General features: G+C 45.1%; 4 protein-coding genes and 1 pseudogene across 4 annotated transcripts; all 5 read right to left on the bottom strand.

The window, feature by feature from the left end:
* Nucleotides 1-11,928: 11,928 nt before the first annotated feature.
* On the bottom strand, nt 11,929-14,840 carry LOC112903557. The gene is made up of 3 exons (XM_025972814.1): nt 14,704-14,840; nt 12,098-12,946; nt 11,929-11,984 (listed from the first exon to the last, which is right to left on the bottom strand). The coding sequence occupies exons 1-3, from the start codon at nt 14,726-14,728 to the stop codon at nt 11,929-11,931; spliced, it is 930 nt and encodes a 309-aa protein (XP_025828599.1). The 5' UTR covers nt 14,729-14,840.
* Nucleotides 14,841-21,013: 6,173 nt separating this feature from the next.
* Nucleotides 21,014-26,064, bottom strand: LOC112903522 (hemolysin A). Its single transcript, XM_025972788.1, has 9 exons — nt 25,908-26,064; nt 25,276-25,363; nt 24,583-24,662; nt 23,521-23,623; nt 23,249-23,405; nt 23,007-23,135; nt 22,103-22,189; nt 21,946-21,990; nt 21,014-21,617 (listed from the first exon to the last, which is right to left on the bottom strand). The coding sequence occupies exons 1-9, from the start codon at nt 25,933-25,935 to the stop codon at nt 21,441-21,443; spliced, it is 894 nt and encodes a 297-aa protein (XP_025828573.1). The 5' UTR covers nt 25,936-26,064; the 3' UTR covers nt 21,014-21,440.
* Nucleotides 26,065-26,587: 523 nt separating this feature from the next.
* Nucleotides 26,588-28,761, bottom strand: LOC112903133. The gene has a single exon (XM_025972350.1). It carries the CDS (start codon nt 28,668-28,670, stop codon nt 26,874-26,876), a length of 1,797 nt encoding a protein of 598 aa, XP_025828135.1. The 5' UTR covers nt 28,671-28,761; the 3' UTR covers nt 26,588-26,873.
* A 1,157-nt stretch (nt 28,762-29,918) lies between these two features.
* Nucleotides 29,919-46,267, bottom strand: LOC112902347 (la-related protein 6B-like). The gene is made up of 10 exons (XM_025971379.1): nt 45,573-46,267; nt 42,318-42,399; nt 39,890-39,984; nt 39,625-39,696; nt 39,431-39,510; nt 39,221-39,317; nt 38,360-38,407; nt 38,217-38,285; nt 31,100-31,240; nt 29,919-30,672 (listed from the first exon to the last, which is right to left on the bottom strand). Exons 1-10 carry the CDS (start codon nt 45,951-45,953, stop codon nt 30,307-30,309), a joined length of 1,431 nt encoding a protein of 476 aa, XP_025827164.1. The 5' UTR covers nt 45,954-46,267; the 3' UTR covers nt 29,919-30,306.
* Nucleotides 46,268-57,535: 11,268 nt separating this feature from the next.
* Nucleotides 57,536-61,383, bottom strand: LOC112903556 (annotated as a pseudogene).
* Nucleotides 61,384-71,366: the final 9,983 nt, after the last annotated feature.

Raw genomic sequence — 71,366 nt, 5'->3', positions numbered from 1 at the left:
ACATATATATTTAATAAATGAGGAGCGAGGATTCCAAGAAACGAAAAAAATGTATCTTTCATGATTATGTGAAATGAAAGATGGATATCTTTAACATAAACATCAACCCAACTGTTAAAACCTAAAAAAATATGTTATCATAAATGGCAGCATATATATATATATATATATATATATATATATATATATATATATATATATATATATTGCCTCATAGGAGTATCCATCTTGCACAATATCTAGTCAAGGATCTTTTTAGCATCCCAAGCATTAAATTTATTGGTGGGTACCTCACAAGTTCCCTTCTATATATATGAGGAGTTCTTGATAGACCATCACCCATAGCTTCATCCAGTCGTGTATCACTCACCACCTGCTATCTAGTAGAACGAACTAACCAAGATGAAGCCCCAGATGGTAGCAGGCCTCCTCCTGCTTCTCGTGTGTGCAATGGTTTCCCCCCACCCGGTGGTCGGCGGCAAGAAGAGGCCAAGGTGCACCGAAGAGGACAAAGCTCACATCCTGAAAGAGTGCGGACACTACACCAAGCACGGCCATCCCAAGGAGCATCCCCCCAAGCACAGCCCCTGTTGCAAGGCGGCGGAAGGCCACGACATGCAGTGCGTCGTGGATCTGCTCAGTAAGGATGAGAGGAGGGACTACGAGCAGGCTGCCATCATAGCGCTCGAAGAAGCCTGCGACTAACATCCTGCTTCGCAACCAACATTATTTTGCCTTTTCTCTTGCGTCTTCTCCTTTTAGTTTTGAGGGGAAGTAGATAAGTTCCAGTTAACTTGAACCAACAAAGAACATAAAAGTTACAATAACCATGACTATGGTTGCAAGTGATCAGTACATGCAGTTCAATATTTGTTTATCTTTGTTCAAGCGGCATATCATATCGATCAAGTGGCATCCTGACAGAGAGGAAGTGCAGGAGGAGCCGGTACGCTTACTGCTCATCATGGCATATCTACTCAGGATTACTGTGTGAAGATACCTCCTGTCCCTGGCGCTGTAAATCCGCCGGTGTACGTCCATCCTGCCGCTGTTCCTGAATGGTTCTGCATGACTGCTTCCTGTTCACGCATGTAGTCACTACACGCCACTGAGATGTGGTCCATCCGTCCATGCAGTACTGGCTGAGGCATAAATGTTTTTTTTCCCTTCCTTCATGAGTGCAGAGTGCCAACTGACCAACCACGGAAAATTCAGGTAGCTGATCTGGTTCACAGTCCACAAAAGACAAACGTCGATCTTAAGAGACGTCGCAATCATCATCAGTAATTAGATTAGGTCCCTGCTGGGACGACGAAGATGTTGTTCTTTCGCAAGTCGCGACTGCCTACTGATAAATAAACCAAAGGAAGTTCAGGTGGCTCACCTTCCACATAAGAATTAAAGATGATGCAGCCATAGGGCATGCACCTACCAAATTAAGAGTCACCAAGATTCAGTCTTACGTATTTGTTACTGTTCGATCAGGTGTGAAAGATGCGATTTTTTTTAGAAGCAAAGGTGTGGAAGATGCCATTGATGGCCGGCACCCACGCTGGCCTCGGTGAACCTGCCGTCAGCAGGTTTCCAGCTGTTTCATATGCCGGCAGGGAGATGCTCATTTCAGTAATTCCCAAATCGAATAATTTTGGGTTGATCCATCGTAATCAACCTAAACAACTTAGCTATGCACAAATACTGTCATAGACCAGACATGTTGTTACCTGCAAAAGAAAAAAGACCAGATGTTGTCACGACTGAAACGATCGAAATGGATCACAAGCATCAGTGGGTCTGCCCCAGGTGCAAATTTCTGGAGGGCCACCCAAACGAGGGAACGGTTCCTCTGCAGTCCGCTGACGTGCGGGCTCCACCGAACTGGGTCCACGCGTCAGTGGGACGAGTCCCCTGCAGTACTGCAGAGGAACTCGCTCTTTGAGAAAATAGATAAAGCTAGTGGTCGTTTGATTCTAGAGCGCCTTGATAGACAAACGAAGATGGTGGCCGTGAGATTCACATGGTGCAGATTTTTTCTTTTCCCTTAGTGTGTCTATTCTTTTCCTTCAAGATATTACGATTTTTAAAGTTTTTATTGTTACGTGGTGCTTCACTGTGCCTTTTATCTTTTAGTTGGTCTTTTTTTCATTTCTTTTTTACGATTTGATCTTTTACAGAAAGAACTTTTCATGTTCTGGAAACGTGCTTTGAAACTTATTCTCATATTTTAGAATCATATGCTTGTGCCACTGTATAATCATATAAAGTTATGTAGGATAAACTGTCAGCTGTACAGTATACAAAATCATTTATCTAGTCCAACGTTTGATGCCACATAGTTCTAATTCTGTATTTACAATCTGAATTGTCAGTTCTGGACCATTGGTGGTGTGATTCTGTTCTGAAGACTCCACTTTTGATATTTTCAGTTTCGTACATCTGTTTTCAGTATTACTGTTTTGACTCTGAATCTGAAGAGAAAATGGCGTTTTTTTAATTTGTTTTAGGAACTTTCCGAATTGATTCCAATTGATTTCGTCCAAAAACTTATGTGAGTGAAGATAACATGGAACACTTCGGAGGTGCACTTCCATTTATGCCCTGTTAAAGTTAAGATTTAAATTTTGCGCATATGGAGCTTTGTTTCAAGCAGTTGTGGATGTGTGTTTTCAAGATCTTAATTATTGTAGGTTTTCACACACACTGTAGGTATTTGTTTCCAAGAATATTTGGTAAATTGTAGAATGCTTTCAAGTTTATATGTGGAGCTTGTGAATTGTGTGTATGGTGAGAACTTTCTCTGAAGCATGATCTGCAGTTTAGTTTATGAATGGCATTAATTGTAAAATTCCATTCATGGGAAAAAGGCTAGCCCCACAAAATAGTGGCTCGGTGACGACATAACCCAATGGAAAAATGGTTTTGCAAAACGCTATTACAGTAAAAAACTAATTGTTGGTATAGTTGGTTGTTTAACAAAATGGTGTTGCAATATGCTATCTTCCATTCTTTTTAAAGCAAAGTCGGTAGTGGGGGTTGTTGATTTTGTATAAGGATGTTTTTGTGCAACAATCTGTGTATACGTATGTGTTTGTCAGATAATATATAGATGTCTTCCACTTCGTATCAATGTGGTTTATATTTAAATATAATTTGATTACAGAGCCTGGAATTTTCATGCTTTAATTGGAAATCCTTTCTTGATGAGAACAGGAGGAGAAACGCTCCTACTGATTATATATTAAAAAAGAAAACACAGCAGAAAAGGTCTCAATCATACAAATGAAGGAAAAGAAAAAGAAAGAAGCGGCTAAAAATACCACCCTATTACAAATGTGACATCCATTCTTCGATGAGGGGGAAGTAATTTCTTTTTGCCCTATGCAAAAGCAGGGCAAACGTCTGTTTGAAGACCAGCTTTACTGTCTCAACCATGAAAGCAAGATTAGGATCTCCATGTAGAAGGGAACCTGCAGACTATGCCTGAAGTAATGAAAGATCTGAAAGGGGTCTTCCCATTTCCCAATCTGGAACATGCAGGCCAACCTGTTGACTGCATAATACGCAATTGTAGCTGAATAGCTCCATATTTGTCCCCACCATTCCTTTGTTGTTTTGTTGTTTGAGTGAGTTTACCTTCTTTTATGTAATATCACCGCTGTAAGAACTTGCTTGCTTGCTTCCTTCCTTCTTATATGAATGAGCAGTGCTCCGCCGTATTTTCAAAAAAAAAAAGATACTTTGAATTTTACCTCTGACTGAACGTCATCAATGCGATCTTGTTTTGGATGGACACACACAAATGAATGACAAGAAAGTTCAGTGAGATGGAGTCATGTCAAGCCTGTGGAAACTGAAGACAAGAAGATCTTGATTGTGGTGCTGCTCTGAGGAACAAGATCATGGAGGAGGCAAGGAGTTTGAGCATCTGTTTTGTGCAGTTGAGGCACAACAATTTAGGCCTGATGCTTAGCGGCGACCACCACCGGTTGATTACCTGAAGGCAAATGTGATGGAGCGTTCAGGGAACATGAAGGGCGGCTAGGGAGTGATCATCAGAGACTGGAATGGCCAGCTTGTGGCAGCTAAGGTGGAAAGACTTAGACTATGCAGCAGACCCTCAACTGAACTATGGGCTGCCTTGGAGGCAAATGTCCAATGTATTTGGGACGTTGAACTTAAACAGATGTCCAATGTTCAATGGCCGCAGTGTCAAAAGTCCAAGTTTTATCTAAAAAAAGATACCTTTGTTATGAAATAGCAATTAAAACTTATACAAATCTACTGATGATAAATGATAGCATATATTGGACCATCTATTTTTTTACTACATTTCCGGCAGGGATCCTGTTTTCATGATGTTGTGTATCAGTCTCTACAGAATGTATGCTCATATTTCCTTGCAAAAAAAAAAGAGAATGTATGCTGATAGATTTTTTTTAATAAGGATATGTTGATGGATTGATCTTGATCAGGGCGGAGCTGGCACAGGCCCAGTTGAAACTTGAAAGAAAGATGTGCTCAAGCCCAACACTTCCCTTATGCCTGGTGCTAACCCATATAATGCCCGAACTGCACTCCTGCAGGCCGCAGCCCATTGACATTGACTCGTTGATAGTGGTCAGTCGCTCTAAATTGTGGTTCCGGCCGGTGTCAGCATATTTTGCCGGTTCTTTAATTAGCCATGCAGTCGTAATATGTTCACGATTTGTCTTACAAACTAGGTTAGCTCTATTATTTTGCAGTGAACGGCAGGACCTCCTTGTCCTTAAAGTTTTTTGAAAAAAAAATAGGCTATCGTTTCAACTCAACCTGCAAATATCTGCTATTTTTCTGCCGTTGTCAGGGTATTTACACGTCATATCTGTGTGACAGAAACTGGAAGTAGAGCAATTTTCAGGAGTTTCTTAGCAGACAGAGGGTGAAAGATTCAATTACCTGGTCTACATTCCATTGAAAATTTTCACAGAAATGCTTTAATGTGTTAGTATAGAGGACTCTCATACCAAATGACACCAAAGAATACAGTATTTAGATGACCAGCATGGACTGTGTTGGTAAATGAAGAATGCTGCCACTTGTGAAGAGCTCATATCAGTTCTAATGTTTGAAATGGATGCATCTTCTGTATGATATGAATAATGAAACATGTCAATCTCTTGAAAAGAATGGTGCCCTGACAGTAAACCTGCATAACTTTGTTAGCACATTAAATTTGCATCTAATTTCCAAATTCCGGTCAATAAGATGTATAGCTGCCAAACTTTTTCACCCAAAACCTACTCCTGAAAAGATGCTTCACATTGCAATCATCTTAGTCGAAATACCAAAAACAAGAGACCCCAGGGCCAGTAGGCCTATTTACAAGTAAGAGGACGCCATGCTCTTCACATCAGTTGGCATGAAGGCCAGCACAATCAGCAGGATGAGCAGGGCGACTGGCAGCCATAGCAGCAGCGACGGCGGCGGAGGCAATGGAGGCAGCACCAATGGCAGTATCAGCAGTGACACGGTGAGGCAGGCGAGCACGAGGAACGCTCCGATGCTGAAGTAAGTGGACGCAATGACCTTCCTGTCGTTGAAATCGGCCTCCTGCTGCCGCTGCTGCAGGTGGCGCTTCGCGGCGTTTGGTCTTCTGACCAACTCTGGGCTCCTCCTCTGTCTGCTAGTGCTTCCTACTCCATCCATCGCGCGAGATTGGCTTGCCATTTTGTTCTTCGGTGTGTATGCAGATTGATGACAGCGAGCGTCCAAGAACTGACAAGGGTGGGGATTTTTTTGGTGGTTTCTGAATGTTGTGTAATCAGATCTGTTCCTCTGTGACTGAATTGGCTGTCACCTGCTTGGGAAGAATTATTTCACCTGAAGTGAGAATACCTGTCAAAGTATTAAGGATTAGTAAAAATCATTTGTATTAAGAATTTGTTTTTGTTTTTTTTTGAGATGGCATTAACAGCCCCCAAAACCTAAAGAAAAGCTTGCCAAGTTCATACTTTTGTCCACGAATTTCAGCAAAGAAACTACTTCAAACAACTAGCTACTTCAACGAATCTGATGAACCCAACCACAAGAAAGATCACGAATCACCTAAACATATCTAGCTTATTGAAGACCACACAGCAAGAAAAGGTACCTTCAATACTGAACTTGGCATTGGCCCCCTCCGTCAGAACTGTTCGTCCAGCCGAAAGCCCCTCCCTTTCCTGCTCCTTCACTTCAAGAACGCCCCCCTTCTCCAAGAAATACCTCAACAGCACAGCCAGCTACTCCAAGAAACCCAGCAAGCAAGAGCCCTCGACCCCGCCACCAAGACAAACAACGGGGACGCAGAGTGGACAGGAGGAGGGAGGCGAGCCGAGGGGATCCGGTCGATGGCGAAGTAGATATCTCCCTCCCGTGCCCTTTCTGGCGACGCTGCCGCTCCTGCTGCCGGGGGGGATGGATGCGGATGGAAACGGTGAAGGGAGCATGATGACGGACAGGGAGGACGACGGGTGGTCAATTTTATCAGTGGGGTTCGGAGGCAGCGGCTTCAAATCTCGGACGGCCGGAGGAGCAGGAGGAAGAGGAAGAGGGGGCGGATGCATTGCATCAAGGACCAACTTGGGGGTAGGCAGGCAACCCATGCAGCCAGGCCAAGTGGGGGTGGGGGTGCCGGTGGGCCCCCTCCTCCCTTTGGCAATTTGGTACGGTAGTGCTGATTGAGGTCTTGTCTCATCGCGATTAGCGTGCGCTTCTTCCTTGATTACACGTCTCGTCTTGACCAATGCGCATGGTGGGGTTTTGCGAGTGATAATCTTCTTCTTTTCTGGGAGCGATGATCTACTCGGTTTGGTCGCAAATCACGTCGAGATGGCGAGCTTGATCGTCAGTTTTTGCGCCTAATAACTAGTTTAAATAGATGCCATGACCCGTGTATGCACGTACCATACAACCTTGTGAATCGTAATGGCAAGGAGTAGCACTTTGACAGATTTATACATGTATGTGCTCCATCTTAGCGTGCACAGATGTGTTGATGGCTGAATCCAAAAGGACGATCACGCTGTCTCTAAAAGGAGATTCTGAGGCCAAGAGTGACGTGTGACACGCACCTAAAGTACCCGGTTAAGACGGGTAATTACTCGTAGCTGCCGAAGTGCCACCATCTACGTGTCGAATATATGATTTTTCAAGGGCATAATATCTTCTTTTTGCAAGGGCAGAAATACTTTGTTCTTATTAGCAAATGTAATGGAATCTACCATGTGCATACTGGCTGAGGTTTTCTAGTTGCAGTGACCATTTTGCTTCGTGACACATCAAGGAAGCTTAGCAGTGTGAACCTTGAAAACTGCTTCACTAAGTGGAGAAGTTCGAAAGGAATAATTGTTTTGTACACGATGCTCTTACGAAAATATTTAAGCGACGCCCTTTCCATCCATCAAAGTCATTTTAGATAACAAAATTCAACTGCTTTTTCTTGATCTCTTTCTGGATTGTGGTAGTAATGTTACTTGCATACTCTTTCAACCACTTTTGGAAAGTTAGAGAGGCAGTTTTTGCTGCTCAGGGTTCATCTCCCCTGGTCACCTTTTTTGTGCATCTAGAAGGCCTCCTTTTTCAGGTGAAGGTCGCTCGCTTGCTTGCAGAATACAAAAGTCCTTAGCAATTCCATCTCCACGGGATGGGATCCACACAAGCACGTTAATCCTCCACCACAAGAACGTAAATGCAAAGTACTCCCTCCGCGGTCACACAGATAAATGACGTTTTAAGCGTGGACAATGGACGCACACATACGATCTTCAAAACGCAATTTTGACTACTAGTTTTTGTTGTAGCTTATTTACAAAATAGAAAAAAAATACTTTTACTGTTTCAATACTAATCTGATTTTTATAATTTTCAAATATCAAGACCCAACCCATAAAAAATAATATGTATTGCCATTATTGATGATGACTGAAGGGAGTAATAATGCATTAAAAATAAGTTCCTTGAAAGACTTACATTAGAGTTTCACCTATTTATGACTGAATTTGATATGACTTCATCTATTTTAATTCTTTACACACCGTTTTGTTAGAATTGCCAAAACTTAAAATTAACGGCAAGATTATCCAGAATCTTAACATAACCTAGTTCATGACAAATCAATCTAATGCGGAATAAACGGTAATCTTTATACCAGCGTTAGCAGTTGCAGCAGCCATTTACGCCTGATCCGTAGAGGAAGTAGGCGTTCTTGTCGGTGTAGGAGATGCAGCGGCGAATCGGCGTCCTCCGGGCGCCAACGGGAGTGCTTGGCCTTCCAAACCCCTCCAATGCCCTTAGCGATCAGACTAGCGGTGGCTAGGGTTTTAGATTGAGATTAAATTAGGTCATTAGGGTGCTAACCACGACCTTATGTTTATAGGCACTGTGGGGCTGGGGGCCAGCCTCTGGAAACAGGCCTAATGGGCCTGCTGATCACAGCCCATTAGGGTTTTATCATTAGGTTTCCTTAATCACGTTTAGATGGTTTAAATGTTTTCCTTAACAGTGAAGATCACAATATCTTAACAGAATTTATTTCCAACATTCTCCCACTTGATCGAACGGTTAAGGCTAATGTTCGTATCATACTAACATTCACCCTTAGTAGTAACAGAAAGTACCGGACCAATGCGTCGTCAGTAGCTTGATGCACTACTGGGACCCTATTACCCACAGTCTCACTGAAACACCTCGGTAGAACGCTTATTCATTAGTTGGGAGTTATAATGGCCCTAAACCAGGACCTAAAGACTATCCACCAAACCCATATTAGTAACATGCTGCTTAAACACGTTCGGTGGTAAGCCTTTAGTGAGCGGATCCGCTAACATAGAATTAGTTCTTATGTGCTCAATCTTAATGGTTCGATCCTGGCATCTTTCTTTCACAACACGATACTTAAGGTCAATGTGTTTGGAAGCACCACTTGACTTGTTGTTACTCGAAAAGAATACTGCAGACTGATTATCGCAGTATAACGTTATAGGTTTCGTAATGCTGTCAATTACCTTGAGGCCCGGAATAAAATTCTTAAGCCAAACAGCCTGTCCAGTTGCTTCATAGCATGCCACAAACTCAGCTTGCATCGTCGACGCTGCAACTAAACTTTGCTTAGAGCTTTTCCATGATATAGCTCCACCAGCTAACGTGTAGATATATCCTGACGTAGATTTCCTACTATCCACACATCCAGCAAAGTCAGCATCAGTATAACCCACAACTTCAAGGTTATCTGATCTTCTGTATGTGAGCATGAAGTCTTTAGTGCCTTGACAATAACGTAATGCCTTCTTGACACCAACCCAGTGGACCTTCCCGGGATTTTTCTGATATCTTCCGAACATTCCGGTAGCAAAAGCCAAGTCAGGACGCGTACAGACTTGTGCATACATCAGGCTTCCGACAGCTGAAGCATAAGGTATGTCCTTCATTTCATCTGATTCCAATTGGTTCTTAGGACATTGGGCTTCATTAAACTTATCGCCCTTCGCTAATGGAACAGGTGTGGCCTTACTCTTATCCATATTAAATCTCTTAAGCATTTTCTTAATATATGCCTTTTGAGACAATCCTAATACTCCTTTGGTCCTATCTCGGTGTATCTCAATGCCCAGAGCATAAGAGGCTTTACCAAGATCTTTCATATCAAAATTGGATGAAAGAAATCCCTTTGTCTCATGCAGCATACGCTTATCGCTGCTCGCTAATAGGATATCATCCACATAAAGCACTAGAATTATAAATTTACCACCCTTTATCTTAGTGTAGATACAATTATCTACATCATTCTCCTTAAATCCGAATTTCTTAATCACTTGATCGAATTTAAGGTTCCACTGTCTTGACGCTTGCTTAAGCCCGTAAATAGATTTCTTAAGTCTGCATCCTAAATGTTCCTTGCCCTTCACAACAAAACCTTCCGGTTGTGCCATGAAAATGGTCTCATCCAAGTCACCATTCAAGAACGCAGTTTTAACATCCATCTGATGTAGCTCTAAGTCATAATGAGCTACTAGCGCCATAACAATTCTGAATGAATCTTTCTTAGACACAGGGGAGAAAGTTTCATTATAATCGACCCCTTCCCTTTGTGTAAAACCTTTGGTTACAAGCCTTGCTTTGAATCGTTCAACATTCCCTTTAGAATCACGTTTAGTCTTGTAGACCCATTTACAGCCTACTGATTTGACTCCATTAGGAATATCTACCAGATCCCAAACATCATTAGAACTCATGGACTTAAGCTCTTCTTCCATGGCCTCAACCCATTTGGCAGAGTTCTCACATGATACTGCCTCTTTAAACGTGTTCGGATCATCAGCTTTCCCAATATCATACATATCTTCACTTAAGTATGTCTCATAATCAGGGAAAACTGTCTTTTTCCTAGCCCGCTGTGATCTTCTTAATGGTTCTACAGGCTGAGGTGCTGGTTGAGGTGCAGCCTGAGGCACCTCGACAGGGTTCTCATCTTCAGCATTAGGCGCCATTTGCTCAGCTTGTCGTTCGCTCGCAGGCTCAGGAGCTACTTCAACAGGCGGAGTTGCACTAGTACTCTGAACAGGAGGCGTAATCTGATCAGATGGTGTACTCTGAACGGAAGGAACAAACAGCGGCACTAACTGAGGTGTTACTGTTTCTTGAATTACGGGAATGGGAAGCTCAGCCCGTATTTCTTTAAGATTAATTTCCCTCCTCGGAAAGCTCCCACTGATTCCTGCATCCTCTAGGAATACAGCCTGTCTGGTCTCAACGAACTTAGTGATGCGATCAGGACAGTAGAATCGGTATCCCTTGGACTTATCAGGGTATCCGATAAAATAGCAGCTCACCATCTTATTATCTAATTTCTTTTGCTGTGGATTAAATAATTTAGCTTCGGCTGGACAGCCCCACACACGTAAATAATTAAGCGATGGTTTCTTCCCAAACCACAACTCATAAGGTGTTTTTGGCACAGATTTGGAAGGAACACAATTTAGTATGTGCGCAGCTGTTTTTAATGCTTCCATCCACAGCTCCACAGATAAAGTAGAATAACTAAGCATGCTACGTACCATATCCATTAGTGTACGATTACGACGCTCAGCAACTCCATTTTGCTGTGGTTCGCCCGGCATACTGTACTGGGCCTTTATACCATTCTCTTCAAGATACTTAGCGAATGGTCCAGGTACTTGGCCGAATGGAGCATGTCTCCCATAATATTCACCACCTAGATCCGATCTCACTAATTTAACAGTGACATTATGCTGATTTTCCACTTCAGCTTTGAATATTTTGAATTTATCTAATGACTCGGATCGATCACGAATGGGGTAAATATAACCGTAACGAGAGAAGTCATCTGTGAAAGTAATGAACGAGTCAAAACCATCAACAGACTTTACTGGGAACGGGCCACAAATATCAGTATGAATTATTTCTAATAGGCCCGAACTCCGAGTAGCTCCTTTCTTAATTGTCTTAGCGAATTTCCCCTTAATACAATCAACGCACTGTTGATCTAAGTTTGAGAGATCTAATGAATGGAGTATCTCTTCTCTTATGAGACGCTCAATTCTCCCCCTCGAAATGTGGCCCAAACGACAATGCCACAATTTCAAAGAAGTCTCATCATCACGCTTACGCTTATGCGATACATCATCCACATTCATTGCAGAATAAACATTATCAAGAGAGAGCAAATAAAGATCGCCTTGCAAATGACCAAGGCCCACGCTTAAATTATGAAATTTAATGTTGCACACAGAGTTGCCAAACTCAAAAATATGTCCCGACTTATCTAAACGCGAAACAGAAATAAGGTTTCTCTTTAAACTGGAAACATAAAGAACATCATGCAAACTAAGGTTGAAGCCGCTTGGTAACTCCAAATCGAAGCTCCCAATGCCTTCAACCTTCACTTCATTGCCATCAGCCACTCTTAGGCTTCGCTCCCCCTCTCTTATAGTTCGGATCGAACTGAATACCTGCAGTGAATTGGAAATGTGCACAGTGGCACCTGAGTCAATCCACCAAGTATTAGGAGAAAAATTCACTAAGAACGATTCATCAATAAAAGATACATAATCAGTAATTGTACCTTTGTTCTTAAGCCACTCCTTAAATCCATGACATTCCTTCTGCTCATATTTAGGTGACTTGCAGAACTTGCACAGCCTCTCATTAGAGGTCTTCTTATGTGACACGGCCTTGCTCTTATGGCCCTTAAACTTTTTCTTATGCTGCCTGTTGCTGCCAGACTCAGCCTGATGCTTGGAAGTGTTATTCATGCTAACACGCCCAAAGCGCTCGCTGACCATGTTGACAGCATCCTTCATCCTTTCAGCTTTCTGCCTTTCTTCTTCCTCAACACAATAACTAATGAGCTCAGCCATGCTCCAAGTCGCCTTCTGAGTGTTGTAGCTTATTTTGAAGGGACTGTACTGTACTGGCAGAGAAGTCATGATGAAGTGCACCAGAAAACCATCAGAGATAGCCATATCCAGTGTCTTCAGCTTATTTGCCATGTCACACATGCTCATAATGTGCTCCCTGATTCCACTTTGCCCATCATACTGTGAAGTCAGCATCTTCATGATCAGGGTGCTAGCATAAGTCTTGGAAGAACTCTTAAAGTTCTCCTCCACCTTGGCAAGATATGCCCTGGCGCTCAGATCATTACCATCCTGGTCCTTATCAGGAATAGCACCACAGATGGCCGGAGTGATCGTGTTCTTAATGATCATGTTGGCCATCCTGTCTGATCTCTCCCACTTCTCAATGGCAGTACGATCACCATCGGGATCAGCGGGCTCTGCTGGCTTGTCTTGACGTAAGGCGAGATCATACTCGCACACAGCAATGGCAACATTAACATCTTTATACCAGCTTGGATAGTTGGTGCCATTCAGTGGCTCAATGGATTTCAGGTAGCCCGTCACAGTGTTCACTGAAAAATTATGAGAACAATAATTTCATTAAACTCACAATTAAGATGCGCATAAGAAGTATGAAATTAACCCTACGATGGTCTGATTAAAATCATACATAAATTTCAATTTGCATCACCGATGGGGAAAACAAACGAAATTTATCATTAAACTCATAATTAAATCAACGATGGTTAGAATTAATTATAAGTGCTCTAAATAAACTTCCCGATGGTTCCATTTAAATAGAGTGCATCTTAATTGCTTATGGTGGATGAACATAATTTTCAGCGAATAAATGTAACTGAAACAGGATTAAAAAAATTTTACATAACTCATGGAAATTAATTAACATAATGCTGGTAATAATAAGTGCAACAGAAATAATTAAAACTTTAAACATAGCAACAATTAACTTGAGCTTTAAACATAAGAAACAGTAAATAAATTACTTTAAACATTAACTGGGCTAAAACTCATAAAACAGCCCAAAAAATCCCTTCTATACGCGCAGCCCAATCTGCATATTAGACCCATTTGGCCCATCCCGCGGAAACCCTAATGCGGGTAAATCTGGACGCTCCATTTCGATCGAACGGCCACAAACTTACGGCAGCTCAAATAAAACAGCTCGGTCGGAATGAAACCCTAACTTTCTCACTCCACTTCATCCTCTCCCACCCCCCGGGCACAGCCGCCGCTTAGAGGCAGCGTTGGGGGGGGGGGGGGCGCTGGCGCGCGGCGGCGCGCGGCACAGGGTCGCACAGACTCACGCGCGGGTGCCACAGCGCGCGCCTAGCGGCGCTGGCGCGTGAGGCTGTGCGCGAGGCGGCGCTCGGGCTGCGCGCTCGGAGCGGCCGCGCGGGGCCACGCGGGCGAGCGCCGGCTGCCCGCGCGGGCAGGCGCGCTGGGGCGTGCTCGGGGCGGCCGCGCGGGGCCACGCGGGCAGGCGCGCGGGCTGCCGCGCGGGCGGGCGCCAGCTGCCGCGCGCTGGAGCTCGCTCGGGGCGGCCGCGCGGGTGCCGCGTGGCGCTGCGGGAGCGGGCGGCGCGCGCGGGGTGCAGCTGCCGCGCGGGCGGGCCCAGCAGCGGCGCGCGGGCTGCCGGCGGCCGCGCGCAGGTGATTTTTTTTTTTTAGGGTTAGGGTTCATGACGGGATCTGAGATTTGTATTCCCCTTCCTCTTAATGCTTACTTATGCATCTTGTTCATGATTTTGAATCTTATTTTGCGGAAATTAAACATGAACAGAGATCTAATTTGGGAACAGATTAATTAGCAGCATGCCCTAACCTTAATTGCATAGCTAATCATCGATTTTGTCTCGGTTTAACAATGAATTAGAATAAATGTTAAACCTTTGCATCTAATCCGAGACACTTAGCATTAACAGATCAAGATTAAACTTAAACTTGACATAAACCGAATTAGATTAGATCTAATCTCGTGATCAGAAGACTAATTAACCATGATTTAGATCTAATCAAGCATGATTAACACATAAAACCTTTCTGCAGGAACTAATTACGTCTAAAAAGAATCAATCTTAACTGTGCAATAGGATCTAATCTGCACAGCACTTTGCATCTTAAAACCGACGAAACAGAGGTATAAAAAAAGGGCTCAAAATATGATCGTACATGACTAGGTTAAGATGGCTCATGATACCGATTGTTAGAATTGCCAAAACTTAAAATTAACGGCAAGATTATCCAGAATCTTAACATAACCTAGTTCATGACAAATCAATCTAATGCAGAATAAACGGTAATCTTTATACCAGCGTTAGCAGTTGCAGCAGCCATTTACGCCTGATCCGTAGAGGAAGTAGGCGTTCTTGTCGGTGTAGGAGATGCAGCGGCGAATCGGCGTCCTCCGGGCGCCAACGGGAGTGCTTGGCCTTCCAAACCCCTCTAATGCCCTTAGCGATCAGACTAGCGGTGGCTAGGGTTTTAGATTGAGATTAAATTAGGTCATTAGGGTGCTATCCACGACCTTATGTTTATAGGCACTGTGGGGCTGGGGGCCAGCCTCTGGAAACAGGCCTAATGGGTCTGCTGATCACAGCCCATTAGGGTTTTATCATTAGATTTCCTTAATCACGTTTAGATGGTTTAAACGTTTTCCTTAACAGTGAAGATCACAATATCTTAACAGAATTTATTTCCAACACGTTTAACTGTAATAGGTTATTCCTTAATTTCACTTACTACTATGAATTTGAGTTAAACACAATTAGAGGGACACAGTTTTTCAACTCTGGCATGTATGCATTCAGCAAAGCTGATTTGTCCATTGTCGTTGTCAGCTAGATTTTGGGGAAATGATACGCCGCATGGGATCATGTTGGACGATTTTAAAATCGTAGTTTGAATTTTGAAGTTGCCAATGGACAAGTTGGTCACATGGGGCTGTTCTAACAAGCAGCAGCACAAACACATGCATGACAAGGTTCAAGTTGATGGGGGACATACTTGCCCTACATGTCATACATGGCAGAGGAGCAGCTAGCGTGGCTACAACACAACCCAGGTTTATTTCCCAATTTTTTCTATGAAACCGACAGGGAAAAATGAAATTGGAAGCTCATGAAAATAAGCATGCATATTCAAAATTGGCTAAGTTTACAAGGATGGGCTGATCCACTACCATGGGGGTACCACAATCTGTAACATTTTGACTCCTATCGAAGACGAATCTAGCCGTAACGTTTTCAAAAAGTTCATTTTGAAATATTCAAGGAGATACTGGTAGCCATAACTAAAACGTGTAGACTGCATTCATCTTAAAACACTACCAAACACGGCAAATGTGCAAAAGGCTGGAGTGAGCACCAAAGTAAACAGTATCAAACACGGCACATGTGCAAGTGCAAGTACCGTATTACAGCTTAAAAATAAAAAAAAAATCCTCTCAATCCAATAAGCTCATGCTAGCAGCTAGTAGGCCTCTACCTTGATCATGCTAACACATCATCAGATCAAGCTAACACAACATCATGCTACTAGCAGTCCTAGATAAAGTGTGACGCATTTGCTAAGAATACTAAAGGGAAGGCAGCGTCGCATCTACACGCAACACCCCGGGCGTCTGCTGGGGAAAGTGTGACCCACTCCGATCCTGGCATCACCGAATGAAGGTTCAATGCACCGGCTCAGGTTGGTACAATACCTAAGCTGCGTTTGCAGGGAAAAAGATGTGGCTGCGACCCGCCCGTCGCTATGACGAGATCAGGGAACGACTGATGACGAATGGAATCACAGGTAAGGTAACCTACTTCCTCCGTTTCAAATTGTAGATTGTTTTAATTTTTCTGGATATATAGATTTGCTATGCAGTAAGATATACGTTGTCTAGATATATAAAAAAACTATGTATCTAAAAAAGCCGAAACGATGTATAATTCGGAACGAAGGGAGTAGTAATTAACTTGTAAATATGTCATCATATCTAGTTGTAAGCACATCGTGGTATATGATGGTTATTCATGACACGATAGATAAAATCTATTTGGACGACGTCTACATCTATAGAATTCTTCATATAACAAACAAAAATGATCGTGAGCATTGACTAGAAAAGTTTAGTTTACCTAACACGGTAATGCCCGCCCATACTGCCTCATGTTTCAGAACTCAACACACCGTAACATGATTGCAGGTATGGTTCTCTTGGAAGAATATGTTTGGTCCATGCACTTGGCAGGCATCAGGCAACATAAGTTCCGTGGTCTCTTGTTTGATGGTATTTCCACATGGCCGCAAGTAAACCATGTCTGAATGATGCAACCAAGAGCGGTTTGAGCAGCCATAGAGCGCAAATGCATAGAATCGTTTCTCTTGCATTCTTGATTCCCAGAAAAGTCACATCAATATGCCAGATGCAAAAAAAAGGAAAAAAATCATTTTACTCCCTTCAACAATTCACTTTGTCCACTTAACCCCTAGCAAAACTTAGGCTCAATTTACTTCCCCAATAATTCAATTAGTCCAATCTACCCTCTCTTTTTTTGTTTCGTTGCGTGCGAATTGAATTTTAAGTTCAAATTTTGTGAGTGAATAAAGAACATGATGTCATATGTTAAAAAATACATTAAGAATTTTTCGTAGTTATTTTCATAATTTTGAAACATTTAACACAAAAATACAATTCTGAATGAATAATATTCATAAAAAAATTATAATGTATTTTTCTAGCATAGGGCATCATATTATAAGTTACATTGCAAGGGTAGATTGGACCAATTGAAATAGTTTGGGGTAGTAGCTTGAGCCTAAATTTTGTTTAGGGGGTTAAGTGGACAAAGTGAATTGTTGAGGGGAGTAAAATAGACTCTTTTAAAAAAAAAACATGCATTTCTTGTGTCATGGACTTGTTTGATCAAATTGTACTCAATGCAATGCACTATATATGGACCTTGTTTGATCAAATTATGTGTCATGGAGTTTTGGGGAAGGGGGTAATGATGAAGCAATCTTTGCATTTTTTACTTCCATTTTGCACAACATTGAAACTTATATGTCACATATGTGGAAAGAAAGTACTAGATGATCGAGTTATAACCACAATATAAATGTTCGGAAAAGAAATTGTTCGTTGAATCTAGAATTATGTACACTTAAATCGTATGCAAGGAAACTAGTTGTTCAAGGAGAACATAATTAGATATATGTGCAAATCTGGCGTCAACCAATAGAAGAAATCCTCACGCACTGTTGAATCACTTGCGATCAGGTGAACCATTCTTATTTTAGCTGTGGACTTGGGCTCGGGAAATGACAACTGATCAGATAGTATCTATCTTGTTTTTAATATCGTCAAAGAATCCCTGATGATGTTAATCTTTGCGTATTTCCAGAAGTTCAGTACCCAGGATACTCGTATATATATTTGATAAAAGTCGATCAACATGGCCATGCGTGTGATTAGATTCTCATTGCTCAGATGTTCTATCTGTAATCTTTCAAGAAAAATAAAGATGCTCCATTTGTGCCCTGAATTCCTGAACCCCAAAATATAAAATGCAGAAACCTGTGTTTCAATTAGTACATAGTTGGTAGTTGTACTTCCAGCTGATCCTTTCCTTTCTAATTGCCCATGCTTTGGTTCAAAACCTAATGAACATTGTGCTCAGCGTCACCCTCTACCAATGGAGCAATGCATGTGGGCTTAAGTAATCGTTAATCAGAACAATGGCTTAGTTTGTAAGCATGCAAAAGATCCAGATCTTAAGAAGGGGCCATTGACCTTGAAGGTGCTTATTATTATCACAATATATATAGGAAAAGTACAAATGGGAGTAGTGCTTGAAATAGTATGCAGAAGAATCGTCTAGCAGCTAGATTCCCGGGGCACAAGTGAAATTGTCTCCCATTTTTGTATGCACCGACCCTCTATGTTACTGCTGTACGTTGACTCTTGCCTTGGGAGCAAGAACAAAATGCAAACCCCCTCCAGGAATGCCTCAAGATTTGTGCAGGGATTAGATCGAATTAGCTGGATGGTGGAGTGTGGTAACAGTAATATTCTTCTCGATCAGTACTTCTGGAGAAAATTCTTGAGGCAACTTTTGCTGATGAAGGATTCTGTCTCACTTAGCTTGGTCGCCTTTTGGCTGCATCTAGATCGCTCTCCGTTTTTTTTTTAAAAAGAGAAAGATAGTGAGACCAAGAGTGGGATCCACTCCACGCCGAATCCAGCGCTACTCATCATCAGCGTGGTGGCCGGCGGCCAGGTGCGCCACCGTGTGCTCTCTCTCCACCGGACCCTGGGACGCCGAGGAGGCGGCCGAGGACGTCACCGATCGCAGGCCGGCCGGCGACGGGTGGGTGGCACAGGAGATGCTCTGCCTCCTCGGACGAGATGCAGGCAGGGAGGCCGCCGGCACGATCGATCCCGTGGCTCGCGTGATCTGCATCATTGCAGGGACGACGATGGTTCGTCACTTCGCCTTGGACGAATACGTTTGTTCTTGCACTTGGCAGCAGCGGGCGGACAAAGAAAGTTCGTCCGGTGGCGTACGTCTTGTTTGATGGAGGGTTCCACGTGGCCACGAGTGTCCGAGCGACGCCTGAGTGCGTCCACGACAGATCAGGGCAGATCAGATCGCAAATGCAGTGAACCTCTCTCTCTCTCTCTCTCTCTCTCTCTCTCTCTTGAATTCTGTACAGATTCCCGGAGTCAGGTCTATGCTACGTCTGGCGTAAAGAACCTTCGTTCCTAAGGAGTACGGAGAGCAGCATAAACAAGTTCAGTGCACCTCGCTTGATCAAAGCTCACTCCATGCATCATGGACTTTTGGGCAAGATAAAATAAATGAGTTCTCAATTGCATATTTAATTTTACTTCCATTTTATGCAACACTTCCTCCGCTCTCTTTTGAGGCAAGTCTTGGTACACAATCTTACACAATTTTATTACATTATTATCAAAACTACAATACCAGCTTTAGAATGAAATGAAACAATCTCTATCAACGTATAGTTTCATTACACTATTTTCATAGGCAGGCTATAACATTTAATTCTGAAACCGACGCCGTCATCAAATGTGTCATGAGATGAAATGATAACATTCTCAAAGCGTGTTTCATGGAGCTTGCTAATTGAGCGTGCTGTGTTTTGTGCTGTGTTTTATGGGGACGAAACTCTCCCTTTCTCTCTCCTTATAACAAGTTTGCCAAGTTATCAAAATTGACGATGTGTCGTAAATTTTAATATCCATGAAACCCCATTGCGATTGGCCTGGTAGACCTATTTCACCTTTGTACGGTACGGTGACTAAGGAGAAGAACCCTACTTGTCATCTAGTTAATCACGTCATCATGTACTCCTATGTACTCCTCATTAGTGGAAACGATTTTCACGAGAACTTCTTGGTATCGATGTCATCATTCTTTTTCTAGAGGAGTTACTCTGCACAAAAACCAAGATGGAAATCCATGTCAAACTCGAGACGACAACTCAAATAGGACTATCAAAAGAGAATAATTTAATCTTGAAAATAGGTCTATCAAAAAAGAATGGAGAGAGTATTACATTTCATGACATGGCATCTATTGGCCAAATAATCTAGTAAGTGCAAAACGAAAAAGAAGTATTGGATCTGCAAAGGAAAATGTGCATAGCTTCTAAAATATTTGTATTTACCTAGTTTTGCAATCTGTATTTGGTATTCAGGTGGATGATTCTTTATTTTAGTTGTTGACCCTCGAGAAGATCAATTTAAATAGTAGGTATCTATCACCCCTATTTATCTTGTCAACTCCACCGTTATGCTCTTCGTTTGTCTTATCTCACAAGGTCAACACCAAGGATAATAATCCTGGTTCACCACTAGATACCTTTTTAAGCTCCCTTTCATTGAAGAAATTAGCAAATCAGATTAGTGAGTCAAATGCTAAACAAACAGATGATGCATGCAAGCCTTCTTTTGGCCATTGACCTCCAAGAGGCTTATGATACACTTGAAGAGTTGAAATATGTGCTTACCTTCCATGCATGAGCTAGATTTCCGGCCGGGTACACGTGAAACTGTCGGCACACACACGTACCCCTCTATTTTTTCCTATGCGCCGACCCTACGCTATTGTACGACCACTAGATTCTTAACTCGGGAGAAGAAAATGCAAGACCAGTCGAATGTGCTTGTACAAATGCCATGGCAACCTTCCAGATGCCTCCAGGGATTGGAAGATAGGATGGTGGTAAGAATGATAAAGATTCCAAGCTGGGGATAATAGCCCTCCAAATTAGATTATGGATCTTACAATGCATATTAGGTTCTGGTGATGTTAAGTGAGACGCACGGTTAGTTGTGCATAACTCTGAAATTTCTGAAGACGGGCAGTGATAGACTGCTTGCTTGATGGCTCAACAGAATCCTGTAAATTTGTACCGGTTTCACAGGACCCCATGTACAACACGCTATATAAAGTGAATTTACAGATAGAGATGATGTAACAACTTAGTGCTCCTTTAAAAAAAACAACTTAGTGCTCAGTTTTGTTCATTGGTATTTTTGTTGGTTTGTTTAGGTGATCAGATATTCAGATTAGCAGAATCAGAAAGGAGTCCCATTTGCAACCAAGGGCACAGAATGCAACTAGTGCAAATTTGCTGGAGAAAGAGCATACCTTATGCAGACCCCTGAACAAATTATACACGAAAACTGCCTGAGTCAGTGTTTGGTAGGATTCTAGGATACTGGGCGGCCAATGTATATAATGTATGTCACAATCAGATGACATGCTCTACAATGAACAAAGGGCTGACCATTCTCTGCATGTTTGTTCTTACTCTCCCGAGAAACAGCAAGTGGACCCCTGAAACTTCAGAAATAAGTGCTTCAAAAGTTTGTCTCTCTAATAAGTATCTCACTGACCGTACTTGGCCTACTTTCGAACACAATCAACAAAACTTTCCAGCATGACTTCATGTAGAGCTTCCAGATGCTTAACGCTGTGTTCCGGTTGATGACATATCATCCTTGGTTACAGGTTTCAAGCTGCATTCCCTATCATGTAGCTTCGGCCTCTGCCTTTGTCTCTACTTCTGGTTGCAATTCTGATATTGGGATCCTGTGGAAGCAAGCAAGAAACTCCTTGTTCCCTTCTGCGCCCTTTATGGGAGATTCGATCCAGCCTTTATTGCAGAATCCAAAATCTTCCACGCCTGAAATTATTCTATCCAGTACCTGGAGTGAATAAATCAACATAGCATGATTCCCAGGCCATGACTCAGTGGGGAAACAATATTCAAACGAAAGCAGCAATAAAATAAAAATCAGAAATAAGGGATCCTCTCTAAGGATAATCAAAGGTTCTGATGAAAAAGGTTTTTGTTTTGTTTGGATACACACCAATTTATCATTAGATTTCAAGAAGAAAATAGGCAACCTATTGCAAGGAAGCACCATATTCATAGAGCTATTTACAGTGGAAATAATGGAAATGATGGCTTACAATGAAATGAATATGACAATACATAGGAACAAGTTCCAAAGTAAAGGAGTGGATTATTACCTCTTTATGAACCAGAGGATCTCGAACAATCCCACCACCTCCTACCTGAGAAAGATCAAAAAATATTTACTTTGGGTGACTTTATCTCTATTGCTATGAATTTAACAAGTAGCCTGAACTCCATCTACAGTGAATCACTCTTTCCATTCAACCTCACCTGTGATCTACGAGCTTCAAACTGAGGCTTGATAAGTGTTATCAACGTAGAGTCCGTCTTCATTACTTTGATAACAGCAGGCATAACCTAGATTGTACAGATAATATGAGAGCACGGAAGAAAATATGATCGTTATAACTGAAGGAATATGAATGGTAAATATAGAAAAAAATAAAAAACAAAGCAGACTTGAATAGTTACACTACATATTCGCATGGAACAAAGGCACTCCATTTTTCCTAATGCATTTTTTCCTCTACTCCTTCAGTGAAGATGATCTCACACCTAATAACATCTGAAAGCTGGTGCTTCTCATTTGTGCAGTTACTTGGGCACAAGAACTGATTTCAAGGCTCAATAACCCTTTACATCACACTAACTATACCAACAATGAGTTTTATGGACAGAACACAAGAATGTACACAAAATTTTCCAGCGCTTTAAACCATCATCGCAAGCTTGTAACTAGAAAATTGCAAAATACCAAAGAACTGTCTTTGTGTAGCATTCTTGCAAAAATAGAAAAAAAAGTGCAAATTTGCAAAAAAAAATTTACACTGCTGTTCTATGAAGCTGATCCCATGCCTAATAATTGTAGAAGTTTTGTGTGCTTGTCTGTGCAGTTGCTGAGAAGTTGATTCTAAAGCCCATTAACTCTTTATATCATGCTAACTATACCAAGAAAGTGTTACTACAAAAAGAAAGGAATTTTTTAGTGCAAAAAAAGAACTGATAACAATAGACAGAGAAAAGCAATGTGCTAGTCCAATACCTAAGGTAAAAGACATTATTCACTTTGTTAAAATATTGTGCTATATGATACAAGTTTTGTAGAAATGTTATCCAAGTGGATAACCTTCTGGCTGCTAAATATGAATAATAATACAGTGCACACCAAACATACCAAGAGAATTGAGATAAATGACAGGTCCAGTGTCACCAAGTCAACTGGTTGTGGCAATTGAGAAAGATATCTCAAATTTGTACGTTCGATCACTGAGACACGTTCATGTGTACGAATTTTTTCAGCCACCTGAATTGGAGTAAGGCACAATGAGATTTAGAGTCATAGTGCTGCAGTGAGTAGCAACTACCTGAAAACAGATAAACTGGCAGGAGCTAGATAATTTCAAAGAAGTAATGAACCTGTCCATAGCCAACATCTACACCGTAAACATGTGATGCTCCATGCTGAAGTAAACAGTCAGTAAAGCCGCCTGTGGATAATCCCGAATCAAGGGCTATCTTTCCATCACAATCAATACCAAATTCTTTGATAGCTGCCTCAAGCTTATGTCCTGCTCTGAATTTGATTTTTTTCAAAAAGAAAAAAAAGGATGATTGTAAGCTTCTGAAAGGAGTAACTTTTGTATCTTTCAAAGCACAATGATTCATAAGCCAATCAATTAGAGCATCACCTACATACATATTTCGGGATTTCAGCCTTAATTTCAATGACTGACTTGTCAGATACTTGTGTTCCAGCTTTATTCACAACTCTTCCATCCACAATGACTTTACCTACAGAAACATAAAGAAGGTCCAATAAACAAGGATAATTTATGAAGTATGGCTTTGTATACAAAGTAAGATTAAAAACGGCAAATGTCTAAGTAATTTAGAAATTACTTATACAAATTGATGCAGTAGCAGCATGAGAAACACAAACAAGCATGTGACCTATCATAGTAGGGATGTAATGCAACTTTGAAATTTAAAACAACCAAATCCACAGAACATATCTAAGCAATCTACAAACCAATAGAGATATTTGCAGGCAACAAATTTCAATACCAAATATGGACTCTTTAAGTTATAAAAAAAATGACTTGGTCAAGTACTAAGGAACAAACAGCAATGCAAGAGTACAAGAAATAATGGGTTACTTGTTTGTCTATTTTTTTCCTTGTGTTCATAACCTTACAAGACACTTTTACTAATTTGGATAGAATCTGAGATGATTGCTTCCTTTTTGGGGAGTAACATAATGATAACAAAATTGAAATAGGGGTTGTTGACCACCCATTAAGCAAATGGATGACAGGTTTTAGGTTAGGAGCAGAGTGGTGGATAACCGGAGATACTCATTTATGTCCAGTGGAACCCATAGGTTGGACACAGATGTTCAGATAATAACATTTTAGAATATAAATAGAGAAGCGACAGCAGTAAACATGCAGTGCCATGAGCCCACAAGTATGTATTTGAAAAGTGCCTAAAAATTAGCTTTCGTTGAAAAGTACACCCTTGATTAGGGTGCTAACTAATCTAATTTTGTCGATGCATGACTGGGTAATGCAGAACATTATCATAAAGCCAATTATTTCCTAAATTCAGAAAATCGTCACAGGATCACCACAAAAAGCACGTGTTAGCTTATCTGGCTAGCTCTTATAAGAAGACACTCTTAACATGTAAAATATCCAACCAATTTACGCAGAGTATCGAAATGCATAGAACTATCAAAAGGATGAACCAACCTTGAAGAATCCATGACTGGATGTATGTTCTACTATATTGTTGAAACCTTTCCAAGCACACTTCATCCAGTCGCCTTTTTCTGTGCAAGAAGAATGAAAGTGAGACACAGTATAGGCATTTAGCACTCTTTTCTTCACCCCTTATAATTGAAACTATACCATTTTTTCCCACAAACAGGAATAACTAATTTTTGATTAAGTAGCGAGTAATAAAGTCAGATTAAATAAACAATTCAACAAAAAGGTATCAAGAAACATCCAGGAGCTCACATCCCCGCATACTATGACCCTAAATAAATATCTGCAAGCTTCGATTCTAATAACTCCACTACAATGGCAAAGTGTATAGGCATTCCAAATACACTTCTGGCACAACTCTCCTAGAGAAGTAAAAGAAAAACAAAGATGATGACCCTAAAGGATGCAGAAGCCAAACACATTCCGACACAATCATAATTATATCAGTGTATATGCTTTGTGCTATGTGCCTATGTGATGGTAGAATTTGATAAATTTTATGGCCAATGACCAACTTACAAATCGACAAAGGCCCCAGCCACCACATACAGCTTCATTTTTACCAGCTTCATCAATTTGACAGCACTCATACAGTACTATGCACTTGCTTGCACACATGGGTACAAAATCAGAAAAGAGCAAGTAAATATACATTAGAATTTTTAGAACACTTACTTCTTGGGGAGCTGAATCTTTTGAGCTCTGACAGCTGTAAATGCACGGGAAGGAGGACAGCAGCTTGGCCGAATCCCAACCAGTCTAACTATGAAATTAAACAACACATGGATCGAATTAATCATATCTGCTCTGGGAAAACATAACAGCAGCAGCAGCAGCACCACCACCACCAACAACAATGGGTAGTAATAAGATACTAAAGAACCCAATCGCCCAGGTTGGTCAGGCCCGCGTTTCCAGACCCCTTACATTCAGTCAAAATTCGAACTAAATCCTATTCACCCCTAGAGAAATTCCCCTTTCGGGAAAGCCCAGTAATTTGACGGTCACAAGCAAATAAACCGAAGAGAAGAAACGGGGGAAGATGGCTTCTTTCAGGAGACAAATACATGTGAGCAGAAAAAAATGACATCTTCCAAGAAATAAGAGTGGGCGTCCCGTTTAGCAACCTACACAGCCTGTTTCCGTTGCGAATCTTCGACCTCACCCCTACAACTAGCTACGGGGAACAAGTCATCGCCGCCGCCGCCTCCAGCCTCCACATTGGAGGCTTCTGGTCTCGCGATTCATGGAACATCAAGAGGAATCGAAGAAGAGGAAGGGGAGAAGAGTAGAGGTCAAGCTCTTACGGTGGAGCCGGAGCCTGGAAGCCATCATCGCGACCCCACTCTTCGTCGTTGCTACTGTCGGCTCCCCTGAGAAGTGAACAAGGGTTTTGCGGGCGCCGAGGAGGAGATGAACCCTATCCGAGCCCGGAGCGAAACCGCTGCCCTGACAGATGGGGCCCACTTGGCAGCGGACGGCCAGCGCAATGTCCTCTTGCAAGTTGCAACAGATGGGCAGTGAATAGACTCGGAAATCTGTACCAGGACACCAGGTGATTCTTTTGGACAGTTGGAATTGTTCAGAAAGTAGTGGATGGAAGATAAAAAAATTCTAATGGACCCGTGATTGCTCTGAACTGTGGCCACTAGATTAAAATGAACCAAAGTGGTTATTCCAGAAACAAAGCTTATTGCCAGATGGCATCTCAACTTGCTGCTTCTAAAAAATTATCCCCCAGTAGGAAACCAGAGTTATAAACCGTTGCAAACTGTTATATTGAGCAAGGGAATCATCACATGCCATTGAAGTTCATTTCTTCTTCCCTGCTGCTTCACAATTTTGATTAGAAGTTAAATTCACTAAATTTCACCAGCTGCATTCTATTTAGCAGCAGAGTCAGCAACTCTCAACAGCGCAGAGTATCACAACCAACAAGCCACAGTTAACACAAATTGCGAACTGATGCTTTTGAACAGGAGTTGTTTACAAAGTTGAAAAAAAAAATAAATAGCTCTTCTATGCTCATGATGCTCTCTGAATTTTATGACCAGTGGATTAAAAGGGACCACAAGTGGTTATTCCAGAAACAATTCTATCTACCAACATGATTTACATGTAGTGCTAAAGAATGTAAAGCAAAACTTCAAATGCTGAAAAAGGTACAAGGTTGAGGCAAACACAAACGCGTGTGTTTGCGATGGTTCTAGTAGTACAATTGGTACACAACATCTGAACAGAGAAAGCCCGCTGCAGTTCAGAGTTCAGATATCTCACGACTCATACAAGTCATTCTTGTAGAAGAGAGTCCAGTCAGAATCATCGGATGAGACGAGCTCGAATCCTTCTGCTCTCATGGACTCGGCTACTGAAACCGGGTTTGGACAAGCCTTGCTGCTATCGTTGTTCAGTTCATCACCGACACAACTGAACTCAACAGAGCCAAAGCCACATGCTTCCTGTTGGTGGCCACCTCTCTGAGAATTGGTACCATCAGGCAAAGCCTCGTCGTTGTGCGAAAGCACTGGTGAATCTTCATCATCAGATATCCATTTGCAGCAATCCAAGTCGCCAACATCAAACATTCTGCTAACAAGCCCTTCTCGCCAGGAGATCCGAGTCTCTGCCATGGCCGGTTTCTTGAAACTCGTCTCCTTCCCCTTCAATTCTATGTCACGTGGAGACCTCTTAAAAAAGGACAAGTCTACTGATTCCAGAGACATTGGAGCTCCTGTGAATTGGAAGCTTAGCTCAGGCAATGGTGCAGGCAGCGCACCGCTTCCATCATAGTCATCGTCCCCGGGCCTCGGGGACAAACTCATCATCTCAAGGCATTCCAGCACTGGATCCATCATCTTCATTGGACGACTGCCTGTCATTGTCAATCCTGACCGCGTGCCATTGCTGACACTTTCAGGCCATGACTCACCGGACATTGGTGTCGGATCTGCCGCCGAACCGCTGCGGTAGCTGCTGCATAGACTCTGCTGGGCACACAAACCGCGTAATCTGGCAGAGGACTCCGACGCCCTCTTGACAATAAGCGAGAAGGGACTAATGCTATCCCCGCTGCTCGGCGTCTTCTGCACGGGGAGAAACCCCGAGGACATGTCCGAGGCCGGCGTGCCGAGGTCCAGCAGCCCGCCGAGCAGCGGCGAGCCTAACAGCCCCGCGCAGTCCGGGGAGAACCGCCAGAACGCGTCGTCCGAGGAGCACCTCGGCACGAAGATCTCGTCCTCGAGCAGGTCCACCCCGCCCCCGTCGCGCGGGGACACCAGCCAGTTCACCGACGCCTCCTCGCCGCCGCCGCATTTCGTCGAGCACGTCCCGGCCTCGGCCCCCGACGGCGAGGACAGCCAGCGGATGGACGCGCGGGACGGCTCGGCGCCGAGGTCCTCGCTGGCCGGCCCACCCTCCCCCGCGATCGCCAGGATGCCCCGCGGGCGGCACTTGCGGCGGTCCCCGACGCCCGGCAGGACGTGGTGGCCCGCCGCGAAGCACGCCGGCGTCGCGGACCCGCACGCCGCCGCCACCTCGGGCGAGATCGACGCGTGGACAGGCGGCGTCGCGTCGGCCGGCGGCGTGGCCCCGGGGCCCGCCTTCTTCTCCGGCGTCAGCGCCTCGAGCTGCTCCGGCCGCCGCCCCCTCGCCGGCCACCGCTTCGTCCCGGCGCCAGGCTCCGGCCCACGCCTACGCGGCTGTTGCTCCGGACCGCGGGTCCTCGACTCCTGGTCCGGGAGCCGGTCGGGCCTCCTGGCGGCGGGCCGGGGCTTAGGGTCGGGGCGCCTGGGGGTCCGCGGGGTGGACGCGGACCTGGACCCCGACGCGGCGGAGGAGGGGAGGAGGAAGCGGAAGCACCCGGGCCGCTCGCGCGCGGCCGAGGCGTCCCTGGAGTTGAGGTCGGAGAGCGGGCTGCGGCGGCGGGCGGAGCTCCCCGCCGCCGCCTTGGGCTTGGGCGCGGTCGCGGGGGACGGGGACCGGGACGGGGAGGGCTTCCGGTTCCGGGGCCTGGAGGCGGAGGCGGACGGCCGGGACGACGGCCGCGGGACGGCGGCGGCGTAGGAGGGCATGGCGGTGGGGTCGGGAGAAGCGGCGGCGGGTGGTCACGGGGTTGGGGTGGGTGGAGGCCGCCGCATCGGGGTTTGGACAGTGGGTGGGGAGGTAGCCGTTGGAGGATAGGAGGTGGTTTGAAAGGGGTGGGTGGTATTGAGATCTCTGCGTCAACCATGGATGGACAAGGAGCATTCGGGGGCGGATCCCCTCCTGACTGTAACGGTAATCGCGCGCCCACGGCAACGGAACTGTGGGGGAGAGTGTCGGATTCAGAAATCAGAATGCAGAGGATCCTTTGCAGATTGATTATCCAGGCTATATTAAAAGTGTTTGATTGTACTTTTTTACTTTTATGTATAGCTATTAAAGATATAATATGTTGAGAGGTGGTGTATGATATCCATCCGTTCGTAAGAAACGGTTTATCTGAAGTACCACTCGCTCCCACTGATATGCGGGCGTGACCGCACCGAGTTTGCAGGGTCTTACTAATCTTACACTATCGACAACATTTGATGAATTACATTAGAACTTTAGGATTTGCCCGTTTTTCCTTCCTTCAACTATTCTACCTGCCTAGTTTGGATCCTTTATTTCTAATAACGTCTTAATTTGTCTGCGCGGTAAATCCTTGTTTCGAATGAAGCTCATTTTCTGTTAGTTTTCCAGAGTGCTATGGCCACAATTCTTCCCTCAAATTTGTGTTTGGTGTCGAGCCATCCACTCTTTCTGCTTGCAACACCGGTCACTTTTACTTCTTCTAATTTATAAGAACACGAGCTACCGCATCATTTGAAAACTAACAAAAAAATATTCTCTTCGTTTTTAAATTATAAGTCGTTTTGAGTTTTGTAGATACATAAATTTTTACATGCATCTAGATATACATTAGGTTTATATATATATAACAAAATGTATAGATCTAAAACAAATAAAATAATCTATTATTAGAAACGGGGGGAGTAGGTTCCTAGATCAAAATTAGACGGATAGAATGAGCTAGGGATCAAAACTAGACCCGCAATGATGCTGCCTAAATTTGGTAGTGCAACTAACATACCGTTTGATTTTGGCACAGCCTCATTTTGGGTAGCTATAGAGCGTCATGGCCACGGTTTTTTCTTTAAAGATAGCATTTTCTCTTGAAATCCTTTCATCTTTTCATGCCAATAGTGTTTTCTTCCGTTGGCTTTAGTCAGGGGAGCTGCCATGCTCCGAAGATTCAATTGGGCAAGTTTCACCGTTCTTCAGTGACACCAAGAAGATAAACCCCAAATAGTATAAACAGAAATGATAGGCCTCCTGCTATCATTTATGTCACAAGACACCAACAAGACACAACCATTTTACAATGTTTAATTTCTTTTCCTCTTCTTTTAGCATGAATTCTCGCTTCTAAGTCTTACACCCAAAACTGCAGAAGGGGCAAAAAGAATAAAAATGATCTTACAATGGCCGCAAACGTACTAGTCGCAAACCAGTGCTCCGCAGGTTTTTGAAGTACACACAGCACATGCAAAAGCGTTATATGGTCCATCAATTAGAAAGCCAACCTCCAAGGACAGACTTCTAAAAGGCAAGTCTCTCACCATATCTATCAACATGGCAAACAACAATCCATGCTTCTCGTCTCCCAATTTGTGTGATCCAAATTCAAGGTTCAGGTTCAGAAGCGGACACGCTGGGCGCTGATGGTTGCAGCTTCCCTCTGCCCATGGTGAATCCGCGTGTGCCATCTGGCATGCGAGGGCCTGGAGGCTGTTTGTTAGCTGCTGAGGGTTGTTGTGGCTGCGGTTGTGCCTGCTGCTCATTCTTGACTGGGTGGGTAGATGGTGGGGTTCCAACCGGATGGGTAACGCCACGGTTGTTACCATGTTGACTGCTGCTTCGGTGCTGTTGCTGCTGATTTTGGTACTGTTGATTGTTGTTATATTGGTGGTAACCACGCCCTCGGCCTCTGCCACCACGGCCACGGCCTCTGCCACGTCCTCTTCCCATATCTCCAATGCCATCCTCAGTCCGTACAAAATCAAAATGTTATCAGGTCTGTTATCACACTAATGAAAATCCACATACAAATTAAACCTTGTACAGTGCCATACGCTGACTCTAAAGCAACCAATATGCCAAGGTATAGTGACAAGCAGGGATTAAAAAACAGCTGTAACCAGCCAGTGTAGACAGATGTGGTATTCCACATGTACAAAACTGGTAAGCAGTAATAGAGGTTCAGTTTTTTTCCTTTTCTTTTTGGCATCAGGCTTTTCAGTCCTTCGTACAAAGAATAAGTATTCTCTTTTCTGCTCAAAGATAACAGTTGAACACTAAATATTGGCATTGCACATAGTACCCATATTTCAAAATATGATGGCAAAGGCAGATGTTTTAATTATTTTTTCTCCTCCACTATTAAGAATGAATGAGACTAGAGAGTAAAAGGAAGTACCATGTGTTCTACAGCTGCATCTGACAGTAGAGGTGCTTCTTCTAAATGTTTGTCATTTTGTTGATCAGAGGTGGAGACATTCTCCTCTTCACCATAAGCATCAGCTTCATGACCACTCTTTCTCCCTTTACCTCCCTTCGTCTGTACCCCAAAGAGCAATCAACAATAAATTAGAGTTGAGACAATTGTTTTCAAATAAAAAAAAATTAAAAATTGTTGTTGACATGATTGTACCGCAATATACAAACAAGTTTAAAATTGCATAGTTAACATACACTAAACTTGACTTGATTTCAACTTCTGATAATAGTTCACAAATATTTTCCTACAGTGGGAGTTCTTTCGCGCAGTTCAGTTTTTGAAATGTGATGGATTGTGCTTAAACAATTTTGATGCATAAGCTTGTCCTGAAGAATACTTCCTCCCCTGTCCACCCTTTATCGGTGTTAGTGTATGGATTTATTTTCCTGTTTTAGTAGCTTTTATTCCTTCTTAATATAATGACAGGGAACTCTCTCCTACTTGTTTCAGAAAAATTAAAAAGCTTATATAGAAGTTCAAGTACATCAATCTAGTAAATTATATCCAGCAAAAAGTGGAGAAATGACTGTGGTCATTATTGACACTGACATGAATTCCATTCTGCCAGAAATGAACTGCATACACAAAGATCGTGACAAACAACTCCCTTTTGAATTCATTTCACTCAATGACTCAAGTATGTAAATAAAAAGTGCTCCCTAAATGCACTTTACAGTAGACCCAACTAACTATGTTGGTACGAGGATAATAAGAAATGAAATTGATGAATGAATCGATGTGGCTTTAAGCTTTATGCATCTTCCTAAGAACAAAGGAACATTGTGCTATAATGCTATGCACAGTTCTTTCAATTACAATTAACACAGTGACACAGCAAAATGTATATATCATGAACTGCGGGAGCTACTACTAAGAAGTTTATCCTATGTTGCAGATTTATTTAAAAATGTTGATTATATTTGAGTGTCATACTTTAATTTTTCATTTTAGATGGTATCTGACGGTGGTTGAGAACCGCGAGCAGGGATTCGTGGAACCCCCGTTTAGAGATTTGGCTAGGGGCTGAACACGCTGATCCCCTTGGACCGCACGTATGGTGAGCATAGAGAGATTTTTACCCGGGTTCGGACCTCCCAAAGGATAATAGCCCTACGTCCTGCTTTTTTGTATATTTTGTGGGTGTGCATGAACTAGAGAGTACACAGGAGCCGAGCTCGTTCTCTAGCTCTGGAATCTTTTTGAGCCCGAAAACCCCCCTTTCCCTGCCCCGGGTCTCCTCTTTTATAATCCAAGAGGGATCCCCATAACGGCCTGTACACGGAGAACCAATGAGGTGTTGCCTCTCCAGCTGACGTGCCCTTCATGCATGGGCCTCCTTTTTTAATGCGTACAGGTGCATGTACCTGGGCACACGCTTTCATGCGGCTCATGCATGCATGCACCGCCCTTCATGTATGCTTGCGTGTGGCCGGAGCCCCTCTCTCACCTTGGAGCCCATGCATCAAGTGGGCAAGAGAGAGAAAGGGAGATAGCTGTTTAATGCGCATGCACCCGCCCACCCCCTTACTTGCATGCATGTCTTGTCTTATCCCTGGGAATCACACCTTGGAATCTCATGCATGTGTTCTCCTTGGTCTTGTCATGTCCTATCTTGGTGCATGCATGTATGCAGGCCATCCACCTGCATGCATGTATGCAGGCCATCCACCTGCATGCATGCAAGGGGCTATTTAGTGCCGTCTTCCCTGTCGGCTGTCAGAGCGCTTCCTTCGGACCGAAGGCAGCTTCCCGTTCCCTCGAGGTCCTTTCGTAGTAGTATACCGGGGTCCTTCAAGCTTTCGGGACCTGAGAGTCAGGCGGGCCTACCCTGTGGCCCAGCCCTCGTGTGGCGGGCGAACGTCTCCACTAATCACTTGCGCTCCACTAATCACTTGCGCTGGGGATCCCGTTCCCTTGGCGCCGACAGTAGCCCGCAGCCTCATATGTGGCCCAAGGACTACGAAGGTCAGGTGTGGGGCCACTCTTCTCTTGAGGTGGACGGTGCTCGAACTGCATGGGTCCAGATTTCAAGGAGCAGCCACTTGAGATGCGGGACCTGGGGGCATCCGGGGGCATCCGTACGGCCTTTCAAGTAGCACCCACCTGAGATGCGGGACCTGGGGGCATCCATACGGCCTTGTTAGGGAGCCCGGGATAGCCTTTGGTCACGGTGCCGTGCTTAGCCACCCACCAGGGCGTTGTTCACTTGGTGAGCAGAATGATGGGTGAAAAAAAAACTTGCATGTGTTCGAGCTTTGCATGAGTCGAGGCACTAGCAGCAGGGCCGGACCATATGTGCTAAAAAGTGCTTTATTACTTCCCATTAACGTGTAGTTAATATTTGGAAGGTTCCTGCAGCGTGGCCGAGCAACATGGGCTTGGTTGTGCCCGGGTGCTTCAAGTGGCGTGGGCGAGTATGCAGCCGTCCCTTGAGGGACACCGAAGCTATGTGGGTGCTAACCCCAGGGCGCAGATAGTCAAGACCCCGGGACATCCCGAGACAATCTGAGTTACACAAACACAGGGGGACCCCGAGGGCTCGGGGTCTGCGCCGCATATGCTTAGCTCGAGCGTGTCCCCCGGGTATGGTCACTGAAGAACAAGGCTGCTCATACATGCCTGGGGAAGCTGCCAACTACGTTGTACGCGAGCGCATTGATCCATTCGCGCGCCTCGCATACTTTAGTGCGATCGGAGTCGGCTTTGCCGCCAGAGCGGGCTTTAGTGCTACTGGAGTCGGCTTAGTGCGACCGGAGTCGGCTTTGCCGCTGGAGCGGGCTTTAGTGCGACTGGAATCGACTTAGTGCGACCGTAGTCGGCTTTGCCGCCGGAGCGGGCTTTAGGGTGACTGGAGTCGGCTTTGCCGCCGGAGCAGGCTTTAGGGCGACCGAAGTCGGCTTTGCCGCTGGAGCGGGCTTTAGTGCGACCGGAGTCGGCTTTGCCACCGGAGCGGGCTTCAGTGCGACCGAAGTCGGCTTAGAGTGACCGGAGTCGGCTTTGCTGCCAAAGCGGGCTTTAGTGCGACAGGAGTCGGCTTTGCCGCCAGAGCGGGCTTTAGTGCGACTGGAGTCAGCTTTGTGCGACCGGAGTCGGCTTTGGTCTGGAATTTAGAATAGACTCTTCACTTAAACTGCAACTTACAACGTATGGTCGTTGTCATCGTGTTGCATTTCCGTTGCTTGGCATCGTCGTTGCTGACGGCCAGGCGTCGCCGTTGCCACTGTCGTCGTTGCGCAAGGTCGCGTTGCTGCACGAACTCAGAAGTTCTCGCAGGGCCGATGAGGTGAAGCCTAATCACCGAGGACATGCAACCGCGCGGCTCTGAGGACTTGGTCCAGTGCTACCCCGGGCTATCCCTGTCGTCCTCAGCTGCTCTGAACACATGGACTGAGCTTAGGCAATACAACGCTGTGCTAACAGCCGCGTGCGCAGGCATGAGCCCCTGCGAGAACAACATGGGATAGCGGTGAGCTCGCACGTACTTACATGAGTGCGTTCATGCATGCGCATGCTCACGCCAAATGATTCAAGCAAACAGGAGATGGATGATTGAGTAATTAATAAATGATTAATCACTTAGCTTCTGGACTTTGGGTCACCAGTGACATGCAACCTTGAGGACAGCTTGCGTGGTCGGCGCATCCCGTGGCCCGTCAGCTCTAGTTCAGTAGCTTGGGTTACGCCAACACTGCTGCTCGGGGGACTGAGCGTGGCCAAGAGCCTAAGCCGTAGCTCGGCTCACGGAGGCCATCGCGGCCGCCCGTAACTTGGCGTCGTTCACACACGTGTCGCCACCACTGATGCCTCGGCGTGCCAGGTGCCCTCGTCATCGACCTCGGCGTCGCCGCTACTCCGTCTTGACTCGCTTGTCGCGGTGCCGTCTGTGGCCACAGCGGCGACGTCGTTGCGCGAGGTTAAGCGCAGCCGCCAGTAACTCGAGGTCGCCACCCGGGGTAGTCGCCGGCTTGCTTGGAGTCGTTGCTGTCCGAGCCCAGTCGGCATCTCAGGGTGGCCACCGCACGTCGCCGGGCCTTTCCCGGCAGCCCGGGGCCACAGCTGGCATGGCGCTTGCTCCTCGGAGGAGGTGCGTGGTCGCGCTGGTAGGTCGACTCCAGGATGTGGCCCGCTGGGAGCCTAGGCCTCCGAGGTTCCCGGGATAACTTGCATGGTCTTTGGCAAGGAAAGCTCCCGCGAGTAGCCCTCGGGCCCGGGGTCGTGTAGGCAAAGCGGCCGCGTACGTGCTCTCAGGGCGGCCGCAGTACGTGCCCCAGGGCTCAAGGGGGGACGCGCCCGGACACCCCGAGAGCCGCGGCGTGCTAGCGCCACGTTCGGTCCTCACATGTGCTTGTGTTCCCTCCTGCTTTCATCATAACAGTCATGAAAGCTTAGCTTTTTGTCGCTTCGAGGAACAAAATGAAAGAAAGATAGATCGGAGCCTTAGTTAATTAAATGCTTAGCTTTTTGTCGCTTCGAGGAACAAAATGAAAGAAAGATAGATTAGAGCCTTAGTTAATTAAATGCTTAGCTTTTTGTCGTGTGTGCCGGTAACGCGCGAGTAGCTTGCACGCTCGCCGCACTCTCGGATTCGGCGACCCAAGGTCACGTCAACCCGACTTCTCTGAGAAGCTGCTCGAGGCCAGAACCCTGGTACGCAGCACCGTCTGAGGATATTGCCATCACCATGTGGCGCTCGGCGTCATCTGTGCGCTGCCGTCATCGCATCCATCGCGACGTCGCCGCCCGCGGTCCTGGCACCATCCTCGTGGCATGGGGTCACCGCCGTGTAAATCCCAAGATAGCGTCCCGAGGGAGCTCAGGGAGCCACGCAGGAGATCGCAAGGGGGGCAGCCCTCGAGCTCTCGCGAGCGGGCCAAGCACGCTAGCTAGCAGCGTCCAAGCATACGTCGCTTCCACCAGAGCACACACGAGCAGCCCAGCACACGGTAGCCCGGAGCAATACGCGGTCGTGCAGCCAACTCAGCCTGCAAAAGACGACAGGGAGAAAAAAAAGGCACGATACATGCAGCGAGCGTGTATGCACTCTTGCAGTGAGCACTCAAAGAGTGCCTAACATTAGCTTCGCCAGGCGGTAGCATTGGCAGCTATGCTAGTACAACATGTTTTTGAATGATACGGAGCACTAACTGCTACTTCAGCTTGCATTAAAGCATATTTTCACACAGGTTATCTAAATAACATTCGCATGAGCATTTCATGAATCGGATATGAGATGGTGAATCTGTGTTGGTGCGGAGGCCTCGTGACCCTGTAGGCTTACTTGTGGGTCGGATGCTCGTCCGGCCTGAGGCCTTTGGTCGCTTCGCCGGGATGCGGCGCAGCAAAGGTCACCGGAGATGCTAGGAAGGAAGAAACAACGCCACAGCCCCCTACATGGCGCGCCAGCTGGCGGTGGGTGAGTACCGCAAGCAGGGATTCATAGGAACCCCCGTTTAGAGATTCGGCCAAGGGTGTAACATGCAATAGGGTTCGGACTGTGCGACGATCAGGGGACAAGAAGGTTTAGACAGGTTCGGGCCGCTGTGAGTGTAACAACCTACGTCTTGTGTAGAACTGGTAATGGTCTTCAATTGAGTCTCATTCCCCCCTTACACATTGCCCATCTATTCTATTTATAGCCTTCCCCGTGGGCCTCGGGGAGAGGCGTACCGCCTTGAGTGTGAATGCGGCGCCTTATGAGGGGCGCCGACCTGCAAGTGGCGCCCGCCCGCCAGACAAGGCCTTGCGTCGTGGGTTAGGACTGTCGTTGCCCAGGGTCCTCCTCGAGGGACCCCGGGATACCCTGAGGTCTCTCCCGGGCCCTATGCATCGCTCGGGGCTGCAAGTGGCGCCCACCCACCAGACGGGGCCCTGCGTCGTGGGCTAGGATTGTCGGGGCCCGGGATCCTCCTCAAGAGACCCCGGGATGCCCCAAGGTCCCTCCCGGGCTCTGTGCATCGCCCGGGCGCATTAAATGTGCCGACAGGCGAATCCCTTCCCCACGAAGGGACCGCCATGTCCCGAGGAGGCGCTTGGCCTCCTGCGGTCTTAGGTCCTCTAGAAGGTGCCTAAGTTTGGCCCATTACTGCTAATGGGCCAGGAGGGCCTTTCGGCCAATTTACCTTTGGTTTGTCCATGGCTAGGAGGACCCCCGTTCCTGTGGCGCTGACAGTATCCAAATAAAATATATAACATTAAGTTTTCAAATGTGTAATTTCAGAAGTAAATCTACAAAAACTTGATCAGTTTTTTTCAAATGATTATGACGAAATTCCATTCCTTTGAAGAAATTTGTAAATCTCAAACTAAAATTCGATTGGATTTTGAATGTCAAATGCTTATAATGAAACTTCATTCATTTGGAGGAATTTGGAAGTTGTCACCTCACAATAAATTCTATATGATTTTATAATTGGTAAGAATATTCAACATTAAAACTCAACTATCTGAATAGAGTTCATAAGTTTCAACACTTCGATATAAAATATTTATTATTCATGCCAGTGCAAATAAATAGTTTCCAAAAAAATATAAAATCAATATAGTTGATAATAGTCACAAGAAGCAATGGTTTTCAAATACGATTATCGGGAAATTAATCTAAGTTGACATGACTCCTAAGCATAAAGTATGCTGATTAAGGTATTAAACAAGTCAAAAGATTGCTTATAGTTGCATGTGACCACGACATACAAAATCACTGGTAAACTATAGCACATAAGTTCAAGAGAACATTTTCCCTATGAGTTTGGTCCTACCTTTGGCTTGAAGTTCTTGAGTGGTTTCTATTGCAGTAAAATGCAGATTCAAAAGCAACCTGTTTCTGGAAGCATCTAAGGCTTCGAAACTGCTCTACTGCTATGTGTAGCATTGGCTACATAGAAAAAGGAAAACCCCTCCTACATATGCTACTTTTGTAATATGCCATCTTGAGGTACTAGTGCAAGCTCCTACTGTCTTGATGTATGTATATGTATTTGAACACCAATGCAACACCAAACCATCTAATGATCAGTTGGTAAAGTGAACAGATAGTTACCATGCAAGTGCTCAACAACCGTACTCTGAGCCCACTTCTCCAGTTCCTCTCATCATTAAGTTCCGCAATCTGTACCCACGAAGCAATATAAGATAATGCATGTAAGAGACAAATGTACTAAAAAATGAGATAAATATGCATACCGCTCTTGCAGCATCTTCCATAGTATCATACTCAACAAAAGCATGCAGCTGCCATCAAGGGGAAAAAATATTATTTTGGCAGGACATAAATTAGCAAAAGGCGCATCTCCGTATGACAAGACTGATGAAGAGTGAGATAAGAAATTAGCAAAAGGTGCATCTATCCCTTGTCAGAAGTAATCCTGACACTTCAGTAACATTGAGAAAATGATGGGAATGTATATTTCCTAAGGAAGCCAAATGGAAGTTTCATCATAATTTTCCAGGTTTTGCATTTTTTTGGGTTTGTTTGGTACAGTGGTTCTCTATTCCGCGTAATACAATGACAGGCATCTCTTCTCCCAGTTCGAGAAATAAGAAATAACACCAGAATCTATTATACTGATGAAGCAATACAGCACACAAACTAAGATTTCATTTATGTTCCCATTTCTGATAGGTGTTGTCACATGTAAGAATGGGAGCTTTGTTTCCAAATTTCTGACAGCTTGCTTAAACTATGAAAACCATAAAGAAAAGGTTTGAGTCAAATGCAAGGGCAAGTTGTAGTGGAGCTACACCATTAAGGCATTCTAAAATCCCATTAAGATATTCAATATACATAGAAACATTACCACTGTCTTTCCACTTTCCTAGGATGCAGGATTCAGGGAAGATTCAATGCACAGAGTAGTTATTTACTAATAGCACTACAATTCAGTTCTTAATAAGTATCCAAAACAGGAAGAGCAATTATTTTGTTGGCAAAAACCACATCTGGCTTCAATTCAATGGACACCATCAGGAAAACTTATTTACAGTAAGTAACAGAATTCAATTTCTCAATTTCCAATAAAAAGACTCTACAGAAAAGGTAATTACCTTGTTGGCAAAAAGCATATCTAGCTTGGCAGATCTGTTAGTAGCTGGACCAGTTCCATTCGGGGTCTGAGGGTAGCAAGTCCTAATTGTCCTCACACTTGAACATGGCGAAACATAAATAAAGAAATTAGAAATGAACAATATGGTTCTTCCAGTTTTCACGACTGGAACGTAAGCGGCGCATTTACATAGACCTAAACTAATGTTTACCTGCCAACTGTTGAAAAGAGCCTCATTAGATTCTGGTAACAATGATCATCTGGAAGATTTTCTGCAACAACAATTCGGGCCTACAACACAGAAGAGGTGTTCCTTATCTCACAGTCTACCATAGATTTTATATCTAGAGAATACAATAGAATTAATGTGGTAGTGCCATTCAGTGTACATGAGCTTCTAATCACCTGAAGTTCTTCTAAATCTGATTCTGTAAATGGCTGCTCGCGTTTTACTCTTGTTCCATCGTCGCTGACGACCTGAATGTATGTCCAAATAATTAAAAATATTGTTGTGGTTATAATTAAGCATCAATTAAAAAGGAAACATAAGCAACAGAGAGTGTATGATGTCATTAATCAGCCTACGACCAATGAAGTATTCAGCGATCTAAGAAACTTCAGAACAATGTCTATGCTATATTACTATAAATTGGACTATCATCGAACTCACAAGTTTTGATGAAGTCCGAAGAGCAGAAGCAAGCATGGAATTACTTTGAACCAAAGCCTTGATTTTCTTAAAGCCAGCAACAACTGATATTGGCACTGCATTGAGTGAGAAAGCAAGTCAGTATTTTAGATAAAAACCTTCTGTCCATATTCACTTGGAAGATTACTTTGACTCTCACCATCACCTTAAAGTAGCAAGATCTCAAACATGACTTGGTTTCTAATAATGGAAAGAAAGCTATATATTTTAAGTAGCAAACATTTTCTTTTAAAAAAAAAGTAAATCCAAAAACAGGTATCGATTTTGTAGAATAATAGAATTGGTGTATAATGGATGGATTGTATTAGCCTGAGCCTTAGGGCTGAATATATAGTACATGACTTGGAGGGCAAGGAGCCTCTCCTACAGATATGGTAGGATACGGATACAATCCTAGTCTACCTAATATAGAGATATCCCTAATATACTTAACATCCCCCCGCAGTCACAGCAGGAGCATCGCAGACGGTGAGACTGGAGAGAAGTCGGCGAGCTGACATCCCCCAACAGTCACAATGGTCAGTGCGTTGTAGATGTTGTGGCTGGAGTGGAAACCCACAAGGTTGCTCAAGCAGACAGTAGCCCTTTGTGCCAATGGTCGAGGTAGACCGAGCGTGAGGGCGAATAGCCGTAGTCGAAGATATCATGCGTACGACGGCCGTGGAGGATGCCGAAGTCAAGGTAGCCGCATATGAAGTCGCGGGCGCACGAGGGGCGCCAAAGATGGTGGCGCAAAAGAGAAGGCAGTGTAGACGAAGACGGTGACGCATCAAGGCAGTCGTCGGGGAGGAAGATCGACGCCGAGGACGAGGTCAAGGCCGCCGTGGCGACGCGTGCACCAGGTTTGCCAGACCCAAGAATGCATCGAGGATGAAGGCACGCACCGATGTTGCCAATATCGGACGTGTAAGGTAGAGGGCACAACCAGACCGCCATTGTCTGAGGGACCAGGAGAGAAGGCCTCCACGGCGGTCACAGGCGCAGAAGAACGACGGGGTAGAAGATGTCGATGCAGCCTACATGCCGGAGTAGACAAAGTAGTCGGGGAAGAGTCGGCGATGCTGGCGATGAGGTTGTGCTAGACGAAACGAGTCGGAGAGGGGAGAAGGGCCGGACGATCCGAGGGTAGCGGCGGAAGTGCTCGAAGAAGACGGCGTAGAACTCGAATAGCTTAACGAAGACCATGCGCACAGGGCACAGCGACTCGTAGTCGACGATGAGGTCGTGGATGTGGTCGGCGGCGATGGAGATGCAACGGCGGAGGAGACCACGGGTGGCGCTGCTGCTCCCCGAAGAGGTGACGCAGCGGCAGCCCTCCATGCTCAGGGAACAGATGCGCACGACGAGGACGGACATCACGGGAGCTAGGTGGATCACGCACGTCCGCTGATCAAACCAAGTGTGCGTGAGGCGAGGCGACGATGGGCGAAGTCGGTGGAGGCATCCCGATCAGTGGAGACGACGATGAGCTGGCGAAGATCGACGTGTGGACGAAGCGGCGAGGTGGGCGGTGCAAACGGGCGTCCCCTAGGGCACCGTCCATCTTGCGATGCCACACAATCGTAGACGAGGAAGAAGCTGGTGAAGTCGACGCCGGCGTCGAAGTAGAGGCGTGAGGTCGACAAGCGATGGGCGACACAATCCCGATCTCTGATCGGGCGAAGAAAATATACAACAGCGGCAGAACGTAAACCCATGTGCAGACCCTGTGCTCGTAGCCTTCTTGTTCTTCATCGATGCACTGGGTGGATTAACTCCCAATCTTCTCTCTCATATAGCACGAACGGATCGAGCAGAGAGGGAGAGAAAATAGAAGATGAGCCCGTCCGGCAGTGCGGCCCGGCAAGCAGATGCTACCGGGGCTGCGCCAGCACGGCCACCGGGCAGGGCATAGATTGGAGAAGCTCAGACACGGTGGAGCCCGACAAGAGCCACGATGGAGCCTGACGAGGACCCCAACGAAGTGGAGACACACGTAGACGGCAACACGGCTCCACGGAGAAGATGAACTGCTCTGCTTCACGACGCAAGACGAGGAGAAAATGATGCGTACGATGCGATGCGCTGCCCCCGGTGGAGATTGATCTCCCTGGGGGAGGCACAAGGGTAGCGGAAGCTTTGGTTTAGGAACGAAACCCTAAACTCGTGATACCATGTAGGGGATAGAATTGGTGTATAATGGATGGATTGTATTAGCCTGAGCCTTAGGGCTGAATATATAGAGGTACATGACTTGGAGGGCAAGGAGCCTCTCCTACAGATATGGTAGGATACGCATACAATCCTAGTCTACCTAATATAGAGATATCCCTAATATACTCTTAACAGATTTGACACTACATATTCCACATTTCAACGAAATAGCTTCAGAAGCAAGCATATGACTCACCATATCCTTCAGGGTCCTTTGAAATAAACCTCATCAAATGTTCAGTAGTGGCCAGATTTATATCACTGAAATAATACTCCACCTACAAGGTCACAATTCATGAATTTAGAAAATATGTCATTGACTGGATTTTCTAGATCACTAGCAGCCACAAGGCTCTAGATCTCGGATCAAACAAATTAAAAATCAGCACTCTCTGAACTTGAACAGAAAAAGAAGCACTGACAGACTGAAACTGGAGAGCACCAATGACTGAACAAGCAAAAGAACACCAACTTCAACTTAGTTAGAGTCAACTAATTACACACTAAGAACCTATTTAATTGACATGATCGTAGCCAAGAAATTCCCAATATCATTACATTGCATTTCATAAAACAATCATTTGCTAAAGTAAGGATGCCAACAACTTTCTCTTTTCAATTTAAGCGGACAAGATGACTGCTAGAATGTTTTTTACAGCAGAATTAGTGCATTACAAGAGCAGATTGCTTATGAGAAATGCTACGGCAAAAAAGATGGGAGTACTATATGGCACAAAATGGGGCCTTGAACCAAATTGAGCAAAGCAGCAGCATCCGAAAAGTCAATAATAATCTATCACCTGGAGCATAGAGTAGTCACACATCACAAACAATCAGTACTCCTATATGTTCAGAATTTGAACTTAATTGAAGACCAACACCATATCCAGCTCTCACTCTCTCAGCAGCATGGGATGCATTAGGTTCTAATGGGAGTAAATGCCACAACTACAGAGCATACTCTAAAACATGGATGTCAACTTGTTTTGCCACTATCATACTTCTAAAGGAATAAAAATATCTATCCTCTGGATGTCACAGGCCTGGGCTGCATGAACTGGCAGGTCATGGCCCGGCTCAGCCAACCTGACCGCCCAAGAAGGCGCGCGAGTGCCCTTTCCTTTTTTTCCGTCAGAACAGCCCTGCTGAATCTTGTGTTAGTTCCAGAAAGCTGAAATTGTTAGCAATTTAAAGTTAGGGAAGTCGAGATTATTTAGAAAAGGGTGGGTCCAATCTATAAGTATTCCATCTATTAGTTACTTGGGAGCCAAGTTGGGTCTTGCTATATAGTAACAGGTGATGCACCCCTTTTGGATCAAGCAAGAAAAAGACACAAGAGGTTGCATGTCATCTGATGCTACTTTCCTTCCCGTTCTGTCGCCCCCTTTGCCTCTATTCCCTAGCACTACCACCTCCCATCCTTGTGCACACAATCACCACCCACCATTGCTGGTGACAAGGGTCCCCGGCAGCAACTTCCACTTCCTCACCCATTCACCACATTTAGCTACAGTCTTGGTCACACGCCGCCCAACAATTATTAGGGAACCACGACATTTTTTCGTCCATCATTATTACTCAACAGAAGGATGTTATCCAAGTGCTTAACCCATCAAAATGTAATACATCCTTATACAGATAATTAAATTTGAGAAGTTACATTGCTTGCAGATACATTCCATTGGGAGCGATGCAATCCTTCTTAAATAAACACTTGTACAGCACCAAAGACTAAAAAGCTCCGACAGTTATCTTGCTACAGCTAAGAGTAGACAGCTCGACCATAGCAATATTCGCCTTCTCATTCAATTAACAAGTTAGATTGTTAGCAGCTCAATTCCACCTCAATTAAATAGCATGTGCACCACGCAGCTCATACACAACCATTACAACAAGCCTACAACTAAGAGCATGCAGCTCAATCTGGACAATGCTTGCCTTTTTATGTTTCAACCAAATGCACCAAGAGTGGCCTAACAGTTCCGGCATCCCAGAGGCTAGAAGATGTAGCAAATTTCATTACTAATGCGATTACGCATATGGAACTGGGCAGAACATCAAGCAACAGGGAGGAGAAGAGCATCTAAAGTGGGCTAAAGAGAATAGCTTCTATAAGACTAGAAAAATCCCAAATTAAGCAAGTTCCATTCCTGATCTAGATCTAGTGATCCAATTGGGCCTATCGAAAATTTGAATTTAATAGCTCATATACACCATATCCACCTCTCAGCAGCATGGGATGCATTAGGTTCTAATGGGAAGTAGATACCACAATTGCAAGAGCATACTCTAAAACATGGATGTCAACTTGCTTTGTCACTAACATGCTTTTAAAGGAATAAAGAAAAACCCGCTGGATGTCACAGGCCTGGGCTACATGGGGCTGGCAGGCCATGGGACGGTTCAGCCCAGCTGACCCAGAGGCGCCACCCAGCAACATAAGGATAGCTGCCCCCACCAGAAGGGCCATGAGTGTCATTTCCTTTTTTTTTCCCATCAAGTCAGCCCAGCCGACAGGTTGAGTTGGTTTCATTAGGAAAGTTAAGATTCATATAGCAATTTAAAGTTTTTTCGACGAACTATAGCAATTTAAAGTCAGGAAAGTCGAGATTGTTTAGGAAAGGGCTGGTCCAATCTATAAGGATTCCATCTATTTGTTACTTGGGAATCAAGTTGCTTCTCTCAATCTAATGTAAGATGGTGCACCCATTTTCGATCAAGCCAAAAAGAAAAATACAAAAGAGGGTCAATCTCATCTGATGCTACTTTCGTCCCTTTCCATCGCCCCCTTTGCCTCTAGGATCTAGCACAACAACCTTCCTTCCCTGTGCTCACCACCCACATTGCCGTTGACAACGAGTCGCTGGCAACTTCTTCCACCACCTCACCCGTTCACCACATTCAGCTACAGTCTTCAGCACATCCCGGCCACCACTATAACCCCTGAACCTGGACCTTCAAGAATCAATCCATTACCAAATATTAGGGAACCACACCAATTTTTCCTCCATTGTTGCTACTCACAGGAAGGATCAGTTATCCGTTACCTAACTGCTTAGCGCACGCAATATTCTCCTTCTCAATCAATTGACAAGTTAGATTAGTAGCAGCTCCGTTCAACCTCAATTAAACAACACGTGCACTTTGAAGCTCGTACACAACCGTTGCTAAAAGCCTACAACTGAGAGCATGCAGCTCAATCTGAGCAATGCTGGCCTTTTTATTGAACCCAAATGCATCTAGAGTTTCCCGCATCTCTGAACTAGAAGATGTAGCAAATCAATTCCCGGTGTAATTGAGCCCATGGAACCGGAGCGACAGCGAGGAACATCTAAAGCGGGTTAAACAGCATCCAGCTTCTGTGAGATTACAAAAAAAAAATCGCATATTGAGCAAATTCCGTTCCTGATCTAGCGACAGAGAGGAACTACGGAGAAGAGCATCCACCCACCTGCTTCCTGATCTTGTGCACCGGGTCGTCGAAGCTCCCGTCCCTCGCCGGTAGCTCGGGCTCGGCCTCCTGCTCCGCCGCGGCGGGGCCGGGGGCACCGAACCTGGCACCGGGGGCGCCGGCGGCAACCGCCGCGTAGTACTCGAACGGCGGCGGCGGCGGGGGCGGGGGACCCGCGACGAAGAACGCCGCAGGGGGAGGCGGCGGGAACAGGCGCACCACCGTCTGCGGCGGCGGCGGCGGGGGTGGGGTCCCGGCTGCGGCGCGCGGCACGAACTCCGGCGCCTGCGCGTTGAGGCGGCTGGCGGAGCCGCTCCGCGGGAGGCCCCCCGCCGCCCGCTCCTCCGCCTCCGGCGCCGGCCCCGAACCCGCGGGCACCATCGTGGGGTTAGGGTTTCCGCGCCGGCAACGAAGCAGCAGCTGCAGCGGCGGCGGTAGCTAGGAGCAAGCAGCGAGCGATAGATAGATAGATAGATACAGCGAGCAGGGTGGGTCAGCTGGTTAGGGTAGCGGCGCGGCGGAGAAAGGGTGGGTTTCTCGAAGATCGCGGGCGCCGGCGAGGCCGGGGATTTATAGGCGCGGCGCGGGCTCCTTTTCGCTTCAGCTTCACCGGGGGGATCGGGCTTGGTCGGCGCCGCGGCGCTCCGCCTCCTCCGATCGGAGCGGGGAGAGGGGCTGGACGGTCCGAAGGCCGCGTGGACCCGGCGTATGGGCGCGGTGGGTCTGCCCGCTAGCTGGTGTTGGGTGTGGGTTGCGGCTTGCGGTGTATGGGCGCGGTGTACAGGAGAAGCAGGTGGCGGAGGGGAGTGAGGTTGACTAGCTAGGGTGGGAGCCCGGAGGGGAGTGAGAGGTGGCAGCAGCAGGATGGGATCGAGGCCGACCGCACCCGTGGCTGTCGTGTCCGTACGATATGATCCGTGCCGCGTGCCCTGTTGGGTTTTTTTTCCCCTGCTCCAGTGACCTGGAAAAGGTTGAAATCTTGGCAATTTTGGGCTTGATTGGTTAGTTACTAAAATTATGCCAATATTTTTTTAATAAAACGTTGGCAATTTTAGAAGGTGGGCTATTTTTGGATTCCAACCAAATAAGTGCCAACCAATGGCTCTTTATATCTGCCATTGGACAAGGTGGATGTAAAATCTATGATGGATATATTGAGGATGAGATTTGAAAGATTGTTGGAACTAAGGGGATGTTTGGTTCCTCTGGAGGTTATTTTAAATCCCATCACATCCGATGTTTGGATGCTGATTAGGAGTATTAAACATAACTAATGGCAAAACGAATTTCAAAATCTTAAGGTTTATTCGTGAGATGAATCTATTAAGCTAATTAGTCCGTGATTAGTTCATATGATGCTACAATAAACATGTGATAATTATAGATTAATTAGACTTAATAGATTCATCTCGTGAATAAACCTAGACTTATGCAGTTAATTTTATAATTAGCTTATGTTTAATCTTTCTAATTGACATCAAAATATTCGATGTGGACATGATTTAAAATAAACCCTAGAAAACCAAACATTCTATAAATAATTGTTACAAGATGGCATATGGCGATTAAGGACCGTAGAGATGAAGATAAAAGGCAAGGTATTGAGAAAGGGATAAGCAAGATGCTAGGAAGGAGAAGATGATGATACTAATTGAAATCGTACCGTGAGAAGTTGTATGTTTGATTAACTACTTAGAAAATCTTATCAAATTTCCAACCCATTCATTCATAATGTTTGGGTCACATTTGTTTTCACTGTGAAATTCGTTCATGCCAATGCAGCAACGACGATAAACAGGCAGCAAAGGCGAGCATTTTGCTAGCTCTCTTTTAACTTGTTCAGCAAGAAGAAAAAGAAAAATGCATTACGTGGCAGCAGGGCACTAGTTGTACGTTTCCTGATCAATCCGTTCCAAAGAACAATCTCTCTTAATCTAAGCATATAATTTGGAAAATGGTTCGCACCATAATGTTCCTTATGGTTTCCTCAACAAAATAGACGTTCATGTTGGATATAGTTCGACTTCAAGCCATTTAGTGACTATCCCACATGACGTACGCATATTTTTTTGGCATGGTAACAATAATAAGTGTACAATACACAATTTGTTGTCACTCCATTATTTTGCACCACCCAAGAGTTGATTTAGGTGCAGTCCGGAAACACTACTTTGTTGACCATATTTTACCCTTGCTTTGGTTTTGTCGCTGCTAGATTTCCGTTTCACTTACTGATGTCTTCACTTTGGTCGTAATGCTAGCGGAAACATTATTACCTATTCCACGCCCGGATTATGCTGTAAGCAATTCAAAATATAGCAAAAATCTTATCAGAAAGTCTAAATGAAAAAGAGATCGCTATTTAGTCTTAAAGGAAGAGCCCCAAAACTTTCTAAATTAGAAAGTCTGATCTCACCATATTTCAAAAAGGGAAAATTTGGTTTATTTGCAGTCCTGGATTAAGAAAACTAACTCTATACACCGCGAAAGTTAAGAAAAAGTTAACATTATTATCCACGGATATTGGAAAGATAAGTTCATGGTCCATGTATATTATACAAGGTAACTTTTATACTAGGTGAAAGTTAATAGAAAGTAATATTGTAGTTCATGAATATTAGAGAAAATAACTTCACGATCCACGGGACAGGAAAATTAACTGTGCGATTCACGACCGCAGGTAACTTATCGATACAATAATATATGTGACAGGAAGTAACTTGTGACTAATCTTTTCACTCTAGAGCCGTGCATTTCGGCTCGTTTGGTTGAACCACGACAGCAAAATAATCTTCGCAAATACCAAGACTTCACCGTGCGTACGTTAGATGTTTCGCGAAAACTCCAGCCATCCGAGAGAAATCCAGATATAGTAAGCAAAACGGCGTTAAATTAGCAATTTATACCGAGCCCCGTATATCTGCCTGAGGGGAAAAAATTACCGCAACCATCCGCGAGAAGCGGGCGGCAGCAAACCTGGTTTCCCTAACTGAAGCTACTGAAGCTTCTCGATGGACGCACAGCCTGGAGCGCATCGGCGGCGGGGAAGAATAAAAAGAGTCCGTCTAACACCCTACGTTTAAAATTCTAAGGAGAAAAATTTAAACATAGTATCATACATAATAATCTAGAATTATTAAAATAAAGCATTATCTCTGTACATATGCGTGTGCAGTGGCGGAGCCACGATTAAAATCTACCTATGGCGAACCTACCACTAGTTATTTGTATAAAAAAATATAACCATCGAATATGCATAAATTTACTATATATCAGCTCATCAGTCTTAATTGTATAAAAATATTAGGCATTGCTAAGTAGAGGATTAGATAAACATACTGTACAAGCACTAAGTGTGGCAAGCTGGCCGAGGAAGATTCAGCCTCCGATATTTCAAGGCTTGAAAGCGCTTCATGATTGCTTCATTATCAATTCCTTTAAATATCTCCTTCTTATTGTAGCATATCATTAAATCATTAAGCCAGTCATCGTCCATCTTATTACGTCGTTCAGTTTTTATAATTTTCATAATCGAAAAGACTCTTGCGACAGGAAGGAGCAGTGCTAGCTCAATTAGACGATAGACCAATGGAAACATCAGGGCCTTGAGGAGGATTAACCGGCTCCGTTTCCACGCCATCGAGGCCGAGGCTGCACTAGCCCTGCTCCCCGTCCGCTGCCATCACGCGTCTGGCGACAAGCCGACGAGGCGACGAATTGACACGACGAAACCGCGGAGGCAGAAGGCCGACTGGCAAGGGCGACGGCGACTCCGTCCATCAGGTAGTTGGTTTTGACGATTCATGATGGGCTTTGTGCGGTCTGTGATGGGTTGATACCTGACTACCTGAGTACCTGACGGCCCAATTCTCCAGAAGCCCAAAAGTCTAAACGTGATGTTCTTCTTCCTCTAGACCAAGCGAACAGACCTGACATCCATGGATCCATGGCGCAGGGCGGCCGGAAACGAACTGGCGCGGGGAGGGAAGGGGTTATCGGCGGCAGGTATGGCGGCCGCCATGGCTCGCCATACTGGTGGCTCTGCCACTGTGCATGTGTATGAATGTGTATTTATGTGTGTATGTAAGATTTTTTTATAATCTTTCATGCTTCATTTTTCATGACAAATGTAGTATAAAAGTACATTCATATTTTATTACCTTACAAAGTGTATTTCAAATACCATTTGCAAATTCAAAATTTAACATAAGAAATGACTAGTAATTCAAATCCTAATAGTTTTAAATTTAAAATAACTTTTAAGTGGTGGCTCAAGTGAACTTTTGGCTAAAATAAAAAATTATAGATTTTCAAATTTTCTACAACTTTCGTGTTCAAAGTTTTTAAAATTTCTGTTCGAAATTTTGAGAAAATTTAATTTTAATTCCGGCTCTTTTCTCTCACCCTCCCTTTCTCTTCTCTCCCCTCCCTTGCTCTGCTCTGGCCAGCAGAGAAGCACCGCCACGCAGTTGGACATCCCTGCGATGGCGAGCCGCGCCAAACAACAGCGCCCCGACCGGTCCGCGATCAAATCGCTCTCTCCTGCCAAGAATCCACCCATGCCCGACGCGCGCGCCTCGCGGCCGTTGATTCCCGACAACCGAGCCACGACGCGCCCATGCCGCGGTGTTGTCTTGGCCACGCCTCCCCCGGTCCGCTCGTGCCCAGCTCCACCTCCCCTTCCCCGTGCGTCTATAAAAGGGCTGCACCAAGCTCCTGCTCACACACGACCGACCACCACCACCACGCCATTAGCGCCGTACTAGACCTCGCCGTCGAGCCCCACTTTCCGCTCCTCCTCCGCCCAAACCGATGCTCTAAACGGGTCATCATCGACCTAATGGTACTCAACCGACTTCCCCACACCGCCCTCCCTCGTCGGACCACCACCACCCACGACCCGTATCTCGCTGGAGCTTCTGCTCACCGCCGGCAACCTAACTCCGGCCACCCCAGCCCCAACCGAGCACAGCTACAGGTTTCCATGGACCTCCTCGTGCTCTCCCACCCTTTTCCCCTCGCCGCCGACAAGTTTCCTCGCCGGGATTTGACTGCCAACCATAATATCCCCGTCTAGGGACTATATTGCAATCGTCAAGTTCTTTTTAGAGTTCTTTTTGCTAGATCCAGGGATCTATCTGCGAGAACCTAAGTATTTTTATTTTCAAGAGGCTGTCACTTGTAAAATCAATCTAAAATTATAGAAAAATTAGAAAAATACAAACTAAAATTTGTTATGGCCCTCTTGATGAACTCGACTACTTTTGCACACATGGATGACTAGTTACAAACTAAAACTTGATCTAAAATCAATCTTATTTTAAATAGCCCATAAATATATCTCTTGATTTAGGGTAGTACCGTGAATGATTTTTGAATTGTAATCTAGTCTTTGCTTGTTAAGACTTGTGTAAAAATTTTAAGTTCAGAACATGTCTCTACGAGTAGTTTTTGTGGATCTTGTTTGATGTGCTATTTTGCTAGAATTATTTGTTTATGCTGTTCTACTGATGTTTTAGGGTTGAAACTTTTTACAGTATAGTAACCTTGAGGCATAAATGTTATGGACAAAGTTTGAAACTTTTTACTTCTGTCTAACTTGCTCATATGTTTTAGTTAAGAAAAACTATATTAAATCAAAATAACTAGTTCTGGTGTTTAGAAAAATAAGAAATTTTAACCAGAGACTACCTTTGAGTAGATTATCATGTTGGAAAAGTTTGAGATACAGAAACTTTGTGGAACTGCCTGTATAAATAAATCTTAATTAATATAGATGTAGCTTGACTTATTTTCTATACTTTGTATCTTGCACACTAAAATCTAAAAAATTTACAGTAGACTCATCATAAGTTTAGAGTACTTAGTAAAATATTGAGCACTAGTTCTTGCATGGTTTGTTCTATATAAATAAGTCTTGATCCTAACGGTAGCTGTTTAATGTATTTTTCATGATTAATTTGCCGAATGAAAATGGCTGGAAATTTTACAGTGAGTTTGGACTTAAGTAACATGCTATGCATAAAAATCTCAACACTAAAAACTATTTCCACGAGTAGTTTTGTTTTAATCCATGCTTACTTTTAAAAAATAGCCGTTTATAAAATGATAAAACCACTCACTCGAAGTTAGTTAATCTGGATAGTACTCGATAAATGACTGCCCAAGAAGAAGAAAATGAAGTGTTTTACAACTTAATTTAAGTTTTTTAATTACAACTTATAGAGAAATAAGTTATTTATCTTGTATCATTAAAAATACTCATACATATGCATTCATATAGAATCGACGACTCTCGCCTACGGAATCTACGAGCTGGTGCCAAAGTCCGAGAATGAGCAGCGCGAAGCTCAAGTTAATCTAACTGAAATTGTTGAAGATCCGAACCAAAATTCGGAAGCGCCCACAGCTAGTTTTGCTCAGGAAAGCATGCCCCGGAGCATAACCCCTACTTTTAAACTTATGCAACTTTTATTTATATATGGTATGGTGCATTAAGTTTTTAGAAGTTGATTGAAACCCTAGTTGCATAATCCTATTATCTATGATATGAACACTAGTTTATGTTGGTTGCTAGATTGCCATGCTAATAGGACTCCGGTAAAAGTCGAGTGATTCCCTGTTACTCGCGAGATATAGGAGTTGCTTGTTTTAATTATGTTGGAAACATATAAGATTGACGGAGGGGCTATGTTACGATATTTCTGTTTTGATGATTGAGGTTTCGTCTGTTTAGAGAAAATGCTAAGGTCGCGGTGTGTGGTAGTGGTGGTTAAATTTTTGAACGTACTAACCACACGCTGAGAATATGGTAATCGGTAAGATTAAGTACCCGATTGGACCGGCGAGTGGATAATATCCTCACTCTCTTGACTTCGTTCTCATGAGTATATGGTGAGTGCAAGAGCAGCCATGGCCTGGCGCCTAGCATGATTCATTGACCTCTGTACTCGAGGTGGGTGGTCCTGATCCACAACCCAGAAAGAAAGGTGAAAAGTTGCACGTGTGACTCTATGAGTAACCACGTGATGTGTATTTAGGTTTTCCTTGCAAGGTTAAGAAATTCGATTCAAATCATCCGTTTCTCGTAGCCATTGAGACTACTTAACACTTTTACCACATAGAGTAAGAAGAGGAATAATGATGATGATTAATTTGGTTGATGCTCAGTTAATTATTTCTCCACCATGTGTGATTTGGATAGTTTCTTATTAATCAATTAGAACTTGATGCTAAAACTTTAAAGTAAGGACTCTTTGTTAGATGTTTTTTTGGCAAAAACTACCTTCAGCCAAAAGCCTTGCATATTTAAAAGTTGGCTAAGTATATACCACTAGTTAAGTAAGTCTTACTGAGTATTAGTATATTCAGCCTTGCTTGTGACTTTACTTTTTGGTGAGATCTTTGAGAATATGGTTGCTAGTTTGACTTGACCGTGTACTCTTTCTTCTGGTTGATTGGTGGAATAGGATATGTCCCCGGCCAACGATGTTAACGCTGAATGATGTTATATACGGGCTTCATCATGATATCTTGTATCGTCGTTAGAACAATCGTTTATTTTTTGCTGCGTTATTAAACTCTGAAAAGTACTTGTTTATGCATGATTTTGAATTTAGTTGTAATAATAATTCATGTTGAATTCTATTATGTAAAATTTGTGGATTGCTGTAATCTCTGAACTCATCTTCACGTTGTCTGTATATATGTATATTGTTTCGATCGAAATTCCAGTGGTTACATAGGGATATTACCCAACAGACTATCATTTTACTCAATTTTAAATGCGTGTTAGCTTGAATTACTCTTATAATAATGATTAGTGCATTTAGACCGGATTAATTTGGACGGTTCCGCCACGTAAAGCTGCATCGGCGGTGGAGCTGCAGTTAATTATATGGATTCTTGCGGCACAAGGGTGGAACAGCAAGTAGATATGGATATCATTCAGCTAGCATTTCAGGCTACTCAAGTCTTAAAATAAACATTTGACATCACCAAAACTGAAGAAATCAAGGCCAAGAATCAACGAAAAGTCTTGAGCTACTAGCTTGCTTCCCTGGTGCTTGGCATCGTGGGCGCGAAAGGATCTAAAGTTTCGACCTCCCCATTAGACCATTAGCCCTTCTGAGGTAGGCTAAAAGGGATTAAATTGATCTAAAAGTGGTCCACAGTGACGAAGCGACGGGCATTAATTAGGAGTGAAGGGGCCTTTTTAGCACCTCCAGGCTAAACTTTAGCCCTTGCATCCAAACAGCAAAAGAAACTAAACTTTAGCCCTGCATTTGAGGGTTAATTTTTAGCCCTTGGGCTAAACTTTAGCCCAAGGTATCCGAGACCCTTTGTCATATCTTCCAGAGTTAAAGATTAGAAGTAATTTAGTAGTCCTCAAATCGCAAGAAACACAAATAATGGACTTGAATTTTTCTCAAACACATGATTTCCCATGATAGTTCTTATAGGATTATAAAACGCATAAAGTAAGCAGTTAAAGTCTTATAGGATTACAAATAAAGAGGAAGAACTTTATTTCTCAGCTTGAGGAGGATGGGAGAGTTTTAAGAGCTCATGGAGATAAGGAGGAATGCCTGTTTGCACATTTCAGTGAGCAGTTTGGCCAGCCTACACATAGAGACATGACTCTGGATTGGGAGGCAACTGGCTTGCCCAGACTCGATCTGCAACACCTAGAGGAGAAGTTCACTGAAGAAGAAATCTTTGCAGTAATTCAGGACTTAAAATCTGATAAGGCGCCGGGTCCGGATGGTTTCATTGGAGCCTTTTATAAATCGTGTTGGCCTATTATCAAGGATGATCTCCAAGCTGCAATCAATTTCTTATTTCAACAGCATGACCAACATTTCATGCACCTAAACTCAGCTCATGTGGTGCTAGTACCTAAAAAGTGTGATGCCAAGTGTGTCAGAGATTTCAGGACGATTAGCCTAACTCACAGTGTAGCAAAATTAATTTCCAAGCTCATGGCAAATAGATTGGCAGGCTGCCTAGATCAGCTGATCTCGAGAGCACAAAGTGCATTCATCAAGAAGCGAAGCATTCATGACAATTTTCTATACACCCAGAATTTAGTCAAGGAGCTGCATAGAGCAAGGTACCCAGGACTGTTTTTGAAACTTGACATAGCAAAAGCCTTTGACAGCGTACGGTGGGACTACCTACTGAAAGTTCTTTCACAGATGGGGTTTGGTTCAAGATGTTTCTTTCACAGATGGGGTTTGGTTCAAGATGGAACAATTGGGTGTCTACCTTGCTGAGCTCAACAAACTCGGCTGTTTTCTTGAATGGTTCTCGAGGGAAATGGTTCAGTCACTGGAGGGGACTCCAGCAGGGAGATCCCCTCTCACCTTTGCTGTTCATCCTAGCAATGGAACCCCTGCAGAAGCTGCTGGAACTAGCGACCTCAAATGGTGATCTGTCACACATTGCTCATAGAAGTGCAAGACTGAGAATTAGCCTCCATGCTGATGATGCGGCAATCTTCTTAAATCCTGTCCAAGAGGAAGTCACAGAGGTAGCTTCACCGTTAAATGTTTTTGGCAGCATCTCGGGCTGTGTGTCAATGTGGCAAAAAGTGCTTGTTACCCAATTCGCTGCGATGGTATTGGTGTACAACTTCTCTTGCAAGACTTTAACTGCCTGATCAAGAGCTTTCCTTGTTCCTATTTAGGGCTGCCCTTACATTTTAGAAGGCTTGCTCGCCTTGAGGTGCAGCCACTGATTGATAAGGTAGCTGCCCGGCTGCCAACGTGGAAGGGCAAGTTTCTGAACAAGGCTGGGCGTCTAAGGCTGGTTAATGCAGTCCTAACATCAATTCCAGTGCACTTCCTAACTTTTTTTGCAATTAACAAATGGGCAATCAAGAAGATCGACAAAATTAGGAGAGGTTTCTTGTGGAAAGGAGCTAGCGAAGCAAATGGAGGGCACTGCCTTGTCAGGTGGGCAAAAGTCATGCGACCTAAGAAGTTTGGAGGTCTTGGTATACTTGACTTGGATCTGTTTGGTTGGGCTTTGAGACTGCGTTGGCTCTGGTTGGAGTGGACCGATCAGGATTGGCCATGGGTTGGCACTATGGTGCCTTGTGATGCTGTGGACCGACAGCTTTTTAGAACCAGCACCATTGTCACCATTGGGGATGGTTGCAAAGCCTCCTTCTGGCACTCCCCATAACTGGAAGGACGTGCCCCAATTGATATTGCCCCTGGGCTGTACAAGTTGGCTTGGCGCAAGAACAGAAAGGTGAAAGAAGAGCTACAGGACCAGAGTTGGATTAGAGGGCTTTGGCGCATGAACACGGTACAGGAAATGGCTGACAGCTCACTGATTGAAGTGATGAAATCCGCTGGCGTTGGACTGCAGACGGGGCTTACACTTCCAAGTCAGCTTACCTGGCACAATTCACTGGTTCCTTTTCCACCTTCAATGGGAATGGCATATGGAAGGCTCATGCTGAAGGGAAGCACAAATTTCTTGCTTGGCTTCTCGTGCAAAGTAAAATCCTTACAGCTGATAAGTTGATCAAGCGGAACTGGCCCTGTGTCCCGGTGTGCTGTCTTCATCGTGATCAAGAATTAGAGACTGCGAAGCATCTGTGTCTTGAGTGTATTTTTGCACGGGAGGTGTGGACCCTGGTGGAGGATTTGTCAGCAGGACTGGTGCGCGTGCCGGAAACAGGTTTGGAAATTGAGGATTGGAGGAAGCTTTCACTCTTGCATCGGCTGAAGGAGGAGCGCAGGGCTGCGGCTGGCTTGCTTATGTAGACGGCTTGGAATTTATGGAAAGAGAGGAATCAGAGGACTTTTGAAGGAAGGTCGTTGACCGCTCTGCAAGTTGTTGCTCTAATCAAGGAGGAGATCGGCTCGAGGGAAGCAGCGTTGAGAGTGCCAAGTGCACCTTAGTTCCCATGTTTAATTCCTTAATTTCAGTGAGAAAGAGCCCTTTTGTTTTATGCAATATCTAACTTGATGTATGAACTATTGCTTCTCCTTCTTATATGATTTGGCAGTGCTCCTGCCGGTATTTCAAAAAAAAAGGCATAAAGTTATATACGAAATCCAAATACATTTTTATTATTGTATTTCTTAGATTTGGGGGACACTTTGTGATTCGCACCCAGGCCTTTTGGGGCCAGCAGCACACACGCGCAGTAAAAGACCAAGCATTGCAGCAGCCGGGCATTGCTTGCCTGCTCTAGAATTTTTTTTTTCACCTGAATTTTATTGTCTGCCTGCTCTAGAATTTTCAACTCAAATAACATCATTCCTCTATGCACTGCTGTTAGTACAGGCTAATTTTAATTTTCTGATGAAGTCACATGTGGGTGGATTCTTTTCTTGAAAGACACCTCCATAATCTCATGAGTTTTTTATATCTATTATAATCATATTATAATAGAAAAGGTGTGGTCAAAATCACATATTATTAGGGACGTGCAGATGTACCCTGAAAATGGCGGTCATGGAAGATATTCACCAATTATATGTTTCTGCCTGCGCATAGCCTCTCATTTGATTAGGAGTTAACACTGAGTATTTCATCATTCTGCATAATAAATAATCTAATAGGGCGCGCCAATTTTCTAGTTTATATGATAGAGGATGAAAGATTTATTTTCTTTTTTTTAAAAAAAGTAATTTCATCATTTTGACCAAACCATACTATAACTAATATGATGGTACAATCATATTTTGATTTGGATGTACAGTTATAAAACTACATATTTTCTAGATTTGAGATTGATTTTCATTGCTCATATTATTATTGTATTTTTTTCCTCCATTCACACACAACATGCAGGAACGATAGGGAAGAACTCTCCATCGATTGTTATCGAGTGAGCCCTCACCGTAGCTACGTACAAATGTTATTCTTTATTATTATCCGTTCAAAAGAAAAAAAGCTTGTCCTTATTTAAGTACGGCAAGCTGCGGCCACCCGATCACAGATCAACGGTTGGCGATGATCTGCTGCGCCTCGGTCTCATACTTGAAGCCGTAGCTGCTGTCCGCTGACCAGATGAAAAGCCCCGGCAGCTTTTTCTGCCGCTACAGCTCCTTGGCCCCGCTGATGCCGAGGTCCGGCGAGATCAGACCGGTCACGCTGCCTGTCTTGAAGCTGGCGAGGATCTTGGCGTAGGGGCGGAGCCGCATGCACCCACCTGACGATCCCGATGAAATTTATCAAAATCAATTGAAAATCACTGTTTAGCCGACTCCATCTGACCCCTGCGGCTTTCTCGTCTAGCTTCGCCCCTGCCTTGGCGCCGGGGTAGTTGGCCACCTGCTCGTCGTCAGTGGCGTAGCTGGCTGAAATTTTTAGGTGGGGCAGAACTTACTCGGTGTGGTGTTCGTTGCTTTGATGCTTGTCGCTTGGGCCGTGGCCGGAGACGACCTCCGCGCACACGCGCCTCACGCTGCAAAGGTAGCCCCGCGGCAAAAATACGGCCACCACCGTACCATTCCGCTGCACTGGTTGCAGCAGCAGCCAGCAGCGCCGGTTCGCCCGCCTACACTGCACATGAGCAGCAGGAGGACCCAGCTCCTGATCATCGTCGCCTGCCGCCGAGAGCCGTCCACCATTCACAGTATGACAGCCGCCACACCCTCTTTGTTAACGCAATTGTGGTATGTGGAGGAGGAGGTTGCCGGCTAAATCCTCCCTGTGAGTTCTCGGCAAACGGTGGCTATGCGGAGGGCAGACAGTGCGGGCGAGTGGCGACCAGGCGACGCCGCAGCTAGCGTTTTGTTCGTGTTCGACTGCTCGCCGTTGGCCGAATCACCGTCAGTCAGATTGACTCGAGTAGATGCAGTCATGCAGAGACAGGGGCGACAGGGGGCGGCATGGTGTTTCGGGGCTCTGCATGTGCTACGTTGGGCCTAAAACGAATTGGGCCATTAACTTGGACGCGGCCCAAGGCGCACTTCTTCTTCTTCCTCAAGCCGTCTAGCGCAAAACTCGCTGGTACGACCTCCAGTTGCCACTCCCGGCCACCTTGAACGCCATAGGGAGGGAATTTCTACTCCACCTATAGCTAGGGAAGCTGCCCCACCCTACGGTATGGGGAGCTACGCCTCTGCTCGTCGTAGAATCTGACGTACTGGGCCACGTCGGTGTTGGCGCCGTAGCTGTAGCCCGTAGAACTGGAAGTTGACGTAGTCGATGACGCCGGCGTACTTGCGCCACAACGGCTGGTAGTACCTCTGGATCAACGGCCGGGTCCTCTGCGGCGCGATGGAGGTAGCGATGTTGGGCATCATCTTCTTGAGCCACGTCAGGAGCTGGCCGACGCACTCGACAATCGTGCCCACGTCGGCGCTAGCGACGAAGTGCTCGTAGTCGACGTCCACGCCGTCGAGCTCGTACGCGTTGATGATCCCCGTCAGCGACGTCACGGGGTTGGCCACCCACGAGTCCACGGACGTTGGGGTGAAGACGGCCTTGACGTAACATCCAAAATGAATAAAGGGCAAAATACGCTTTCTGTGCTGAAATACGTAAAGTTGATAGCTAAAATTAATATTTTTGATCCGTTGCTTGGATGGATGAAAGGACACTGTAGCTGCATAGAGCTTGTCGAATATATTCCTTTTGGCTATTTATATGTCGCGTTTGGAGTTGGGATCAAGAAGTACATGACCCCCTCCTGTTCCAAACCTTAAAACTGTCACTCCAACCTGCGCCGCCACCCCTTTGCCGTGCAGCATAGGGGAGAGGGAGAAGGAGAGGAAGAGAAAAGAAGAGAAAGAAAATCACGGCACGTCGTCGTCGGTCCTCTTTCCTCTTCAAAACAGGTTGGGGTTTCTTTCCTCTTTCCGTTTTCCCCCATCTCAATGGCTTTTCCTTCGCTGTTCATGGTGGTGCCGCCTTATGTGGTGTAGTACGGTAAGGTTGGATGCAAGGGAGAAGGGGAAACGGAGTGGAATCGCTGTAGGTGCCGTTGTCATCGCTGTCGTTCTTGTTTTTCTCAAGGAGAAGCCCTAGGTGAGACTTGCCCCTGTTGTAGAACATATTTTTCCTCTAGTTTCAGAAGTTTTTAGCTCATGTGGATAGCGGTTTTAGTTGCCATTTGGACTAGGTTCAGGTTTTGCCGTCGTCGGGGTTCTCAGCACGCCATCAATCTCCGCAGCTGTTGTTCATGATAGTTTTTCGTGCTCTTAATGATCTCAAAAAAATATAAACCCTTTATATGAGTTTAAGAGGAATTAGAGATCCTTCTATGGCCATAAAGAGCACCTCGATCGGATTTAAGATGAGGGAGAAACTAAAGCTGGAATCTGACTGTTTTTCAGACTCCTAACTCTACGCACAGTGTCAAATTGAAGTTTAGTCAAAGCTAATGACATATTTGGACGTTTTGGTATATGTGAGAGTTGTAAAGCATTTTACAGGCTTTCCAGATTGGTAAAGTTCACATTGATCAGAATTTTGGAGCTTCAGTTATGACTATTTTAACAGGACTGTTCTGCAGAATCTGTTAGTTACCTAATGGGAAAAATATGAGAAGTTTTATCAATCAAAGGATACGAAAAATATAAGCTGTAGTGCTGCTGTCATATCTAGAATAGTGTGTGTTTGTGTGAGGATGTTGGGTTCGGGCGTAGGAACATTTTAATATATATTTATTTTTTTAGTATGTTTGTGTTGGTGCTGAGTTATGTTTGTGAACAGATGGTGTACCTTTGGGTTGTGCTTAGTACACGTTCTTAATTTTCGGTGAAGGCAAGTAAACGTAGTATTATGGTCTACACGATTTAACTTTGTTGTTTAAATTGCTTCTACTTAATTTCAGTACCTTACACCTAGCAAGCCAATCTGAAAATTCGCTTTAGTCTTGAAGTTACTAAGTTTCTATATACTTCTTGCATTGCAATCTTGCATTTTCATTCTCATGTGCATATGAAAAAACCGTAGCCGAATTGGTGCAGTAAGTACCGGTACAGCAACGCACATTGAGATATAGCAATGTGGTTGCAGCCCTACTTCCTTCCTTGAGGACATTTCCTTGAGGACGTGTGGGTAGAAGTGAAGTCATGCATTGCATTGCACTCTTTACATTATCATTATGAATATCATTATGAATAGATGTTGTGAAGTGCTTATTCATCTTGCTTCTTGAAGTTATAAATTGATATATTTTGTTTATGGATATTTATACTAATGCTTCTTTAATTGATATTTAAATAATATGTAATTTAAATAGTATGGTTGAAACAGTTTGCTTGCTGAGGTTTTCATAAACCTTACATGTTTTCCCCCTCCGCAGGTTTTTGAGTTGCAGGGGCTTCGCTGGTTGGGAGTAGCAGCACGTGTGAACGTACTTTTATATTCATATGTTGGACATATGTGTTGTAATAATTCGATGTGAAGTTCTACTTTTAATTCACCTAAACAATTTAACTGTTTCTTCCGCTTGCTCTTTTATATAACTCTTTCTTGTTGTTTTGTGAGCATTCTTATTTTAGTTGCAGCGTTGTGTGGTAACACTCCAAAATCTTGTTGCTATTATGGGGTATTACACTTACCGACTGCACGCTGTCGCAGCCTAGCCCCGCTATGACGGCGACGTTCGGGTGCGCAGCCTTGAAAGCGGCCACGGCGGAGGGGGACAGGCTTCCCGTGTCCCAGAACGGGGTGAACACGCAGTTGGTGGGCGCCGGCGTGGGCTGCTGCTGCCCCACGGGGGTGTAGTCGATGGCAAGTGGAAGCTGACGAAGGCGTTGATGGGCACGTCGGAGAACTGGACGCCGGTGAATTGCGCGCCGATGTACTCCCGGAACAGGTACCCGTAGGTCATGGCGGACAAATTAAGATGGCTTCTGAGCTCTGACTGTGTTTCGCTCGAAGAAGCTAAGCTGTGACGAGCACACATCAATGGAAGGCGAGGTGGCATATACGTAGGCAGTAGTCGTTCTGTGTTGTCTCCGCTAGTAGTTTTCTTTTTTTTTTAGGGGGGGTGGCGGGGGGAAGGATATAAAGGCTAGGCGAGCAGAGAAGAAACAGTGTCGTCATGTTCTGGAAAATTGTTATCTTCTCACTTGAATAAAAGGAATTGTTCAACTTTGGTCGCTAGACTACATACAGAGTTCCACTGAACCTTCTGAAGTTCCACTGAACTTGCTTATAGAACTTGTTTAGGAGGATATATGACTCACTAACGTAACTGAAAGCAATGAGAAGTTTGCCGCCTAGACTTACACGCGGCAAATAAAGAGGCCACTGTGTTCAAGCCCTATGAACTCTTATATCTTATGTTTTCACTTGAAAAGCACATGACACCTTGTGACTTGTGAAGGGTAGTAGGTATTCCGGGTGCCCAACACTTTCTTTTTCGACTTTTTGAGCGTTGGGAAAGTTATATTTTGAACATGATTACCATTGTCTAGGGCAGTGGCGGAGGTAGAAATTTGCGGCTGGGTATGCCACATATAAAATAAATTTCAAAACAAATATGCAATATAATGGACGATAAGTTATAATGATCATAACAAATCTATAATAATAACTAAAGTACATGTTTAGAAGTTCTAAACATGATAATTAAAGAATATTACGAAACAACAAGTTTCTCCCTTGCTGGGCTAGTGGGTTTTGTTCCTTAGTGGGTTTTGTTCCTTCATGGGCTGAATGTATAAGATACGTATAAATATGTATACTTATTAATTTTTTCTCTCAAACCATGGATATGCCAAGGCATATAGGGGCACACCCCTGCTGCCGCCCCAGGTTTAGGCGAACCAGCTCTCGCTTATTATCACAGTCGTTTGATGTGCAATTTAGGTTTCCACGCCCTAATTAAGGATGATTCTATCACTACAAGTTATGCTACCTTTCCCGACAGTTTTGAATGAGTGGCTGATAGTTTTGGTGGCTTTTATTGCCTTTGTCTCGTGTGCCTGGCAGATTTTTCTAGTATAATTTACATCTTTCCAAAAAGTTTTCAAATCATCATCAATATAATTCCCAACAAACTCATTTCCCATATGCCCCGACAAGCTCCGTTTCTGCTCAGCCACCATGGTTGAGGAGCTTGCTCACCGATCTGCCCACCATCACCGAGCTTGCGGATCTGTACGCCTGCCATGAAAAAGGAAAAAGCAACTAGCTGCTAAGGGCCCAGTTGCCAGTTAGAGACCTATAAATTCCATCGTTTTCGTTCATTCCCTTTTGAGCCGGCAAGTTTCGACACCAATTTTCATCTTTATGTCCCCTTTTTGCCATATAGTTTCCCCTTGGTTCTAAAGTTTACCATTCTTCTTTCCAGATCCATCCTAAGTGTTTGGTGAACCCTATGAAAGAAAAAGAGAGAGGAAAACGGAAATTAAAGAAGGGAAGGAACCGGATAGCCTATAGTGTTCATCAATGATTTGCAGAAAGCGTTCCAATTATGGTTCTTGTGAAAATAGCTTTTCCACATATGGTCCATGTGAACCACCATGCAGTTTGGGACATGGAAGCAATGTGGGGGGCGTGTTGATTCCCGGTCATATATGGAAATGGTCAAATCGAGAAACATTGTCTCTTTTTTGTGTTTTTGTAATTTAATAAGTTGAGTTTAGGGATGAAACTGTTTTTTGTGGAAGGATATATCATGTTCATATACCCATCTCATCTAGTGAAATTTATATCATAATTGCAGACCTTGTTGGTATGTTAAACATGGAATGGTGACGTCCTAACTTGTAGTTTCTATTTATACCATAATTGCCTTTTTGTTTATAGGACTTTGCAAGAAGGTAGTAGCACACTCTTGATGCAGTACAAATTGGAAGGAAAAACTGCCCCCGGGTCGCTCCTCCTCGGGGCGACTCGAGCGGAACCCCAGCACCCGGCGCCATCGCCCTTCCAATGCTGCTGCACCCCCCCCCCCCCCGCCATAGCTCGAGCGGCCGCAAGGAAGGTGGTGGCGGGGCTCCACCACCCTCCTTCTCTCCTTTTCTCCCTCCTCCCACTCTCTTTGGGGGCTGGCTTTGGCCATGGTAGCGACGGCTGGCTCTGGCCGTTCACGGCTAGATCCGGCTAGAGGCCGGCCGTATCCACCACCTTGGCCACCGGGTCTGTTTCCCTGAGCTCTCGGCGTGCCAAGACATGCGGCGGTGTCTGTCCTCTTGCGGCGGCGGTGGAGCTCGGCTGCGGCGGCACGTCCATCGGGCACGAGGCTCGGCCCGGCTTCGGCGGCGCCGGCGGCCGGTGTGCGGCATCGCCTGGCAACGGAGGTGATCGTGTCTGTCGTGCAGTGTCCGCAGCTGCACGCAAGGCATGTCTTGGCGCGGCTTTGGCCCTCTGTGGGCGCGCGGCGGTGAACGGTCGGTGGCGTCGCGGTTGCCCTGCGGTGGGCAGACTCCAAGTGCCGGCGTCGTCTGATGCGGCGGGCAGGCGGGCTCCAAGGTACCGGCGTCTACAATCCGTGCGATGGTGTGTCGGCGGCGCCGTGGTGACATGGCCGATAGCGGTTTGCTTGGGCGTATGTCAGCGTTGTTGTGGTGGTGTCGTTGACTGCAGCCGTGCGAGGCTCCCCAGCAGTGCCGGCCGTTTTCGTTACACCTCGGTGACGATACGGGTGAAAACCCATCCCTTCTTGGGACGGTGTTGATGGCGCCATTAGCGTCATGTCCTTCCTGAAGGCGATGTCAGGCATCTCTGCTGTGCGAAAGGCGATGTCAGGCAATTCCAACAAGAACGCTTGCTTCGCCGGTGGCTACTTCCGAAGGGCGCTTTTCTTTCTTTCTTTTCCTTTAACAAAACAAAAAAAAATCCAATCTGTGGTGTTGGTTTTGTGGTGGCTCGCGTCGACATCTCTTTTCAACCGGGCAGAGTCGTGGAGGCTCGGGTCGATGTCCCTATCTGACCGGACAGAGTTCTATTGAGGCTCGTGTCAATATCCTAATCCAACCAAGCAAAGTTGGGAGAGATCTTATGGTACGGTTTGATGTTCCAATCCAACCGGCCGAAGTTATTGGCTTTGCTTGCTAGTTTGTAGGTATTGTAGTTGTAGGTAATATAGTTGTGATGTACGGTTTTAGGCCCGATTTACCTATAAACTGGATTAATTTTTTTATCAATATACGCTGAACGCAAGATTCAGGATCTTATAAGAAAAAGACTTTGCAAGAAGGTGTCCGGATAGGGTGGGTGGACGGCGGTAGCATGGTAGTGCGGAGGGTTATTAGCAGAGCATCAGAGCAGGTTGCAAGCAGCAGAGGTGGACAGCACGCATTCAGTGCCACCGGTGGGGATCAACTAAAAAAAAGTAATTAGTTAATTGTGGGAGGAGGGTTGGCGGGGGCGGTTGTAACAAAACAACCTGATGCCAGCTGAAGAAGTGGGCTGCAAGCAGCCCAACAATGAGGCTGCCACGAGAAGGTGGCTATCCTCCTCCATCTCTGATGGCTTCCGCCGCCAGGCCGAAGCCTGGAATAAAATATGAGAGAGATCACACAATCCAAGTACATAGTATTATTGGTATAAATCATATTGATATATGAGCAGATAAATTTATCTCTTTCTATCTTTTTTTGCTGAAGAATGCTCAGCTACAATTTTCTAAATGGCTCCCTCCTATTCTTTTTGATTCCTGACTTGCTGGTAAATGAAGCTTATTCTTACAATTTTGACAACTCTCAAGATGTGAGCACCTGGAAATTGAGCAAAATTGGGAGCTTTTCTACCAAATCTATATATGAGCAGCCTACTTCCACCGATGCTAGACAGTCCTTTAGACACATATGGAAGGCTAAGATTCCTTGCTGAATCAAGGTCTTCATGTGGCTGATGGAGTGTAATGCTGTCCTCAATAAAGATAATATGATCAGAAGAAACTGGGCAGGGAGCCCATCCTGCTACTTCTGCTCATGCTACTTCTGCTCAGGCGATGAATCTATCGATCATCTCTTCTTCCTCTGCCCAGTTGCAAAAGCTATCTGGGGGATGGTTGCAATTTGTTTGGGGGGCCAATAATTTACCTGGGAGCTTATTGCAATATAAGTCTTGGACAAGTCGATGGTTGCCAGGAGGGCAGCCAATTTTTTACACCACAATTTGTTGGGCCATCTGGAAAAAGAGAAATGAAGCATGTTTTGATAACAAATTGTTACGAAACCCTGCTGATATTCTGATGAATGCATGTGCTTTTATGTCTTATTAGGTAGGACTGTATGGCTCGGAGTTGCATGGTAAGATCCTGGATGGTGTGAAGATCCTACTCTCGTGCGCGCATAAGGTGCTGGCCCAGCAGAGACCTCCTCCTCCTCTACTGCTCCTTGGTCCGGCGCGACCTCAGGATACTGAGGATGAGAAGACTGATGACGAAGTCAGAGATTAGGTCCCCCAGAGATTGCCGGTGTCGCTTTCCTCTTTTGCAGTTGTACTTTTCTATTTGAACTGTACTTTGAGGAAGTTTCCTAGGAAGCCTAGGACTTAGGTGATCGGTAGTAGGAAGTTCCTGGGGTGAAGGTCAATCCCCTGTGAGTGTTCTCGAACTTGTACTGGTTATCTCCCCTGCTTACTGCTTAAACTACTGCTATTTCCGTTCAAGTAATGAAAATGGGGTGTCCTCGGTTCAAAAAAATAAATCATATTGATACACAGTAAGAAAATTTTCACTAAATATGCTATCATATAATTTCAAATCCAACAATTTTGCCATATACAGGATCTAATTGTAAGCATATGACTTTACAAAGTGATTCTGAAGGACCGGATAGGCGACCAGAGGGGGGGTGAATGGGAGCCTTTAAAAAAAAAATCTCAAAGAGAACAAGACCTATGACCTGAATTCAACCCAACGCACCTCTCTTCTAACCGTCATGGTGACACAAGCCAACTCGTGATGAGTTCACCATAGGAACGGTTTGAAAAAGCTCGACGCAAAGCGGAAGCACGCGAAGACCTATTTACTCGAGCTAGGTGCAATAGAAAGCGGAAGTACCGAATATCAGAGCGCTAAAAAGGCTTTTCCAATTAGTCTCGCAAAAGAGGCTTTCTCCAAAAATATTCGATGATTCAAGAACAAACAGTAAGGCTCAAAGCAAACACAAGCAAAGCTTGTTCAAATATCGACCAAACTCCTCACAAGAGAAACTAGGACTAAACACAACGAAAAGGACTAAGGCTCTCTCTAAAAAGGCATCTAAAGATCTAGAACCAATTAGCAAGATCAAAAACTAATTAACTCAAGCTAAGCAGGCAGCAAGTAAATTATTTGAATTACCACCGTCATAAAGATCCAGATTAGCAATAGCAATGATTAGGCAATGATTAATGACTGTAGCATGAAAATGATGTTTGCAAGTGACTTAACAAAACTGCTGCCGTGCTCACCTTTGCCTGCTCCATTCAGGCTTGCTGATGCTCCACGCACGCACGCGCTGCCGTCGGCCTGCAATACAACCACGAACACACGCAAGTGCAATTAAAAGAGCTAGTTGGAATTTTTCTCGAACACCTTGTGTGCGTTGCTTGTCTCTAGCTGGTGGCCAAGGGTGTGCCTGCCCTGTCTTGCCCGCGCGTGTGCATCTGGTCACATGTGCGACGGGGATGGCGCCCTGGGGCCGCGCCGCCGCTGCCCGCTGTCCACACGCATGCTCCTTCGACTGCCTGGGCCAAGAACAGAAAGGAAACGAAAAGAACAGCAGCAAGACAGCTCGAATCTCCTCAAATCAAAAACCCCAAGAGGGCATAGGAGAGTAGGGCCTCCATTCCCAGCGAATCCATGGTACAAGGTCTCAAATTTCCATCACAAAATCCTAACCCTAGGGGAGAAGAGGGAGGAAGAGAAAGAACAGGGAGGGGTTACGGGAGGAGCAGAGCTCCTCTGTTCTTGCGTCAGGGGAAAGAAAAACTGGCAGCCAGAGAGGAAGGGGGTGAGGGGTTTTTTTTAACCCCAACAACTCTCACCCAAAAAGACTACATTACCCCTAGACTCAAATAAACACTAGAAAGCCCGTAGGGGCAAAACCGGAAAAAGATACATGATCTCATCCGACGGCCGAGGTTCTTTCTTCGAGTCGAAGTCTTCTCCGCGATGCCGTCGTGTGGACGAAGATCCGGTCCGTGGTTTTGAAGGGTCCGCGAAACCCGGTTAGGTGGCCGGTTTTGAGAAAACCGCCAAAACTCCACGCGCGGGAAGATTCCCGCCTCCACGCCGTGGCCCTAGACGCCGTTCCCGCCTCGGCCTTCTGACGACCCTAGACGCCGCCCGACGCCCGTCACCTCCTCGCCCGCAGCGAGGCCCTAGATGCCGTCGACGCCCGTCACCTCCGTCAGTCCCGAGACCGACGCCCGTGCCTCCACGACTTGGCGTCTTCAACCGCCGTCAGCTTCCTTGGTTTTGTGGCGCAAACCAAGAAACCCGCCTTCCGTCGCCGCTTGCGTCCTCAATCCAGGAGTGGACACCACAGCTGCCGCCCGGCCCGAGCTCCTCCACGGCAACTCTCCGTCGACACTCGACGCCCGTGTACCTGCAATCCAAAGACCAAGCGCACGATCACACCGCACGGTTGACAATTCACTCATCACAGGCAGGATAGAGTACTCAATATTCCTCAATCTCCCCCTTGATGAGTGCATTGTCAACACACCACCTGTAACCAAAGAAGTGATAAAATAGAAGCAAGAAAGTGAAGAACTCAAGCAAGTGACAAAAAGCTCAAAAAGTCAAGAATAGTCACTTACTCAAGCACAGATCAATTCCCTAAGACAAGAGCAACGGCTCGACGCAATCGAGCAAAAGCCAAAACATGACTCCTCAAAGACAAAGGTTACGCCTGACGCAGTCATGCTGGAAGTGGAGGGAAAACGAGGAAAACCAGGAGCCAGAAACAAAGCAAGACACTCCCCAAGCAAAGCTTTTCCCTCTCACAAGTGCAACTCTCACCACATCAAAGCCTTTTGCGCAACAAGTTTCAAAAATCAACCAAGTCTCCCCCTTGTTCGATCACTTCTCCCAAAAATTCTCCTCCTTGTTGGCACATGCACACATCAAGCCTAAAAGATGCCTAAAACTCCCCCTGAAATCATGCTATGCAATGAATGTCGTGCAGAGGGTGTACGTGAAACACTCAGGCATACTCAGATATGATCAACTAGTGACAGGCATGTGTGCTTCACAAACAGGAACTAAATCTAGCTCAACAGGATATATCAATCAATTCTAGAGCTAGCTAGTGCAGTTTAGCAAAAATAAAAGCATCACCCATGATCTAGCAACAGCAAGTAGGAGAAAGAAAGCAGTGCTAGTCAAACTCATACAAGGTGATCCAAAGCAGCCAATATATTTTATCATGATTCAATTCTGCATCTTAAACTTATCAAGCAAGTGATTTTGCCAGGGGTTGAAAGCTTGTCATGCTTTACTTAGCAACGAGGCCAAGCCTATGCCAAAGGCAGTCAGAAGCTTAAGGCACTCGCTTCAGTCATGCACAGCCTTGCCCGGGTTCTCACTAGTGCTATGTGAGCCGTCCCGAAGGCTCGATCAGTGCGACAAGCAATCCCACCTGGATCTTTTCATTCCATTTCAGACATATTTTAAACAAATTTAACAATTTTAGCTCATGTCAAAGATGACAAGCCACACTAGCATGAATAAGATAGCAAAGCACATCTATACATCCTATCATGCTAGTAGCCAAGACAGGGTGACAATGTTTTCAGATTTTTAAATCAAAATAGCTTAACTCAGATGATATGATATATACTGTGAAGCAAGCTATACATGATCGAGTCTAAGAAACTACACTAGCAAGCACTAGAAGATCATAACAGTGTATACAAGAATGCCAGTGCAGTGTAGCAATGCAAAATGCAAACATGTACAATGTATATGCACAATGCAACTACCAAACCTAGAAAACAAAGAGACGCAAATAAAACCTACAAAGCTAACCAAAGAAAAGTCAGCGATCAAAAGGGGTAACAAACCCCAAGCTCCCCTCGCAAGCGAGTAAAGGTGTCCTGCTCAAGTGGTTTTGTGAGGATATCTGCGGTTTGCCTCTCTGAAAGAACATGGATCAAGTCTATGTGGCCTCTCTCATGGTTATCCCGCAGGAAATGGAATCTGATATCTATGTGTTTGGTTCTGGAGTGTAGGACAGGGTTCTTTGCAATGCTAATAGCTGACATGTTGTCTACAAAGATGGGAACCCTACCGAAACTCAATCCATAATCATGCAAGGTTTGTTTCATCCAAAGTATCTGGGAACAACAACTAGCAGCGGCAACATACTCAGCTTCTGTGGAAGAAAGCGCTACGCTAGCCTGCTTGCGAGAGGACCAAGACACCAAAGATGTACCGAGAAATTGACAAGTGCCGGATGTCGACTTGCGATCCAACCGACACCCACTGAAATCGGCATCAGAAAAACCCACCAAAACCAGAGAAGAATCCGTAGAATACCAAAGACCAAATTCAGGGGTGAATTTAAGATACCTGAAGATGCGTTTCACCACCTGCCTGTGGGAGGTGCGTGGAGAAGCCTGGTACCGCGCACAAAGACCGACTCCGAACTGAATGTCCGGCCGTGTTGCCGTCAGGTACAGGAGAGAGCCGATCATGCTCCTATATTCCTTCTGGTCCACCACCTCACCGTCCAAGTCCTCATCAAGCGCCGTCAAAGTGCTGATCGGAGTCGGCTGAGGTGACAAGTCACTCATGTTGAACTTCCGCAGCAAGTCCCTGGTGTACTTGGCTTGATGGACGAACGTGCCCTGAGGAGTTTGCTTGATCTGCAGCCCGAGGAAGAACTGCAGCTCACCGATCATGCTCATCTCGAACTCCCTGGACATCTGCTCAGAAAACTTGGAGACAAGAGCGTGAGAAGAGCCACCAAAGATAATATCATCCACGTATATCTGAACTAATAGAAAATCAGTGCCGGACCGCATGAGTAACAAAGTTTTATCCACAAATCCCATTTTAAAACCCTGAGCCAGCAAAAAGGTTTTCAATCTATCATACCAAGCTCTCGGTGCCTGTTTCAAACCGTAAAGAGCTTTCTGAAGTTTATAAACACGGTTTGGAAACTTGGGATTTACGAAACCAGGGGGTTGTTTAACATAAACCTCTTCTTCGATAAAACCATTTAAGAAGGCAGATTTAACGTCCATTTGGAAAACTTTAAAACCCTTGGAAGCAGCAAAAGCAAGAAAGATCCGAATAGCTTCCAAACGAGCAACAGGGGCAAATGTCTCCTCAAAATCAATCCCTTCTTTTTGGCAAAACCCCTGGGCAACAAGACGAGCCTTGTTTCGAACAACCAACCCATCCTCACCCTGCTTGTTTTTGAAAACCCACTTCGTCCCGATGGGATTACAAGCAGGTGGAGGCTCGACTAAAACCCAAACTTGGTTTCTTTCAAAATTTTCAAGTTCCTCATGCATGGCATTGACCCAATTAGAATCAGAGAGAGCGTGTCCAATATCCTTGGGCTCAAAAGAGGCAACAAATGCTGAATGAGCAAAGCTAGCGATACTTGTTACCTTGGACCTAGTGACTCGCTCATTGAAATCACCTAGCATCTGTTGAGGTGGATGGCGGCGCTGAATGTGTCGCGGTGCTTCCCTTGTCGAAGTTGCCTCCTCCTCAACCAACGCTGGTGTCTCCTCAGGTGCATCTGGTGAAGCCTGAGTCACCTGCTCGACCAGCCCCCGGAAAGTAGACGTAGTCGGGTCGGGGCCGTCGTCATCGTCTGAGCTCGTGGCGGAAGCAACTGGGTCCACAACACGCGTGGTAGCCACAGGCTCGCCCTCCGCAGCTTCTTCCTCCTCATCTTCAAAGATGGAGGT

This window comes from Panicum hallii, chromosome 8, assembly GCF_002211085.1.
Source record: "Panicum hallii strain FIL2 chromosome 8, PHallii_v3.1, whole genome shotgun sequence".
NCBI classification, from domain to species: domain Eukaryota; kingdom Viridiplantae; phylum Streptophyta; class Magnoliopsida; order Poales; family Poaceae; genus Panicum; species Panicum hallii.
This window is presented reverse-complemented; position numbering and strand designations above follow the sequence as displayed.

Coding starts and splice junctions, on each gene's coding strand:
- LOC112903522 (XM_025972788.1), bottom strand. CDS start 25,935: ATGATGGCTTCCAGGCTCCGGCTCCACC. Junction 25,364..25,907: donor TTCCAGGCTCCGGCTCCACC/GTAAGAGCTTGA, acceptor TTAATTTCATAG/TTAGACTGGTTGGGATTCGG. Junction 21,991..22,102: donor TTGAAGCTCGTAGATCACAG/GTGAGGTTGAAT, acceptor GATCTTTCTCAG/GTAGGAGGTGGTGGGATTGT.
- LOC112902347 (XM_025971379.1), bottom strand. CDS start 45,953: ATGGTGCCCGCGGGTTCGGGGCCGGCGCCGGAGGCGGAGGAGCGGGCG. Junction 42,400..45,572: donor TGCACAAGATCAGGAAGCAG/GTGGGTGGATGC, acceptor GTGACCTTGTAG/GTGGAGTATTATTTCAGTGA. Junction 39,318..39,430: donor CTCTTTTCAACAGTTGGCAG/GTAAACATTAGT, acceptor GCCATGTTCAAG/TGTGAGGACAATTAGGACTT.
- LOC112903133 (XM_025972350.1), bottom strand. CDS start 28,670: ATGCCCTCCTACGCCGCCGCCGTCCCGCGGCCGTCGTCCCGGCCGTCC.
- LOC112903557 (XM_025972814.1), bottom strand. CDS start 14,728: ATGGCTGCTGCAACTGCTAACGCTG. Junction 12,947..14,703: donor TGCTGCAACTGCTAACGCTG/GTATAAAGATTA, acceptor ATAATTTTTCAG/TGAACACTGTGACGGGCTAC. Junction 11,985..12,097: donor GGAGTGGCTTAAGAACAAAG/GTACAATTACTG, acceptor AATTCACTGCAG/GTATTCAGTTCGATCCGAAC.